Below are 72,089 nucleotides of genomic sequence, written 5' to 3' on the forward strand. Positions count from 1 at the left end.
CTCTTCCCTTCAGCTGGTCATGATTCCCTAGCTGGACTGAAATCCTTACTTCTGGGGCATCTGTACACTACCAGCCCTATTTATCTTAACTATTTGCCACCATGTTATCTGTCAGTATCAAGTGGTGGTATTTTTGAAAAATCTTATTTTAATACCTTAATCAGTATTTTAGTAAGAATTATTTTAGTAAGAGACTACACAAGGAGCCTTAAGCCAACTACCAGTTTGAGTTAGAATTTATATTAACTGATGTGTAAACAGACATATACTCCCACATAAAGCATTTATTTAATGGTCACTATCTTCCAAGAACTTAAGCTGGACTTGGGAAACACCAAAATGTTCCCCAAGGAACTCAGATTTAGCAGGAGGCATGTGCAGTATAAAGTTGTGATTTCAGTAGAGTGGAATCTATGATACTCTGTGGAAGGTGAAATAATTGGTTTTGCTGGAATACTGAATGGAAACATTACAAATGAACAGACATTTTCCTAGGTCTTGAAGAATGAGGAGTGTCCCAAAGGGATATGTTAGGGAAAAGCAATCAAGGACAAACAGCACCATATGCACAGGCAAGAAGAATAAATATCAAGTTGAAAAATCATGTCTGATGATATAAAAGCAAAAGTATACCAAGCAATAGTTCAGAGACAGAAGGAAGTATAGAAATGGAGGGGTGGGATGTTAATGTTATCATCATTAAAATGGGGAGTCAAGAAAACTAGCCTTTACAGAATATGATATGAACGTTGAAGTATGATGTTTGAAGTTGCACGTGGAGGCAAAAGTGGAAACTTAGAATTCTCACTTAACTATATTAGGAAGAAGTGGGAGAAGGCAGGGGAGGTATGAGCTATGCCAGTCTCCAGAAAGGTGGGGAGACTGCGGACTGCTATAACAATGACAAGGAAAATAAGGACATGGCATATTTAGTTATTTGGTAATAGCAAAAAAGAAAAAAGAAATAGTTAAAGTTAGGTTGACCAAAAATCTACTATGCAAACATGACACTTTGGGGAGTAAAAGCGGATGCTATTAAAAATTATCAGGGGAAAAAATAAACATGCATAAATCTATGCTGAACTGGGCAAACTGAGAAGTTTGAGCATTGCCTTAGTCCATTTTATGCTGCTATAACAAAATACCACTGATTGTGTAATTTATAGGAAACAGAAATGTTTTGACTCACAGATCTAGATGTGGGAAGTCCAAGATCAAACCGCTGGCATCTGGTGAGGGCCTTCTTACTGCATTATAATATGACAGAAGGTGGAAGGACAAGAGAGAGCTGGAGCAAGCAAGAAGGCACAAAACTCATTCTTTTGTAATGGTATTAATTCGACCAATGAGAGCAGAGCTGTCATGGTCTAATCACCTCTCAAACATCCCACCTCTTAATACTGTTACGATGACAATTAAATTTCAACATGTGTTTTAGAGGGGGCAAGTATTCAAGCCACACCAGTCACCATACAGGAAAGGGAGCAGTTGAGCTTTTCTCTATCATTTCATTTTTCTATGTGCATACTTTTGATTGGGGAAAAAAATAACCCTCATTGCTTTGCCTTTTTTTTCCTTTGAAACAGGATCTCACTCGGTCACCCAGGCTGGAGTGCAATGGCATGATCACGGCTCACTTCCATCTCTGCTTTCTGGGCTCAAGCGATCCTCCCACTTCAGCCTCCTGAGTAGCTAGGACTACAGGCAGGCACCACCACACCTGGCTAATTTTTGTATTTTTGGCAGACATGAAGTGTTTTTGCCTTTTTACTTTTTGATATGCACAAATGATGGGGGTCTCTTGTCTGTCTGCCCAATGTGGTTGTTAATTCCTGGAGAGCAAAAGTCGTGTTACTTATCTTTCTATACTGGAGGAGCTCAAGATAGAAACGGCCATATTTGTTGAATTAGCAAATATATTATAACTCTTCCTTCTGAGTTCCTTATTTGGCTTTCACATTTTATTTTATATCTTTTTTAAAAAAATAGTCAAAAATACCTAATGGGTACAGGTCCTAGCAATAGAAAAGAAACATTCCATACAGCAATTATAAGGATTATATGAAAGGAACTCTGCTTTCGAATTGTCCAAAACAGGAAGATGTAAGTTTTTTCATTTGATCTTCACAGGAAGTTTACTTTGAGAGATTGTACTAGATTCATCTTGCAAATGAAGGAAATGAAATTCAGAGAAGTTGAGCATCTTGTTAGGCATCACACAGATTTTTAGTGGAAGAGGTAAATGCAGATCCCAAGAATTTTAATTTCCATCCTTGCTTTCAGCCCACTAACACCCACTGCCTTTCTAATAAATCACTTTTCCTCTTCACTGAAGAGTACTAGCAAGATTTGGATTACTAAAGGCAGACAACAATTTCTGCATGCTTCCTTCATATTCTCCTCCTGCACTGGGCTCCTTATTCTACACTGCCAGTTTCCTATGATTGAAATTTGAAAGCATGTAACTGTTAATCTAGGAGTGATTAAAGAGTTTCATTTCTCGGAAGAGTCAGTACTCATCATCAGCTATGATGAATGAGCCCCTAACATCCCCTGATCCCATTATATTGTGATTAATTGTGCCAGTTTGAGTCAATAATTCATTTGTTAAAAATAGGCCTGCAGAGTATCATTTGTCTCATGGGAGATATCAGAATAAAAAAAATTCATTTGATACTTCTCATTAAATTAGTGTTGGAAGTTATATTGAAGAGCCCTGTTCATCAAATACTTATTGCAGGCTTATTTGATAAGAAGTTGTATTTCGCTAAAATTATGTCTGCTAACTGTCATAACGGTCTTCATTTTCCCTGTGTTAATAAAAGAATAAAAAGTCTAAATACGTGCATGACTGGAGAAAAGGGTGGGACTTGAAACTGGGATTAGACTAATTCCTAAATCTGTGCTTTTTAAAAAATAGGTATAAATAATGTTCTTGGTTTTATGGCATTACAATATCTTTCTAAAAGAATATAAGAGAAATATTGAATAGGGTGTTTTGTTCCTGGGCTCAGATACTGTTCCTGGAGATGCTGTGCTGAACTCCTAGGAGACAGAGCTTCTCCACTGTGTCTTATATATAAATTGTTATAAATGTTGTATTCAGTTTCCTTGGGCCATGAAGGTATTTTCAACTGTGATTCCAAAAGAAGATAGAAGTAAAGAACAGCTCGACTGCAAATAGTAATGGTCACTATCACATGAGGACACACGATTAATATCTTAATATTTCCAAAGCAACATCATAGTCACCTTGGAATGACTCCCAAAATGCTCGTAAACATTTAGATATGAGAGGGGAGGTAGTGACTAATGAAATGCTAGATGCCTTTGAGAAAAGGGTTGTTTCCCTGCAATTTGGTGTGGTTGGAGCAAAGGAGAAGTGAACTGGGGTGATTCTATCACAACTGGTCAGAGTACTGGGGGTATGAGGCCAGGTGCTGGGCACATATTGAAAACTTAATATTTGATGAAGGAAAAGAGCAAGAGAGAAAAAAGCTGATGGCAGAGAAAGAGGCAAGATATAGGTGGGAGAAAGGAAAAAAGAAATCAAAGGAGAGAGAAAACTAGGCTGGCCATAGCAAGAGATTGAACTTCACAGCAGTGAGTTCTAATGACTAACCCTAAGACCAGCTACCTAACCACAACATGTGAAGAGTTTTAAACATTCTGAATCATAAGCCCTGCACCCACCTTCCTCCCCAAATTCTTATTCGGTTTGATAGAACACCCAAGAGAAGATTTTTTTAAATGCTCCTAAGGTGACGATGGTATACAGTGTCTCTGCAAAATAGAGACAGAGAGACTATTTAAATGACTGAAACAGTGCTCAGAGCTGCCTGGGTAAGAGGTGCTAGTGTCTAATGCTAATATATGACCCAAGCCTCATAGGATCATAGATAAAGAAATCATTGTGTGAAGGATAAAATGTTGTACAAATATAAGGGGTTGCATACACATAGGTTATGCAAAAGAAAAATGCAATTTTATAAAATAAATTATTGAGGGAATGATAAACAAATCTTGGTTACTGGATACAAATATAGCATTGGAAGGAATAAGATATAGTGTTCTGTAGCTCAATGTGGTGACTATAGTTAACAGTAATATATTGTGTATTCAAAATATAAGAGTAGAATTGGAATGTTCCTAACACAAAGAAATGATCAATGTTTAATGATATCCCAGTGACCCTGATTTAATCATTACATATTGTATGTTGTATTCAAATAGCCCACTCCACAAATATGTGCAACTCCTATATATCCATGAAAATTAAAAATAAAAAAATTAAAGGAATAAATTGTGGAAACCCTTTCTCATGATAGAGGAGGTGCTAGGTTGCTCTTAGGCTCTCTGGACAGTTCTCTGGTTTTGCAAAAGTAATAGCAGCATAATTATGAAGCCATATCAACCCTCCCCCAAAAAGTGTTGGTGATATTGTCATTGTTATTCAGAAGAGAACAAAGATCCTGAAATATAGAACAAAAGAGGAAATTAGAGACATTTTTAGAATGATGGTAAATGTAGCCCCAACTACTAGCAGTAAGTCATAGGTGGCCAAAGGATCATGGCATTTTCTGAAAATTTTCCTATGGCAAGAAGACTGAAAGCATGGTTTCAGGCTGTGTGTTATTTTGTATTGTACTGTAGTACATTTTACTTTCATGGTACTTCATTTTACCTCCAGATATCACGAAGTCTGTTGCACACGACATGGTTTGGTTCTGTGTCTCCACCCAAATCTCGTCTGGAATTGTAATCCCCGTGTCAAGGGAGGGACCCTGTGGGAGGTGACTGGATCAAGGGGGTGGTTCCCCCATGCTGTTATCGTGATAGTGAGGGCATTCTCATGAAATTAAAAGTGTCAGTTTTCCCTGTATGCTGTCTCTCTCCTGCCTCCTTATGAAGAAGGTGCCTGCTTCTCCTTCTTCCATCATGATTGTAAGTTTCCTGAGGTCTCCCCAACCACATGGAACTGTGAGTCAATTAAATCTCTTTTACTTCTAAGTTACCCAATCTCAGGTAGTATCTTTATAGCAGTGTGAAAATGGACTAATATACACACAATAGCACTGATTAATAAAGAAGGAAGGATAAACCCTTCCAGGGAGAAAATACTATGGGGAAGGGACCACAGCTGCAGGAATTTAAAGAGAAAGTAGGGACCACTGACTGACTTTGGAGCAGGAACTTGGTGTAAAAGGTGACAGGTCAAAGCAAGCCCATACTACCTTTCTATTCCTAGACCATTTTGAATTCTTTAAAAATATTTGGGAAGTAGGCTGGGCATGGTGATACACACCTATAATTCTAGCACGTTGAGAGGCTGAGGCAGAAAGATCACTGAAGGCCAGAAGTTCAAGATCAGCCTGAGCAAGGCAGTGAGACCCCATCTCCACATTTAAAAAGAATTACATGGGTCTGGAAGCATGTACCTATAGCATCAGCCATTCAGAAGGCTGAAGTGGGAGGATTGACTCAGCCCAAGAGGTTGAGGCTGCAGTGAGTTGTCATTATGCCATTGCACTCCAGCCTAGATGACAGAGCAAGATCCTGTCTCAAAAAAAAAAAAAAAGAGAAGGGGCTGGAATTCTCACAACCAACCCGTAGTTAGGCTTCTGTTACCTTCAGAGAAGGAATTTATACAAGAAAAGCATTTCACTTCTTTTACTCTAAATTCTTTCCAAGTGTTGGCAGCAATAAGATAAAGATCTCATCTAAGGAACCCTGAGTCTGTCTTCCCTATGCTTCATCTCTTTCTGATGCATTTCAGCAGCCGTCTCTTCTTTCCTTATAATTGGCTTGAAATCTCTTCTTGATTTGAGGAAGGCAAGTTAGAAAAAAAAGTGATACATTTATCCAATATTTCCCTTTAAAGACTACCGTTTATAGTTATCTGAACCACATTTCATCAACTTTTAAAAGTTTGACAGAGATGGGAAGCACTGCCAGTATTTGCACTCTCCTTCTTCAGTTAGGCCCCAGGCGTAGATCAATTAATGCATGAATTAACAATGCTATTGGCACTACCTGCCATGGAGAAAGATGCTATAATTCTTAATGGGCCTTAGAAATGCCATTGACCCAACTTATTCTTAATATTTCTGGAGACAAGTCTTAGCTCCAGTTTTACTATTTCCCTTGCATAGTAATCAAATCTGGGTAAAACCTAACCTCAGACATCTCTAAATAAGCAAAAGGATTTTTAAGTGTTGAAGCCAGAAGGAACTTCAAAAATCATCTAAGGGAAGCTGTTTTATTTTTGAGATGTGGAATCAGAAGCTCATAAATATGAAGCGATTTGACTAAGGTTGTATATTTCCTGATGTCATGTCTAAGATTAGAATACACTAATACTACTCATTCATCAGTCAATATTTGTTAAGGAAATTCCATGTGCCAAGCACTTTTTGAAGATTGATTTGAGAAACAAAAATGTAAAGATATAGTCCTTTGACTCAAGCTGCTTATAGATCTGAGACAAATATATAAAGGATTACATTTTCTTAAATATAGTTTTCAATAGTATACATTTCAGTAATTTAATCTGCCTGGGGATAGATGGGGAGGCAGGCAGACAGGAGGAACACTGTGGCACTGGAATCTCAGTAGTCATGCCTCCTGATCCCTAAATCACATTACAGATGGTGTATTTTTGAAAGCAACAGTAGTTGGTGGCTTATTCGCACTCTAAACTTCTTTGGGGTGCTTGTGTTAGCAACTTGTAAATAAATACTTCTGTTTTAAGTATAATACCACACACTAGAGGGTTATCCTGATGGTGTCTTTGGTGACTCCATGACTCACTGCAAAGGGAGAAGGGGAGTTGGAAATTATTGCATTCAAGGCCATGAAGGTGTTTGTTTGACCACAGTCCCAGAGCAAAGAGCTCAAAGAATGCATAGGTCAATGAAGTCCTGAGTTTAGGAATTTCTGTAGTTTGGTAAAAATGGAATGGGAGGATCAGAAGTTAGCAAACTACATTTTTTTTCAGGCCATGCAGGTTAATAGTACAATGAAAACACCATAGAGTTACTAAAGTATATATATGTGTGTGTGTGTGTGTATGTGTGTGTGTGTGTGTGTGTATATATATATATATCTTGACATCAGGGAGGGAAATTAGAAACCCAGTCATGCCCCTACAGAGCAAGTCTGCAAATCTAGGTGCTTACCTCTCTCTCTGAATCCTGGATTCCTCTGGCGCATAATTGGCACCACAATGGTTCTGTAGTGCCTGGCAGATATTTCACACCTCCTAAATCAGACTACCTGGGATCTGCCCAAGCAGGCACACTCATCCTGCACAGTGGCCTCATTGTCTGGAAAGAACCTGCCAGTGTTATTGACAGAAGGCTCCAAAAGTATATTGCCTCCTTCTCCAAGAAACCATAGTGCAGCAAACTTCAAGCCAAAAATATAATACTGCCCAGTAGAGATTACAGGACAGTGCTTTAGAATGGGAAGGCAAGTTGCATCTATCAGGAGTGGAGCTATGCAAATGCATTAGCCCAAAGGCATGAGAAGGCCACCATGGTACATGGTCATTCACCCACTGAAGAGACAAGGACCTTGACCGTGGCTATCTGATTGACTTTCTGGAGGCATTCAGCCAAATAGCCCTAACTCCTTGCTCCTATGCTAGAGAAGAGATGGTCCAATGTTTCTAGATGTTTCTTGAGCTTATAAATTATATTATCCCAGAGGTCATTTCCAACAAATCTCACGTGCAAAGGAATGTTAAGATTATTGCCATGTTTAGAGCAAGAAATAGGTATGGGTATGAAGTGATTCAGTTCTCTCTTCCCCTAAAAACAATCATTTCATGAATAGCAAAGATCTGTAGAAGCAATAGTAAATACATGTCATTGAGTGTTTATTTTCTTATATGTAAAGCCAACTATGCACTGCCCTTTTAAAATCAGGGATAGATGAGTCTACAAGTATACTTTCAGAATCATTAAAGGTTAACTTTGCACATTTCATGAGAATGCTTTTTAGGATATCTGAAACTCGATTGTGACACCTGTCAGTCTATCTCTTGGACTGAGGAACGTTCTCTCATAGAATTATGTCTATTTTCAGTGTGGAAAAGTCCACACATCTGAAAGTATTTGAAGGATTTCTGCATGGTCATGGCTTTAGACTAAGATACATGGTGTCTTGCTTTCTTTCCTTTGATATGATCTCACCCTACACTGTCATTTTACAAACAAGAAACTGAAGCTATGAGGTGTGGCCTGACTTCAAAGGTGACAGAGGCAGAGCTAGAACTGTAATCCAGCCCTCCAGTCCAAAGCTTTTCATCTATGACAGTGATTCATTTCAGGTCATGATTGGATCAATAGCCATTCCACATTCCACAGCATTAGCGGAAAGTTTCACAAAGAGGGAAATGAACAATGCAGAACAAATGATAATAGTATTCCACCAATAGTTCCATTTAGAACAAATGTATTGTAGTCTTGCAGAACTTTCATAGGATCAGCCTATGACGTAAGCAGGACAGGGAGTGGGGAAGTCAAGTTATGTGTGCACATGTGTGTGTGCACATGCCAGGGTGTGCTGGGGGAAGAGGGGCAGAATTGGAGGTGAGCCAAAATCATAAGAGAAGCCTTCCTCATAGATTCTGCTTTTCTTAGCTTCCTGTGGAGTCTAGTATGAAGAAAGAAGGCTCGTGTCTTTGCTGTGTGTTTACCTTCCAGTGGGCTATTTTACTGCTTTCCTGTTTTTCTCCTGCTCTATTTATTCAGGTTGGGTCCATGCTTGGGAGATGAGGGTGGGAGGAAATTCAGAGCTGTGTGGTGAGGCCTCAGTGACTCCTCTGAGATTTCCACGGCTGGGTTAGACACCTCCCTGTGTGCCAAGTTTCCCACCAAGGCCGTTGAATAAAGAGTTAACTACAGATCCATATGGGACCCACAACGGTCAACCTCCAGTTGCTATTAGCTATGGGCTGAGGGGAGCATAGTCCCTTTAACAAGGATGGTACAAGAAGAAAAACATTTAAAAACCTAGCCTGGAAAGAATGCTAAAATTGGTCTTTTAATATGTCTTGGCCACTGATGGGGCAAAAAAGTTTTCTATTAACATATGAACCTGCACTTATGTTTTTCACTTATAGACTCGATGCCTCTAGCTCTCCATGACACTCTAGTGCCTTGGTTTTACAGCATCCATGAGAAGAACTACGGGACCTTCTTACAAGCCTTGGCATGTGGAAGGGAAGTAATAAGTACCTTTCATGAACTGAGTACCTTTCATGTGGCAAGTTCTGTTCTTAATACTTTGTGTGCGTTACCTTGTTTTATTCTCAAGGAAATTCTATGAGATCTGAACTCCTTTGAGGTTCAGAGTCAATGTTTGATCCATGTTTATTTATCTGTGTGCTCTGTGCCAATATAATGCCATCATTCCAGCTTAAGTGACACAGTTAGAAAGTGTGGTTGAGGAGAGAGTCCAGTGTCACTGTGTCCCAGAGATGAGACCTCTAACAAGTTACCTTGATCTCTATCTACATCAATTCCTCAGCAAATAATGAGGATAATAGCAGTGACCAGTACTTACATCATGAGATGACTTTGAGAATCAAATGAAATACTTTAAATAAAGTGTTCAGTGAATAATAAAACATTATACAAATATTAATTACTAGTAGAATGGAATTTTGGCTTTTTTAAAATTTATGTGAAGATACAAGAAACTTATGAACTACGTATAAGTTAAGCATTTGTATAAGTTAAGCATTTGCAAGTCTACAGAACAGAATCAAATACTAACTCAGTCCTGATCAGAGTGCAAATACAATGGATTCCATGTCTGCATAATCTAATGTCCTTTTTATGTTTAACTCTTTTAAACTGTTTTTTATCATCCTGAAGAAATTTATAAAAAATATAAACTGCTGACCAGGCACAACTGGCTCATGCCTGTAATCCCAGCACTTTGGGAGGCTGAGGCAGGAGGATCACTTAAAGTCAAGTGTTTGAGATCAGCCTGGGCAACATAGCAAGACCCTGTCTCTACCACAAAATTTTTTTTTTTTTAATTAGCCAAGCATGGTGGCATGTGCCTGTAGTCCCAGCTACTCGAGAAGCTGGGGGAGGAGGATCGCTTGAGGCCAGAAGTTCAAGGCTTCAGTGAGCTATGATCATGCCACTACACTGCAGCCTGGGTGACAGAGCAAGATCCTGTCTCTAAAAACAAAAACAAAAAACCCACAAAGTTATAACCTACCTAAACATGTAAGTTTGAAAGTCATATAGCACTCTGTTTTTAATCATATGATGGGTAAATTCAACGAAATGGTTGCAATATGTCAGTACTCAAGCATGACTTCCCTGGGAGGCAGCAGTACCCAAATACCTCCTCTATGTGCAGCCACCAGGAATGTACCAGTCACAAATGAACACTGTTGCTGATATATTTATTGTGATTTAAAATAACACAGTGGCATCTCTGTTAGTGATATATTTTCTAAAATAATGAACAACTCTTGGAGAAGTGCCATATGATGCCATCCTTGCAGCTTGAGTGACACAGCAAGAATGTGTGATTGAGCAGAGAGTCCAGTGTCACCGTGTCCTAGAGATGAGATCTCTAGAAAGTCACTTTGATCTCTATTTAGATCCATTCCTCAGCATCTGTGTGCTTTGTGCCAATATAATGCCATCCTATTTTCTGTCAATTTACAAAATTGGTGCTTTACTGAAAGGTTCAGGGAGCATTCAAACAGTGCAAAAATGTTTTTGAATTTACACACAATATAGATTGAGGCTTAGATTATTCCAAATAGGTCTTTCACCCAACTGTATGTCCAGTGAAACATTTGAAAATTACATGTGAAATGGGTAACTTTTTCATGTATGGAATTGACCTGTATATTGCAAGATGTCTGTTCCCCTTGACCCCACCTACTAAATGCCAATTACAATGATGGGTGAAATCCCACCTCCCCTAGGAGTGGCAGCTATTCTCCATCCTGTCCCACATTGAGAACCACTGTTTTATCAGCTTTCTTGCGCTTCAAGTTCTCACCCTTCTGTCTGAGCTCACCCTCTCTCCCCAGTATCCAGGATCTCTCTCTCTCCTTTTTTCTTTTTTATTCTCTATGTCTTATAATCCAGCATTTCAACATAACAAAACATATCTTTCTCTCCTAACTTCTTTATGCTAGCCTGGCACACTGGGTCCTCTGAATTATTTTGCTTCCAACTCAGCCTGGGTTGAACCCTGAAGGAGTCAGCAAGGCTTAGAAAAATTTTTGGAACCAGAAAGCCATGTGAAAGTCATTTAGTTTAACCCTCCTTTTCTACATGATCAAACTGAAGCTTAAATATGTGCAGTGACTTGCCTGGAGTCCCACAACAGGTAGCTTTAAGACCTGAGTGTTTCCACTATCCTTATACCTAGCTCTCTCTTGCTCAATAAGCCAATAAACCAAGCAACAAACCCTTATTAACATCAAACATAAGGCACTTTGTTAGGAATGCCTTACACTTCCTGAATTTAAGTACAACTGGAAAGATAAGATAAGAAATGGCGATAAAACAATTATTCCATTTAATAAAGTGTATGTCTTGTGTTCCAGTTTTACACAAGACTTTGTGCTACATGTTTCAGGAGATACAATGAATGGCAGCAGCTTCAGCCTACTCTTTCTCTAGAGCACATGGTCTGCTAATGAGATAAGACCTTACTATAACACAAGGCAGAACCAAACACAGCCGATCCTTGAGCAACATGGGTTTGAATTGTGCAGGTTCACTTATACAGAGATTTCTTTCTACCTCTGCCTTGCCCCAAGATGACAAGACCAACCCCTCTGCTTCATCCTCCTCCTCAGCCTACTCACTGTGAAGGCTATGAGGATTTTTGGGTATGGTGTGAGATAGGGGTTCGATTTCATTATTTTGTATATGGGTATCTAGTTTTCTTAACAGTATTTGTTGAAGAGACTATCCTTTCCTCATTATGTATTTTTTGGCATCCTTGGATGCATGGGTTTATTTCTGGGTTGTCTCTTCTGTTCTAATGGTATATACATCTGTCTTTATGCCAGTACTATACTTTTTATTATGTCTTTGTAATATAATTTGAAGTCAGGAAGTGTGATGCCTTCAGCTTTGTTCTTCTTTTTCAAGATTAGTTATTCAGGGTCCTTTTGATTCCATAGGAATTTAAGAATATATTTTCTGTTTCTATAAAATGTGGCTTTGGGATTTTGATAGAGATTGTGTTGAATATGTAGATCACTTTGGGAGTACGGGCATTTTTACAATATTAATTCCTCCAATCCGGGTACATAGGACTTGTATCTTCCCATTTATTTGTATCTTTTTAAATTTCTTTCATGAATGCTTTGTAAGCTTCAGTGTATAAGACCTTTACTTCTTTGGTTAAGTTAATTTCTAAGTAATTTATTCTTTTTGTTGCTAATGTAAATGGGACTGTTTTCCTGTGGAGAAAAGAGAACCCTTGTACACTGCTGGTGAGAATGTAAATTAGTAAAACCATTATGGAAAACAATATGGAGGTTCCCCAAAAACTTAAAAATAGAACTAACATGATCCAGCAATCCTAGTTCTTGGTATCTAAAGCAAATGAAATCAGGATTGTAAAGAGTTCTCTGCACTACCATGTTCATTACAGGATTATTCACAAAGCTAAGATATGGAAATGACCTAAAGTCTTTCAACAGATGAATGGATGAAGAAAATGTGGTGTGTGTGTGCGTGTGTGTGTGTGTATGTGTGTATAACAGAATACTATTAAAAAAGAAGGAAATCCTGCTGTTAGCCACAACATGATGAAGCTGGAAGACACTTTGCTAGGTGAAACAAACAAGACACAGAAAGAGAAATCCTGCATGATCTCATTTATATGTGAAATTGAAAATAGTCAAATTTATAGGAACAGATAGTAGGATAGTGGTTTCCAGGGACTGATTGAGGAAGAAATAGGGTGATACTGGCCAAAAGATACAAAGATTCAGTTATGAAATACGAGTAATTTCTAGAGACTGAATGTACAGCATGGTGATGTTAATTAACAGAACTGTATTGTATACTAGTAATTTGCTGAGAGGACAGATCTTAAATCCTCTCACTACACACACACACACAATGGCAACTATGCAAAGGTAATGTATATGTTTAGCTTGATTGTGGTGATAATTCAATAATGTATACTAAAACATCAAGTTGCACATCTTAAATACATACATTTTTATGTGTCGATGATCTCTTAATAAAGCTGTTTAAAAATGAGACTGCCAGGTGGACAGCTCCATGGAAGCAAGACAGAACTCCCTGGGGAAGTGAACTCTGCCTGAGTACACAGTTGGGAAGATGATCAATTTTGATGTCGGAGTCGCTCGGATTTTAGCAAGGAAAGGGAAGGCTGTGAGCCAGATGCTGGGGTCACTCAGGAAAGCAAGAAAGTGTTAGAAAGTGCTGTATGGAGTCCAACAACAGCAAAGCTCTTGGATAATAATCACAAGACAATGGACGGGAGAAGTACCGGAGAGAAGGGAAAAGCCGATTCCACTTCCGTTCAGCTAGGGGACAGGAATAAGAGAAAGACACGTTGAGAAGATTACGAGAAATGGTGTCTTCAGAGAAAAGGCAATGGTCACCTAATGGTAGAAGCAGAAAGAGGTATAAATAATTTTTTGACAAGATCTGTGCAGGTTTTTAAAATATAGAATCTCAAGGAATAGGTTGTACAGGTTCAAGTTAGACAAACCTAAGACAAGAGGTTAAGACTCTCTGGATAGGGATGAAAATAAGGGCCCAGGTGCGGGGAGAGTGGAATCCGAGATTTAAGACTTTGACTTTAATGACCAGGGCTTGGGAAGAAGAGGATGGAGGAGGCACTTGTGAGCAACTAACAAAAGAGGAAAGTAAATTATGACGACCACTTGGGGGAGCTCCAGCCCATTCCTCCCTTAGGAGCACAGCTTCCGGAGCTCGGCAGAGGAGTTCAAATTCTCAATCTCTTCACTAGTTCTGGGACAAACCACTTAACTGTGTTGTAGTATTAGCCACTTAATCTTTCCGTCAAATGGAAGTCATGAAATGGGGATAATTACAGTTGCGAGAATTAAATGAGATACTGCATGTCACGTGTTGTTGCGTCATCAGCCCAGAAGTTGTGTAGTTACACCAGGCAACAGTACCAAGACCGTGAGTGCTGCTGAGCAATGGTGTTCAGGGCTTGAGGCTTAGCATGACAAGAGAAACTGTTAGCAGGTGTTGACTCTTCCTTAGGACGATATGCTCTTTGGGGACTGTCTTTTTCTCCAGCACTGCCACTCGACCCATACAGTAAAAACAAGTTGAAGGGGCCGCCAATTGTCTTTTCCAAGAAGAACCAATTGACACGGAGTCCGGGACCAGGACCCCTGGTCTCCCTCGGGCTTTGAATGAAATCTGCTCCTTCTTTGAGGTATGCATCTCCTCCCTTGCCTCTTCTCGCAGTAGAGTGGTGGGATGCTGGGATCGTGGTGAGGGTCTGGGCAACAAAGCCAGGGACGCACATCAGCCCGCTTCCGACCTGGCCTTGGGGCTTGGGACTCACGACTCTCTCGTGGTCTAAGATCGCCATGGGCACACAGGCCTGGAGCGCAGTGGGCTGTGAAGACAGCGCGATGACACCAAAGGGACCGCCCACTCTAGCGGGCGACTGGAGGAGAGAAGGAAACCTACCTCCGCCCTCTGTTTCCATTCCTGGAACATCTCTCTGGGCACACAATCTCTCAGCTTTTGCAGGGCTGTCTCTGCATACATTGATTTGGGATAAGAATACGGGCTGCTGGGCACCACCACCAAGGGCTGGACAAGCAGCAGGAAGTTTCCTTGAAGTAACTACTTGCAGCGGTGCCCTTGTGCGGGTCCTGGGCCTCCTCATTATCATTTTATTGCATTTCTCTTCTTTGCACCCTGAGGACTTTTTCTGGAATAAACATAAAACCAGTTACTTTAAAAATAAAATGTGTTTTTCATTAAAACCCCATTCTGGCTCCTCCAGTCCCAACAAGGCGTTTCCTGTTTGAACTAATTGGCTTTCAAGTTATCAATGATGCTGTTTCTCTACAAGGAGGTAAAAGTATAGGACATCCCGGTGTCCAACTAAAAGCCCTCCTACTACCTATATGAAATGAAACTTTCCTTTGTGAAGCTTTAAGGAAAATGCAAGTATAAGCGGAAAAGTTGTTCAGAACTTGAAAAGAAAGCCTCTCATCCTCCTTGTGGACCATGGGTCCACATTCCTTCCACTTACCCTCATCCAAACTGTCACCCTCCCCACTAAGGTGTCCTCCTTCATCCTACCAGCCAAGGGAAGTACACATCCAAGACTAAGAAAAGCATGGTCTCTTAGCCTGCCCAAGTTGGAGGCACCCAGAATTTGTCCCAAGAGCAAACTTTCTAGAATTCTCAACAGAGAAAATCCAAGCAGAGACCTTCCAGAGCAAGTCATTCTCCATCACACCCCTGTCCAACAAGAAAAGAGCCATGGTTAACACAGGCACCTACTGCGTGGTGCCCCTGACTGTCCCTGAGCCATGGTTCTCAATTCTGACTGAACATTATACTCACATACGAGGAACTCTGACAATTTCTGATGCAAGGAGCCCACAACAGAGACTCAGATTTAAGTGCTGTGGTATGGAATCAAGTCACCAGTACTTTTGAAATATCTTCAGAAGCTCTGGGTGCAGTGGCTCACACCTGTAATCCCAACACTTTGGGCAGCAGAGGCAGAAGGATTGCTTGAACCCAAAGTTCCAGACCAGCTTGGGCAACAATAGTGAGACCATGTTTCTATGATTTTTTTAATTAGCTGGGCGTGGTAGCATGTGCCTATAGTCCCAGCTACTCCAGAGGCTGAAGTGAGAGACTCACTTGAGCCAGGAAGGTCGAAGTTGCAGTGAGCCATAATTGCACCACTGCACTCCAGCCTGGGCAACAGAGTGGTGAGACTCTGTCTCAAAAAAAAAAAAAAAAAAAAAAAATCAGATATGCAACCTGATTTGAGAACCACTGTGGTAGCACGGTGCTGTCCAATACAGCAGCTACCAGCCCTACAGCCATTCATGGCTCCTTAAAGTTAAATCAGCTAATATGAAATAATGTTAAAAATTTAGTTCCCAAATTGTACTGGCCACATTCAAGGGCTCAATAACTACAGGTGACCAGTGACTACTATGTTGCGGAATGGCGGATATAGAACATTTCCATCATCACAGAAAGTTCTACTGGATGGAGATGTTCTAGAACATCAAAATGTCAGAGTCAGAATTCAGCTTTTCTACTAACCCCTGAAGATTGTTCTTTCCAAGTCCACCTGTCTCATCTTCTCCCTAAGCTATAGACCTCACAGCAGAATTCAGTCGTCTAGTACTCCTTGGCTCCCAAGAGCAACGCCAGTATTAAACTACACGATGACAGGGGCTTTCATTCATTACTGCAACAGGAAAGATGATATTCAGTGATTCTTTGATTTGCCCTAAATCTCACAGCAAGGAACAGAGTCATGACTTTAAACCAGGCTTGTTTCTATCAAAACACAAGCTCATTTATTCAGCCCAACCACTCCTCCACTGGGACTTCTGGCCACATCAGAGCTTTCTCCTCCAAGAGGAAAGGCCCTGAGATGTGATCTGCTGACCACAGGGTTTCCATGTCAGCCACTGCTCTTACCTACCGCATTCTGACCCCTTAACCATCTACAAGGTCAGCTACTGCAAAAAAAAAACTACATGGATGCATTTTAGTAAGCTTGCCTAGTGGTGGGCAAGGGACAAAGGGAAGTACCATCCTCTGCCTGTCTGGTAAGACTTGCTGACAGGGGCACTACCGATCAAAACGTTGCCTGGACCTTAGGAGCAAGGTGCCTTACAGGAATGCAAAGAAAGGAACCAGCTCATGAAGTGGACAGGAGCTCAGGCAACTTCTAAGACAGGAGTTTCCAAAGGAAAGGCCACAGGTTTGGGGCTCCCATGGTGTCCTGTTGCCTGAAGCAAATTCGCTTATTTTGTATCATTTTAGTACCTGAGAGAAAACACCTGGCCTCCGTTTGACTGCCACTGGCTTGATTTAAACTTAAAATTGTGTGCAAATATGATCAAGTTTCTCTCTCCTACTCTGTGTGTGTGTGTGTGTGTGTGCGCGCGCACGCGTGTGCGTGCTAGCAGGAAGGAAAGGATTGAGGAAGGAGGAAATGGGAGCTAAGAATATTCCTAAACACAATGAATGTTTACATTTTAATTATTTTCAATTATGTTTTCACAAGCCATCAAAAATGGTACAAGAAGATGTTAAAAGGGGTAATTTTGAGTACATTCATCCCAGTCTAGAACATAAATAACTCACATCATGATGGATTCGGGCCACTGACTATCAAGTGTAGACTTTCCCCAATATCTTCCATATTGTCTTATGTACCTTCTTTTTAAAAATTTATTTTTCGTACAGATGGGGTATTGCTAAGTAGTCCAGGTCTGTCTTGGATTCCTGGCCTCAAGCAACCCTCCCTCCTGGACCTCCCAAAGCACTTGGATTATAGATCTAAGCCACCATGCCTGACCTTATTTACCTTCTTAAATGTATTCATAGTCACCCAGAGTTACTGCTTTCTTTTTATTTTGTCAGCCTTTCCTGTCTGCTGAGTTGCTGCAACTGTGAATGCCAGGCCAGTGGCCTGAAGACAAAGCAAACGGCTTTGAGCCTTTGAATCCTGGACAGGTCAGGGCTTCCTCTATTAAACACAGAAATCTAACTGCACCCGAGTACATCATCTCACAAACAATGCAGAATGGGGTTTTCTGCTTTAATGTCAAAATTATAATTCATATTACTACCTTATAATTTGGGACTTTTTCTCCTAATAATGCTACTATCCAGTCCATGTTTTGGTGGGGGCAATTTTATTCTCATGGACTAATATGGCAACAACCATGATATAAATAGATAAAAGCACTTGGTTAATTTCCTCAGTTCTGCAAAAATCCAGGACACCAGCAAGAACAATTTTTTGATGGAGAAACACTGACTGTATCCACTTAGGCCACAAGCCAGGGTCTTTTAAAAACTATGAATCAGAACCTAAAGCCCAAGTTGGAGACTCCTTTTGCTAATGGTATGATCACTTGGCTCCTCTTGGTCATGAGCCCTTTGATCATGACTGTCAGCCAATAAGGAAGCTAGATGCAGACTTTCTTTTGACTGAGGCCCTGAAGAAGCCAGGAAGTAGTGATGAGGCCCACTCTGCATGGGGGATCTGCTTGCAAATCCAGCTCCCCATTTCAGGGGTGAAATGAAAAGCAACTGCTCACTCCTTTCCACTCCCTAATGGCTTTATACCTGCTTTGTTTTGATTGCTGCTGCCTCAGACTGCTCCTTAATCCGGTAAAATAAAAAATTCTGCTACCTGTTGAAAGACACGAACATGCCCAGAGTCCACAGCCATTTCCAACCCAATGGGGTGCATGGGATGGCATTCAGATTGTGCATGCAACTGGTCAAACATGGAGATGTTTCTTGTCCCTTACCTATAGAGATGGGGCTAGCTCAGGCCAGAACTGCATGAAGCATTTGACTGAGTTTATTTGGGCTTGATTTCTGATTACCATTCCAGTTGCCCAGGGGACAGGAAAATCACACACAGATGATCTGATCTGATTTTTAAGAAGTAGTAGTCTGATTAGTTCACTTGTTTTAACAACCCAATCAGATCGACTAGGTGGCAATGCATTGATTTTATGGCCCTGCCTAAATCAATCTGAATAAAACCATTTAGTGGCACTTATAAACACAGCTGAATGTAGACAAGTAGGATGAAATCTTTCCTTTAAGCTCTTGAGGAATAGAAAATAAAACTACTTAGATAGTGTCTCTACTGAGGAGATTATGTATATAAGGCTAACGCGACCCTGGTTTCCTTGGTTTCTATTCTATCCTAACTTCCTAAACAGAATTCAACTTCTTTTCCGAGTTTCATTCCGCAGACATCCCTTCTTTGCATACATTAAGCTCCCAAATTTGTAATTGTGATAGATAAGGACAGAGGACAAAAGGCACATGTGTAAACTGTCAAAAAGTTTATTTCCCCAGGGATTATGAAATCCCTGGCCTCTGACCCATGGCCCAAAGACAGATTGATTATTTTCTGAAATAAAATTGATCCAACGGAATATATGCAAAACAGGGATTCCAAAAGATTCTTGGCCAACACCATTTGACTAACAACTTACTCCCTCTCCTTATTAACAGTCACACTCCTTTCTAGTTGGACAGAAGAGTGATGTTTCAGGGCTTTTCTTTTGACTGCCCCCTGTGGAATGGCCAGGTCTCTGCTTCATGACTCCTCATGCTTCTTAGACATCACTCAAATCAAAAGGCCAGTTGATTATAGTTCTCCTGGAATTAGAGTGCAGTGTGTATTCCTAACGACTCTTCTTTCTTTGTTGGCTGTGCCCTCCCTACGTCTCAGTTTTCTCATCTGTAAAATAAGATGGTTGACGTGAGTCATCTCTGAGATCCCTTCCAGCACTTGTATTGTATGATTTGATTTGATTTGATTTGATTGATTTGATTTGATTGATTGATTGATTTGAGATGGAGTCTCGCTCTGTTGCCCAGACCGGAGTGCAGTGGGACGATCTCGGCTCACTGCAGCCTCCACCTCCTGGGTTCAGGTGATTCTCCTGCCTCAGCCTCCCAAGTAGCTGGGACCACAGGCACGTGCCACCACGCCCGGCTAATTTTTGTAGTTTTAGTAGAGACGGGTTTTACCACATTGGCCAGGTTGGCCTCAAACTCCTGACCGCAAGTGATCCGCCCAGCTTGGCCTCCCAAACTGTTGGGATTACAGGCGTGAGCCAGTGAGCCCGGCCCCATTGTGTGATTTTAATAATACATTCTGCTGGTATTTGCACAGACATTTCTATCCTGTACAGCAATTTTGTATCTATAATCTGCAATGCTCCTATTCCGTTGTTCTAGGAAAACAGACCCTTCAATTTCTTCAGAAATATTGGCCTGTCAGATCAGATCAGATCCCCAAGGGTCCATCAGACTTAATATGGTAATATGCTAAGTTCCTAGGGCTGCCATCATGCTGATCATTGGGTTTGCAGCTGATTCTAGATTTCTTTTTTTTTTTTTTTGAGACAGAGTCTTGCTCTGTCACCGGGGCTGGAGTGCAGTGGCCGGATCTCAGCTCACTGCAAGCTCCGCCTCCCGGGTTCACGCCATTCTCCTGCCTCAGCCTCCCGAGTAGCTGGGACTACAGACGCCCGCCACCTCGCCCGGCTAGTTTTTTGTATTTTTTAGTAGAGACGGGGTTTCACAGTGTTCGCCAGGATGGTCTCGATCTCCTGACCTCGTGATCCGCCCACCTCGGCCTCCCAAAGTGCTGGGATTACAGGCTTGAGCCACCGCGCCCGGCCGATTCTAGATTTCTTAGGCATGATAATGCCTGGTTTGTTTGAGAGTTAATGCCACCCACCAGTGTTTGATGTGGCAAGGACTGTGGCATGAGGCAATGAACTCTAACCATCTTGTGTTGAAAGACAGAACTTTTCTTTCTTATAACTCAGCTTTTATCAAGACTTTAAAATGCAGCCAAGGCATTAAAGAGAGAGAGGAAAAAAAAAAAAAAAAACTTTGGAAGGTTTTTATACTTTTTGTAAAAAAAAAAAAAAAAAAAACTTTCATTTTTTTTAACCACTGCCAAAATCTCCTCCAAACACACAGACCCTACAGTATCCCTATTAAATTATATAGAGCGAGTCCAGCCCTTGACTGTCAGTAGGGCCCATCAGTCCTAATTTATCGCCCCAGGAAACACAGTACAATTATGGTAATAAATAATAATAGGATTCAGTACATGACAACATGAATGATGGAGCCTCTCAGAATTCATTTACATTGCTTTGTGTTGCAATCATCATGCCTCTAATGTAATGCCAAGCAAATGAGCCCCTTTGAATATTGTGCAATCTATTGCAAGTCAACGGGCACAAAACTCACTCAATAAATCATGTTCAAACACATGCCTGTAATGACAGGTAAATCAACAATGAAGTAATTGCATTTAATGTATTGAAATACTGGACAAAAAAAAGTGACCTCAAAGTGACTTTTTGTAAAAGGTATGATACAGTTACAACAGGGAGTGAGATCCTTCCTGAGAGGCACGCCTTGCTTAGATGCACATGCCAGAACTGATGATGATGCTGTTTCCCAAGCAGATCTTGGTTTACCTCTTTTCTCTGCAGTAATCACGGGATCGGGATGCCAGAGGCTTCAAGGGTTCACTACCTTGAATGTAATAGTCACAGGTAGAATGGAAATCAGCCTCAAGTACAGCCAGCTCTTTTGTGCCTGAGCCATCACCAAGCTCTAAGTTTTGTAGCCAACTCTAAAGGCAACCTGCTGAGGAGGAGAGACAAAGCGTCAGGAGTCAGAAGGGCTGCATCCCTGCCCCACCTCTGGTATTCACTAAATCATTGCATGACTCTGGCCAAGTCACACTACCTCTCGGTCCTTTGTCTGTGAAATAATGTTGTTGGACTGTCGTAGCCAAAATTCATTGCAATTCTAACATTCAATGAAGCTCTGATTCTGATTAGAGGCCTTCACTTTTAAGCAGACAGAAAAGAGTTCCCTGCTCTTCCTGGAGCTATGCTGTTCCTGAGCATTGAAGGCACTGGTTTAAACCGGCATGCATCTCTCCTCATCATTGCCGTTGGCCAGGCCAAGTGTATGTGCTTCTAATTTCTGTGAATCCTGGGCCTGCCCCTTTCTGGGCAAGCAGACAAGTCTGAAAATAGGGCCCCAGGGGCTATGTGGATGAATAACAGACAACATTGAAATGACAACCTTCCCTTCCTTCCCCATTGCATCCACCCCAGCTCCCCTCTTCCCAGGGACAACGTCAAGAAGAGATGAAGCAGAGCCTCTGCAAAGCCAAAGGCCACTTAAGAAACTTTCCTGCTCTTGTGAAAAACTCATTCTTGGCTCAAGGGCTCCCCAGGCCTCCCCACTAACCCGCCTTCCTCTCTTTGCTCAATCATCAGTCCCTGACTGTTATCAAAGTAGCTCTCATGAACCCCATAATCTTGGAGATGTGGAGACTTGGAAAAGTAGGGAAAAAGAGCACTAAATTTAGAGTGAGAGGATCTGGATTTAAGTACTGGGTCCATAGTTTATCGACATGTGATTTTGTGCAAGTCCCTTAAACTCTCTGTGCTTCTATTGCTTCATCTGTAAAGTGATAATAATACTCACTGTGTCTCCAATGAGGTTGTTGTGAGGACAGGATAATATAGATGAAAAGGTTTTGCTAGTTGTAAAGCACAATACAAAAGTCTCATTTTTGTGATAATTTGGGAGTAAAGAACACTCTGACACAAGTTTACTGTGTTCTGCACTCAAACACTGCTTCTTATCATAAAAGCAATCATCTTGTTTATTTGTCTGGGTATTTTTATTGTCTGACTCTCCTGAGAGTCAGAAGGAACTTGGAGAGTTTGTTCATATTGTTCATATGTTACTAGCACCTAGGACAATGTTAATAAGCGTGTATTGAATACATGAATAAATGAATGAATGAATGATAGCTTTTCTTTCCTTTAGGAAATTACAACAAAACACTGAACTTCAAGGCATTTTTCAGAAACGTATTTGATGCCAACCTGCCCAACCTGTAAACACAGCCTCCTGCTCCATTTACTTTTTGTGCTGAAATGGAGCTGTTTAGAGGGAGATGGCTTTGTGAGCAATGACCCCTACTGGAAGGGTAGCAATTGGAAAGTCTTTCAAGCCCACTAAAATGCCTTCTGAGGCCAGAACTGGGCCACAGTTTCCCAGGCAACAACAATCTAGAAAATGACAGCTCACTTCAAAGCAGGAAGGGATCTGGGAAGCTGGAAAAACCCACAAACATTTCCATATTAGAGAGGTGTAGGAAGTCATGGTTAATGAAAACTGAAAACCCTTGAGTGAGAGCTAACAGGTTTCTATTCTTAGTTTCGTACGTCCATAGACCCCATCCACCCTCTTTAGGATGTCATTCTGTCACCGAACCACGAAGGCTTACTCATAGATTACCTGTGTTCCTCCTTGAAGCAGGCCCCACTCTCCTGATAGCTCCCATATGATACACCCTGATTAGCAAGGCAGCATCAGGCAGAACAAAAGCTCCATTAACCAGGGCTGGTGGGCGGGAAGGCAAAGCCAGGGGCCCTGAGAGGGGAGAGAATGAAACAGAAAAACTCTAATTTTAGAAAATTGTTACCAGTTGCAGGATGATGAGAATGTTCCCTAAAGATGGGAACATCAGGAATGGAGGGACCTGGCTTTTCTACCTGACCTGTTGGCTCTCTGATGGGAAATGTCAGCCATGTAGCTCTTGGGTTTTCTCAGCACTGCTGGATTCAGATTGATCCTGGAAGCAAGACAGGTGTTTGGCAGCAAATTGCTATCAAGTAGCAAGTTGCTACTTGGTAGTTACAACTCAAAGGCCACACCCTCCACCCTTGGGATTCAAAGGTCCCCTTCAGAAAACAGCTAAGGGCAAGCTGCCTCTAGAGTTAAGGAGGAGGAAGATGGCACCCTATATCACAAGGCAGCCTCAGGCTGAAGGTACAGGTCTTCTGGTAAGCCCTTTTCAACCGAACACAGTATTGAAGTCAATGGATTGTAGTTTGATCAGTCAGTATGAATGATGAATGTGTACCCCAAAATTCCCACAATTAAAAGGACAGCCATATCCCCCCAATTCAGCTTCCCCCAAGTCCCTTTTCTTTACTCTCATATCTACCATCAGCTCCCTCCCATCTCCGTCATCTAATTCCTCTCAAGAACTCAGGGACAGGGCATAAGCTCTTGCCTTTCGCCATTTGATTCAGCAGCTCCCAAGAGCTGCAGCCCTGCCTGGGAAATGGTTCTACGCAGGCAGCTTGATTAATGACTGAGGGTCAGCAGATGTCACCTCTTCCACTGAATCCCCAGGGTGCATGCACAGCTCAGCTGGAAACGGGACACCAGAGGACTCTGAGTGAACCCAAGAGTCAAGGGCAAATCCACATAATACCCAACAGGAAGGCCTTCCACTGGTTTTCTCCATCTTCCTTTTAGAGTGGATGCTTGATACCCATTCTTTAAAAGGACCCCTCTTCTTGGAGAATACCTAAATGAAACATGCAAACTGGCCAGGAGAAATTATGATCTATGATTATCTGGATGCCCCAGGACCTCAGGCAGGTACCTGAGGAATCTTAGTACCTGAGAGGAACGCCTATCGGTTTTAATGGGAATTTTCCATAGACAAGCATTCGATTTTATTGTAGATATTTTCTATAAATACCCCTTTCAACCCTACTTACAGGAAGCAATCATATATTCTGCTAAAATGGACTGAGATTATACTTTATATTTTTCAGCCACTCTTGAGAATTTCAGGCTGGGCACAGTGGCTCATACCTGTAGCCCCAACACTTTGGGAGGCCAAGGTGGGAGGATCACTTGAGGTCAGGAGTTCGAGACCAGCCTGGCCAACATGATGAAACCCCATCTCTACTAAAATACAAAAATTAGTCAGGCATGGTGGCATGCACCTGTAATTTCAGCTACTTGGGAGGCTGAGACATGAGAATTGCTTGGACCCAGAAGATGGAGGTTGCAGTGAGCTGAGATCATGCCACCGTACTGCAGTCTGGATGAGAGAGTGAGACTCTGTCTCAGAAAAAAAAAAAAAAAAAAAAATTTCAGCCCAGGTACCAAGAGCACACTGCATGTGCACATTAGAACCAGCAATAGAGGGAACTGCAGTGGTGAAGGGAAGCTCCCACGTAGACTTCAGTCCAGAACTCAAAGTGCCTTTGCTGTCTCTGAAATACAAACACTTAGGATATACCTTTTCTTTCTAATTAATGTTTTAGAAATTTTTACCTGAAACTCTGAATTTTAGGATTCCAGGCTATCCATTATGAATTATTCTCATACTTGTATTAGGATACTTTTTCCGGGCTGTTTACTGCTGAGAACAATCTTTCCATACAAAAATCCCTTAGAAGCTGAGAGCTTAAGATCAACCTCCTGAGTGGGAGACTGGGCATATCTCCTCCACCTTCATGTTTCCTCCAGGCTCAGGCAGAAAACAACCGCGTTTCAAACTCAGAAATAGTAAATTAATCAAAGGGACCTTATGGATCATGGAATCCAAATCATCATCTTCCACATGAAACAACTAAGGCCTAGAGAGGTTAATGTTTGATTTGGGGAGGTATGAATAGATGTGCCAGGACTGAGGTTGGAAGCAGGGTTCATGTTCTTTCCAAAATAAAACATTTTTCCTGGTAGTTGACAAATGAAAAGTTATAGGCCAAGATGAGTGAAAGCACACAAACTCGCTAACTCAACCAGTCAGAAAAAGGGCTGAACTGAATGCCAGGAAATATTACCCTAAGTGTGTTCTACAGAAGTAGTCATTTTTGAGATGCCACAACCAAAAAGAGTTATCAAATTATAAGAGAGAAATATCACTGTAAACAAACCTGTTTAACTTAGCATAATCCAACATTTTCTAAAGTTCTTTAATCAAGATTCTCAAAGATCGCTCTTTCTCTTTCTCTCTCTCTCCTCCCTACCCACAGCTGCTTTGCATAAAATGTATTAACATACTATATAGAATTGGCATTCTTCCACAGTGCATACTTCAAGAAATGTTGGTAAAGGGGAAGGAACTCTGCAAGGAATAAAGAGGATTATCCTCTGGTCACAGAATTTAATTATGCTACTAATCACCTGTGAACCTTCAGCCAGTCATGTAATTCCTCTGGGTCTCCGTTTCCTAATCCCTTAAATGGTGGTGGTTAGGAGTGTGATGGTGGACAAAACAAACCCTGCAGTCCTTCCAGTTCAAAATTTCTACGATGACCTGATGTTCAGCCTTCCCAGCAAGACTAGGAGATTGCGCCAATCGGAAAAACCAGAGGTTTGCCCTATATGGACAGCTTAGGCAAGGCACTTGTGTTTGATATGCTCTTCTGTTCCAGCTTGAGGTAAAGAAAGGAAGAAGACTTTAAAACACAGGATTCTGCAGTGGATAACAGTCAGTTCCTCAGGGGTACTAGTTTGAGCCTGGCTGTTACCAAGGTAAAACTGTTTCTTGTTAAACTTATTAAGTCTGCTAAGTATTCAAATGAACCTGATTTTTTAAAATCTTTTTTCTCATGAAGAAGTCAACAAAACATCGAGCCCTTTGATTAAACTCCTCCCCACCTTCCCAATGATGAAATAACCCATCCATGCATCGCCCAGGGGAGATGTCGCCTGGGTTCACAGGAAGCTCAGAAACAGCCTATCCTATCAAATCACAGAAATCCCTGAAACTTTCCATCTTGTTTTTACGATGATTATTAACTTTCTTTTTTCTTTCCTTTTTCTTTCAGAATCTACTTTGTGCTGCAGGCCAATAGCCCAGCTAAGCATCTGGGTCCCCAGCAAGCACTCTGTGCTTTTTTAAAAAACACACACACATGTTCTGCCTCTTATTTCCTGAGCAGTCCCAACACCTGGAGTGGTCAGAGTCCAAAAAAGTCAGGCCAGGAAATTGAGTTCTTCTTGACTCCTGGCTGGGACATTTAGCCAGCAACATTATGAATCTGTTTTGTAACTAACCCTCTACAAGAGAAAAACAGGCCTCTGCCAAGGAATTCACGAGACCCTGGAGTTTGCAAAGAGGGAAGAGAAGAGAAACCTCACTGATCCATCCGACAAGGAGCTGGACAATTTGTGATTTCATCTCAAATGTTCCCTTATCTCCTCCCAAGCAAAAGGAAACTAAATATCACTCTCCCTCCTACATGCACACATACATAAAAGAAGAAATTTTTTAAAAGAGAGAGGAGAAGAAAAAAAACCTGGAAGCATTTTTGAAAGCAAAAGGCTGTTTATTGCTGCCAAAGTGCTGATTTTTTTTTTCTGCCTCTGGCAACTGTATGAGAATTGGAGACTTCAGCAGAGAAGAAATCCATTCACTTGTCATCGCATAAAACCTCTGTGTTCCACAGAGGAAATGGCAAAATTTCACCCTTAACTGGATTTGTAAATTCTTACAGGGGGCTGGGAGAGGGGGTGGAGGAGAGGTCAGACTGTTCTACATCCTGGGGCTTTCGGTAACCTCACTCTGCCATGTGAGGGAATGGCTTGTCCATCACAGCAGCCTTACGTCAGCAGGGGACAAAGGTAGAGGCTGAAGAGTCAGAACGGGGCGGGCACCAGTCCCCAGCCCAGGCCACAAAAGAGAAATTCCAGCCCGTGCCACTGCGGAGGGTTCCATCTAAATGTCTTTTAAATGACTCAAGCACTGGGGATGTTTTCTTTTCCCTGGAGTATATCCCACTGCCTTTTTAATAATGATTGTTCAAAACAATTGTTTGTTATTAAGCTTAGCACTGTCACATTCAGTCATTGTGCTAAGCCCAGTATTCATTTCCTCTTTCCCTTTCCTGCGTGTGATTTTTCTTACTATCCATCTACTACCTGTCCTGCTGGATTTACCCCCATTCACAGAGACAAAGTAAAAACAGCAGGAGAGAGCCAAAGGTCATCTAGTCCATCCAGCCATTCTTATCAGGTCAGCTATCCCATTCTGACCCTCTAGGTGTGATGTTTCCATCTCTTTTGTCAAATTCTCTTTGTTCTGCTGTTTTCCATTTTGATATAAAAGTCAAAGTGTGGTGATGGCAATATTCCTAAACGTCCCTGTATCAAATTCTCCTGACTTTCAAAGTGCTGAGGTCAAGATCCAGAAAACTCGAAACCAGAGGAAATCAAGTTGCTAGGATGCCGGGACCGTTATGATGCTCTCAGCCTTAATTAGGTGTAAGTAACATCTTGTCAGTGTTCTGCCACATATGCTAAAGCTGCCGGGGCAATTTTACTGACTCTGACAGCTGAAATCAGAAACAAGAGAATCAACAGGTCAATGATGTGGTTGGACATGATGGATATATTAAGAGGAGTCTGGAAAATTCTGGACTTCATTACATCGACTCTACTTCTCAAAAGTTCCTGTCAAAAGAATCTCAGCCTCATCAGAAAAGCTCCTCTGGGATCTGATTACACCCAATTACAGGGCCTCCCACAGCCACCTGGACACAGGGGTACTTCTGCCCAAACTCATTGGAGGAGTGATTGAGGGAAGATGAGAACAAGGAAATTGCTGATTTTGGTATAATTTCTACAAATAGATCTATTGAGATTTAAAAGGTGCAATAACTTGACATTTTTGGTAAGTTAAAAACTGCTTAAAAATTGGTTTGCAGGTTGTTTCTTTTTCCATCTTGGCCCCAGGCTATTTTCAAAATGAAAAGAATGGGATCAAGTCCTGAAAACTGAGGTGGAGTTGAAGGCAATAATAAAATTTTAAAGATGACAAAGAGGAAAGTGATAATCTCCTGAAAGTGTTAGAGACACACTTGACTTCAGATGGCAAGTTTCTCAGAAGGAAAGAATGAGGGCAAGAAAAAGGAACTTCTTCTGCTAAGGGGCTGGCGCATTAGCAGGTTGGCCTGAACATGGCTCTTTCTTGTCCAGTCCCAGGGGTGCTGTCCTCTGGAAGGCGTCTGCAGCCAAGACCGCAAATACTGGCACATCGTGAACTGCCATTGACACGTCATTTTAAGGATGAGAGAATGCTTGCTACCCCAGCCAGGGAGAGAGAAGATATAGTAACCAGTGGCAGAGCTGGTCATGCTGATATGGCATCATGTTCCTGGAAGATTCCATAGCTGTCGATCATTAAATAAGAGGGCTGAGCCCAGGCTAAAAATACAGCATCATGAGTGTCTTGCAGAGGGACTCACAAATACCTTTTTGCCTGCTCCATTCCCTTTAAAAGTAAGAATTGTCAATCAAAAGTGTGTGTTTACATTGCTGAACGACAAAGTTTTAAACCTCAGACTTGCTGCAAAGACTCAAGTCTACATAGTGCCGAGAGTGGAAGGCTCAAAGAGGGAGAGTCTCCATGGATTTCAACAGAAGGGAACACCTAGCTTTATAATGGGCCTTTCTATATCACCGTTTTGGCCAGGGGTCCATATGAATTTGTGGTGATATTAGGCAGAGGCTCTGTGGCCTGGCAATGTTGACACTGCTTCAGAAGTTTAAACAAATGTTGCATGAGTTTTGAAGTGATGAATAAACATCAGTGAAATGGTTTGGAAACAACAGTGGGAAGGGGAAAGTAGTTGTACATTACCTAGTAAGGAAATCATCTTGCCTTTCTGTTTTTTTCCCCCACAAGCAAAAAGCAGAAAGATTCCACAGACTTTACTCTGTTAACAAGTAATGGATCATTTTTCTTTTTTTTCCTTTTCTCAGTAGTGTAAATGCTAACTGTTTCCCCCTCTGTCTTATGCTGGATTGGATTGAAAACCTCTTTCCCAAATCACTCTGCAGGCAATGAATCATCAGTCCTGGTGGCTAATGGCTCTTTTGTGAACCCAGCAGGTGTGTAACAGGCTTCCTCTAAGTGGCCTGTCCTGTGTCCCTTGCCTCTTAGACTCCCAAGAAAGGAGTCAGGGACATGTGAGAGCTCAAAGGGTCTCAATCCTGGTCCCGTACCAAACACTAAAGAAAACACGAGGCTCTGTGGCCACGAGGACCTACATTTCTATTTCTCAGTGATTAATGCTGCAGACAAAGATTAGGCCGATTAAAATCTCCAGCACTCCCCGGTATGTCCTCCCCAACATCATTTGGCCAAGTGTAACAATTTCACTCAAAACAACACGATTTTTCTTATTTTTCAAGAAATATCTATTGAGTTCATAATGCATAATGTGGCCTATGATAGGTTCTGGGAAATATGAAAACTAATATAATAGCTAATATTGATGGGATATTTGCTTTGTCCCCAGCAGGAAATTATACCTGATTTCCTGATATAAGATAACTCACTTGATCTATAGGCCAATAAATAAGTACTATTACGATATGATCGTCTTTGTTTAATAGATGAGGAAATGGAGGTGTAAGTTAAGGAACTGGAAGAGCTAGGATTCATATCCACGCAGGGTGATTCCAGAGCCACAATGCTCTACAACACTGCCTGCCAATAGCAAGACATGATCCCAGCCCTCGAGGACATCACAGTCTATTGGTTGGACATTATCTAGTCATATAATTGAGTAATTGGACATCTAAATATAAGTGAATAATGCTGTGAAACACCAAGGCATAAAACCTCATCAGATATTTGCTGAAGCCTCATCTTAATCAAATCAAGTCTATGCTGGTCAGTCTACGAAATGCTGCACTCCTGCAATATGCACCACCTCCCCGGAAAAGCTGACTTCTGCTGCTCCTTCTTCAGGAATTGGCATCGTTTGGATGATGTGAACTTCCACCCTGGCCACAAAAAACAAGACCAGGAAGGTTACTTGTATTCATTTCCTAGGTTTGCCATAACAAAGTACCACAAAGTTGGTGGCTGAGAACAACAGGAATATGTTGTCCCACAGTTACAGAGGCTAGAAGTCCAAAATCAAGGTGTTGGCAAGACCTTGCTCCCTTATAAATCTGTAGAGTGAGGATCCCTTCTTCCAGCTTCTGGTAGCCCCAGATGTTCATTGGTTCATTGTTCTCTGGAGCTGCTTCTGATAGACTTTGAAGACACCCCCATCACTAAAATGTCTCCAAAGCCTGAAGAGGAGAGTCAAGTACAGGTTCTCTACTGGGCCAAGGCAGCTGCTGAGGCCCCTTCCTGGGCTTCCTTGTTTGTTTTTACTAAATATATCAATTAAACAAACTAGCCAACTGTATTTTTTGGTCTTTTTATGCAAACTAATAAGACTCCTGCCTAACCTATTCTGACTTTTTTCATCCTGTCAAAACTACACTTAAAATTCATATACTATGGAAAACCATTCAAAGTTCATCATCTTTGTCTTTGGTCACTAATCATTCCAACATCTCCTTATCACATATGTACACATATATTTCATATACATGTGTGTACAGTATATATGATTAACAATACACACATAGGTACGTATATTATAGGTATACACACACATATATATGCATATGATGATATCTGCTTCCACATTCCAAACAAGAGTTATAATAACTGCATTTATGGATATATGTATGCACAGAAATGATTATAACTTTCTTGAGATTGTCCTTTGGTATAATAAATAATTATGATGATAATAGTAATAGCTGTTACTCAGTGTTTAATATGCCAGACATTTTGCTAAGGATTTTACATATATTATCTAAATTGGTTTTCACAAGAATCTGGAGAGGTAGGAATTTTTATACCCCTTTTACAGATGGGCAAACTGAGGCTTAGAGACTTCAAGTGATCTGTCCAGCATGACATAGCTAGAATGTAAAATATATGGGATTTGAACCCATGTGGCCTACTATAGAACGGATGCTGTTAATCACTTTATACTGCCTGTGACTTAACCAATGTGGTGTCATAGACACCTACAACTAAAGAGGACTCAGCAAGTCATTAGATCCTGCAGCTCCATTTTATTTATGAGAATTCTGAGCCACCAGTAAACTGTGGGGCCCAGTGGCTCACTGGTTGGCAAAGCTGGAAATGAAATCTGATCATCTACCTCCAAAGCTGATGCTTTTGTACTTCAACTGTGGCCTTTCTGGGCTGTATCCAGTAGAAATGTCTTCAATTTTTTCCCCATGGATGACTTCCCTCCTCTGTTTCCTGTACTGATACAGGGTTTCTCCTATTTTTAGAGCATGTTGATTATTTCAATTAGAACCAGAGAAGAGATGTCATGCTAGGGTCTTTGTCTTTTCAGAAAGTTTGACCAAGATTTCTTTAAAACTTGAAACAAAAATTATGATGGTTCATAAAGGGTTCAGCAGGAGCTCACCTGAAAATCTAATTAAGCAGAACACGCATGCCTCAAGCATTGGTAGTAATCAAGGGTTTCCTGGGCTTTCTCTGTATTGCTATCGCCAGCTCAAATGCAGCATTCAGCTTCAAGTGGGGGCTCAGCAGATAGTTTTGACTGACAAAAGCAATTAAAAACATAATATAAGTTCCCAGCAAACCTTGTTATTATTGTGAAGGTGTCTTACATATGTAAGGCAGTTTTAACAATCCCTTTGATTAGTCATTCATGTAAGTATTTGAATAAACATTTCAAATCAAGTCAAAATAATCACAGAGGATAATAGCACTTATGGTGTTGCTTAGAGAAATTGTGATCACGGTATGTCTTTTTTTCTTCTTTTCTTTTCATTTTTTTGGAACTGAGTAAATCCATGTAACCTCCTTTGCCTACTTTTCAGTTTCAAAATGCAAAGTAACTTGATGTTTTTCCTCTTGGTAATGATGCTCCCTAGTTGGCTCTAAGAGGAAGACTGAATGCAACTCCTTTAACATATGTGGCTTCACAAAGAGAAGATGGAATTTCTGCAACAACCATTTTCCAAGGATTTCCTTATCACTAACAGGAAACCCATGAGAAGAGGGTAAAAGGAGAGTAGAAATGTAGATGTGTCAGTAGAGGAGTCACCAGATGCTGCCTTTGCTCTCAATCCCAATTATGCCTGTCTTCTCTGGAATAATTTTATTGTTAATTATCATCAATGTTCTCATACTTAGCAGATGGTCTCTTACAATTAACCCATGTGACCCCCCAGAAGTATTTGACACCACTGCTAACCTGGCCCTCTCTAAACCTCTTTCCTTGCCTTCTCCCAGTCTTTCCTCCTTCCTCCCCGCCTGCCCCTGTCTGCCTTTTCTATCTATATTCCTTCCTCCACCATGCCTTAAGACCTGACAAACCTCAGTCCTGCCCTCATGTTTCTATTTTTCTCATTCCATTCTCACCCGGGAAGAGGGCATCAGCGCCTAGATATTCCACAAACATGGTCTGACAGCAAGCCCCATGTTCCTCTAACCAATCTAAGATTCTTGCTCCCACAAGCCTTCGAAGGTGTGGACTTCCCCATTCCAGGCAGGCTTTCATGTCACCATCATCATGGTCTTTCTGTGCTGAAAACCTGAGGCAATCAATCTACTTCTTAAGATGAGTCAAGTGTCTCCATCACCTTAAGAAGAGATCTGAAAGGCCTTGGCATGTTATACAAGGACTTCCATACTCTAGCTTTTGCTCATGTCCCTAGCACCTTTTCTCGCCATCACCACACCATATCTTTACCCATCCTTCCATGTACAGGTCTACCTGCAGCTTCTAATCTCCATGACCTTCATGTGCTCTTCAATATGTTTGATTCATGCCTCCCTTTCTTGACACACCAGTTTGCTAACTTCTACTGACCTTTCAAGGATGCAGTTTAAACAACCTCCAAGAAATCTCTGAACACTCCCACCCCAGCTGAACTTAGGGGTCTCTGAGCATAGCTCTGCTTGTTCTTCTGTGTTTCCTATGAGACACTATGGCTACACATGGCTAGGTACACAGTGTTAAATTAAGCTTAACCTAAAACTGCCTCCTTACATATTATCAGTCTGGCCCAAACGTTTCTCCATACATAGTAAACTATAACTTAACTGGATGTGTAAACAGACCATAACCTACTCTTACACCAGTAACTGAGTTTCAGCCAATTGAAGGCAGCCAACTGTTCAAATCATATGTAAATAAGGGAAACACCAACCTGTAACCTATATGAAACCACCTTGGCAAAATGTCTAACAGTGAGAGAAATCTGACATAGCTGACTTTGTCTTGCTTCTAACCTCAAAATCTGTGTATGTACATTCTTGAGCATAGGCCATGTTAACTATGGGAGAAATTTAGTTTAATGTTAAATCAGAGATGATAACAGTCTTTTCTGAAAGTAATCCCCTCCTTGCTCAGGGACCAAACCACCTTTGTAAAACTAACAAATTAGCCACAGGTCAGAATTATGGTTCAAGAGTCATGTAGCTGTGCCTAGAAATAACATCACTCTTATAAACCTAAGATTATTGTTTAAAGTATTTTTCAGATCCTTCATTCTGATAGACCAGCTGGCACCAACAAGATTACTAACCCATACCAAGAAACTGACATAAGTGGTCTTGTCGTCCCCACCTAGGGAACTAACTCTGCACAAGAAGACAGCTTCAACTACCTATGATTCCATCCCCAACCCAACCAATCAAGATTCCCCATTCCCCACTGCCCTGCCCATTAAACTATTCTTGAAAAATCCTACCCTCTGAATTATTGGGAAGACAGATTTGGCAATTATCTACTGTCCTTCCACTTGGCTGGCCCTCCAATTATTAAATGCTTTCTTTGCTGCAAAACATGCTGTTCTTGGTGCATTGGCTTTTCTGGGCAGCAGACAAGATGAAGCTGGTTGGTCAACTGCAAATCCAGCTGTTTTGTACCTCACTTCTGCTTTCTGTATGTCATTTTCCATTTTCTGTCCATAAATAATCTTCAACCACACAGCAGCACCAGAGTCTCTTGGAACCTATCCTGGTTTGGGAGGCTGCCTGACTCATGAATCATTCTTTGCTCAATTAAGCTCTGTTTAGACAACTTTAATTTGTCTGAAGTTTTCCTCTTAATAACATTTTACTTATTTCTGTGCCTCCCTCTGCTTTGCCACAACACACACTTGCCACAGGAAATATTCCACAGCAGATATTTATAAGTATTGGCGCATTAGTCCATTCTCATGCTGCTATGAATAAATACCCCAAACTGGGTATTTCTAAAGAAAACAGGTTTAATTGACTCACAGTTCCACATGGCTGGGGAGGCCTCAGAAAACTTACAATCAAAATGGAAGGCACCTCTTCCCAGGGTGGTGGGATAAAGAATGAGAGCAAGCAGGGGAAATGCCAGATGCTTATAAAACCATCAGATCTCATGAGACTCACTCACCATCACAAGAACAGCATGGGGGAAACCACCCCCATGATTTAATTACCTCCATCTTGTCTTGCCCTTGAAATGTGGGGATTATTACAATTCAAGGTAAGATTTGGGTGGGAATACAGAGCCATACCACATCAATTGGATAAATAAATGATGGTCATAGTCACACCATAAATTGTGAAGTAGGAATTCAAATGCAAGTAAATCCAAATCCATTATTTTTTTCATTACAATATATGGATCCCAACAAAAATGGAGATCCCATGTGCACCAAGAGAGTGACTGTGGCAGATAGTTCATGTAAATAACAACAGGAGACTCCGTTTCTACTGTTAACTTTATTGATATTTTCTGTGCATAATTAGAACAACACAATCCTGTTGGTCTACCAACAAATAACAAGTTCTTTCAACATACAAACAAAATTTTTAAAAAAACTTATTTTCCCTCTGTGTGCCACTGGTTAGAACCAGTACAGTAAAACTTCCCTTTTGAGAGAATTTCCCCTGTATTCTTCATCCCAATGGGTTTGTAAAGGTTGAAATGTGTTGAAGTAAGTGTGGCTATGGACTCAGGAGCAAATGGTTCTAATACCTCCATCTACCTACTTCCTCATTTTATTTCCATTTCTCTGGTAAAAGATGTTGAAAGTTCAAAGAACTCTAGTGTTGGTAAGATGAGGAAGAAATAGCCCAGCCTAGAAAGCTGTTTTAGGCACAAGCATCTCAAATCACCCAGGCGGGGGAAGTTCATGAGAATTCAGACTGAAAACTCCACAGCTTCCTTTGGTAGAACTTCGCAGTGTTCCATCAACAAAGCAGTGTCATCCCTACTTAGTGATCAAGAGGTTTCTGTAGAGGATGTGCTTTGTTCTCCGGGAAGCATCTTCAGAAGGCAGTCATGGTGGTCCAACTGCTTTATATGCTTGCTGGGAACCATCCTGTTTTCCAGTCAGCTGACTCCTCAGGTTAAAGGAGGAAAATGGTGATTTTTTTTTTTTAACGGAGTCTCCTTCTGTCACCCAGGCTAGAGTGCAGTGACACGATCTCAGCTCACTGCAACCTCCGCCTCCCGGGCTCAAGTGATTCTCCTCCCTCAGCCTCCTGAGTAGCTGGGATTACAGGCATGTGCCACCAAGGCCAGCTAACTTATGTATTTTTAGTAGAGATGGGGTTTCACCATATTGGCCAGGCTGGTCACCAAACTCCTGACTTCAGGTGATACACTCCCCTTCTGCCTCCATAAGTGCTGAGATTACAGGTGTGAGCCACTGCACCCGGCCGAAAATGGTGATTTTTAACCTAAACTACTTTTCTTGGAAGTTGCTTCTGAATTTTCAGGGCCATAGGAAATAAAAGCACAAACAGTGAATATTATGACAAACCAGTGGAATTAAGTAAACATTGTTGATTTCCCATGTTTAAATGCTAGTCAAGAATAGGTCGGTATAATATTTATAAATTTTGAATCCTAGAATACTTCCCTTCCAGATGAATGACTTTTCCTTATCTGCTTTTGGGTAGATGTGTTGTATCTTATTTAAGCCCAAGTTACATCTTTTTAAGCGAAGGAGAAAACATTTTGGAGTGATCTACCAGCCACATGTTCTGGTTCTCATTTGCAGCGTCAACAACTACCAAAATAATAACAGGTGGAATTGAAAGTGTTTTGGCAGCCATTTCTCTCATCTTCTTCTCTCTCCTTTTTCTCTTTCCTACTACCCATCAAGCCAGGATAATATCATATTAAAGAAAAAAGATATACAGATGACTAGGAAATCTTTTATATGAACTAAGAAATAAAGATATATTTTGAGTTTGGAATTAGAATCAAACATGAAGGAGAAATGAAAAAAAAAATATGTACTTGGTGCTTACAATATACCAGAACCTTAAGTAAGAATTTTGTTTACACATTCTTATTTAATCTTCAAATTAACCCTATGGGGTAGGTGATATTTTTCTACAGATAGGAAAAATGAAGCTAATATGATTATTGCCTAATGTTATACAGTTAGTAAAAGGGAAAAACCTAGATTTTTAACCCAGCTCCAACATCCAAAGTCTAAACTACTACAACTTTCTCCCTTCTGAGATAAAAATCATGTTTTAGGCTGGGCGCGGTGGCTCACGCCTGTAATCCCAGCACTTTGGGAGGCTGAAGTGGGCAAATTACCTAAGGTCAGGAGTTCAAGGCCAGCCTGGCCAATATGGAGAAATCCCGTCTCTACTAACAATATAAAAATTGGCTGGGCATGGTGGCACATGCCTGTAATCCTAGCTACTCAGGAGGCTGAGGCAGGAGAATTGCTTGAACCCGGGAGGTGGATGTTGCAGTGAGCCAAGATCATGCCACTGCACTCCAGCTTGGGTGACAGAGCAAGACTCTGTCTCAAATAATAATAATAACAATTTAAATAGTAATTATCAAAAAATAAATGTTTTGATAAATGTGGTTAATTTGGAGGAAAGCCCTAACATATAAGACTGGAGATTTATCTATGGGACAGTCAGGATTGAAGGGGACTTTCCAGAGCTATGTTTATGCAGAACTAAAGTACTAACTGAACTTTGAGTTACTCCTTTATACAATGTGACACAGCTGCCTGGAGTTCACTCCATCTATCCTTGGGCTAGGCCTCCAGGAAGGTAGGAACCAAGAATAGAGGATCAACTTTTGCAAGTTAACCCTTCCTGGTTAATATCTTTTTCTAAACAAGTGGGATGGCCAATGATAGCCACTTACCAGCAACCTAATAGGATTCAGAATTGTAATGGGTGCCAGTTCATACTAGCAGTAAAATCAGCTGAAGGAAAAACTAATCATTGTGTGATGTAAGTAGGCTAGGCAGTTAACCCAAGCATTAGCAGGCTCCTTCCAGACAGCAGAGGGCACTGAATAGCAAGAGGAGAAGCCAGAGGAGGGAAACCGCATTCACAGGCTGCACTCAGTAGTTCTGACATTCATGACTGCTGTTCTAGTTATGTGTACTGCCCTTAAAAGGAAGGAATAGGCTGCGCGTGGTGGCTCACGCCTGTAATCCCCGCACTTTGGGAGGCCGAGGCGGGCAGATCACGAGGTCAGGAGTTCGAGACCAGCATGGCCAACTAAAAATACAAAATTAGCCAGGTGTGATGGTGGGTGCCTGTAATCCCAGCTACTCAGGAGGCTGAGGCAGGAGAATTACTTGTACCCAGAAGGCGGAGGCTGCAGTGAGCCGAAATCATGCCACTGAACTCCAGCCTGGGCAACAGAGCAAGACTCCATCAAAAAAAAAAAAAAGAAGGAATACCACAAAGTTTAATTTTCAATATCCCCTACACAACACAGAACACATGAACTATGAAACAAAAAAAAGTGTTAAGGTTTGACATAATTAAATACACAGCCATTTGTTCTGAGTAATACATTTTATTCCTATGAGAAAAACCACTGTTTAAAAAAGAGAGAGAGAAAATTTCTAAAGACACTTTTATGGCCCAGTTATTTGCACAGCCAACCACCCTCAGTCCAATCCCGAAATTTTATTGTGGATCTGTTTACTGTGTAGGAAAAAAGAAGATAGCACCTGTGCTAAAATTTAGAAGGTAGGAACAGTTGATAAGAAAGAAAATTGTATCATAGTTTTGTAGGCTGTTCTATTAAATTTCTCAGGCAAAAAAATTGCTCTGAGACTAGCTATGATTCAGTTCAGCTATTTCTTGATACACTTCTGGGTTTAGTTTATGTAATAACATTCCATTTCCATGGCATGTCTTTTGTTTAAGGACCTCAGAGCACTTTAAAATGCATCAAGTCCTTCACCCTCCCAACATCCCCGTGAAGTGGGTTGTAGGCAACCAGTGGCTTCATCTGTCTTTTACAGATGAGACCCTCAAGGCCCCAGCTCAAGGCCTTTGCCACTGGCCTGCACAGCCTCTCATTTCTTCTTCTTCTTCTTTTTTTTTTTTTTTGAATCGGAGTCTTGCTGTGTCACCCAGGCTAGACTGTGGAGTGCAGTGGCAGCACAATCTCGGCTCACTCCAAGTTCCACTTCCCAGGTTCACACCATTAGCCTGCCTCAGCCTCCAGAGTAGTTGGGACTACAGGTGCCCACCACCACATCAGGCTAATTTTTTGTATTTTCAGTAGAGATGGGGTTTCACTGTGTTAGCCAGGATGGTCTTGATGTCCTGACCTTGTGATCCGCCCTCCTTGACCTCCCAAAGTGCTGGGATTACAGGCATGAGCCACTGCGCCCAGCAGCTTCTTCATTTCTTAAACCTATATCTCCTCCATATAAGTCTAAACATCAAATCTTCAGGGATCTCCTTCTTCCCAGAGGGTAACATTGATGAGTCAGATACACAGGAGACTAAGTTTCCATTCATTCAGAAATATGTATTGAGCACCTAGTGTATTCCAGACACTGTTCTAGGAACAGAGCATGCAAAACAGGAAAAAAAAAAATCCATGTTCTTTTGGAGCTAACGTTCTCATGGGGAGACACACAATCTACATAATCAGTCAATTATATGGTATGTCAGAAAGCGATAGGTTCTCTGGAAAAAAAAAAATTAAAGCAAAGTCAGGGGAAATGAGGAGAAGTGATTGTTAGGAATTGCTGATCACACCAAGTAGGTGACATTTGAGCAAAAGTTTAAAGGAATGAGCCAGGGTGCTGCCTGGGTCCCAACCTTCCAGTCAGGGGAGGAGCTTATGTGAGGGCCTGAGGAGGGGGCTTGCCTGGAGAGTCTGAGAATAGGGAGGCGGTCTGTGTGGCTGAAGTGGAGCAAGGACCCAAAGCCAGAGAGGACCTGGGACAGAGGAGGAGGTTTTGGAGGCTGCCATGACAAGACAGCCACTTCCTACCCCAGACCAGGTGACACGCGGACACACAGGAGGGTCTGAGCAGAGACCTGTCGCCTTCTACTTGTATGCAGAAGCCTAGAGGAATGTGGGCGCTTTATTTGAGATGTTTGTTTTATCAGAACAAGAGGATTTTGTTTTGATTTTCCACATAGAAAATTCTGGTAAAATATTACATATATCTTTTTTTCCTTCAAATTATGCATATATCCTAGCTTCCTGGGGCTGCCTTCACTAAGCACCATAAACTGGGCAGCTTACAACCAAAGTTAAGCACTAGAGGCTAAGACTCCAAAGTGCAGGTGTTGGCAAGCACATGAACCCTCTGAGTCCTTCCTTGGCTTTGCCTAGCTTCTGGTGGTGTGCAGACAATCAGTGGCCTTGCGTGGCTGGCAGCTATGTCAATCTCTGCCTCTGTCATCATGTGACCTCTCCCTGAGTGTCTCTCTTCTCTTATGAACACACCAGTTATATTTGATTGGGAGCCCAACCTACTCCAGCACAACCTCATCTTAATGTAACTACAGGCACACCTTATCTTATTATGCTTCACTTTCTTGCCCTTCACAGAAATTGCATTTTTTACAAATTGAAGGTTGGTGGCAACCCCACAACAAGGAAGTCTATTGGTGCTATTTTCCCAGTAGCATGAACTCACTTCGTGTGTTTGTGTCCCATTTTGGTAATTCTCCCAATATTTCACCCTTTATTATTACTACTTATTTTGTCTGTCTTGGCGGTCTGTGGTCCATGATCTTTGATGTTATTATTGTAATTGTTTCAGGGCTTCATGAACCACAACCAAATAAGACAGTGAACTTAATAAATGTTGTATATGTTCTAAATGTATATGAACTGCACCATGGACTGTTAGTTTCTCCATTTCGCTCCCTCTCCTGGGGCTTTCCTATTCCCTGAGACACAACATATTAAAATTTGGCCAATTACTCACCCTACAATGGCCTGTAAGTGTTCAAGTAAAAGGAAGAATCACGCTTCTCTCACTTTAAATGAAAAGCTGGAAATGACTAAGCTTAGTGAGGAAGGCAGGTCAAAAGCTGAGACAAGCTGCAAGCTAGGACTCTTGCACCAAACAGCCAAGTTATGAATGCAAAGGAAAAGTTCTTGAAGGAAATTAAAAGTGCTACTCCATTGAACACACAAATGATAAGACAGTGAAACAGTCTTATTGCTGACATGGAGAAGACTTTAGTGGTCTAGATAGAAGATCAAACCAGCCATAATACTCCCTTAAGCCAAAACCTAATCCAGTGCAAGGCCCTAACTCTCTTCAATTATGTGAAGACTGAGAGAGGTTAGGAAGCTGCAGAAGAAAAGCTGGAAGCTAGCAGAGCTGGGTTCATGAGGTTTAAAGAAAAACGCCAGCTCTGTAAAATAAAAGTGCCAAGTGAAGCAGTAAGTGCTGATGTAGAAGCTGTAGTAAGTCATCCAGAAGATCTAGTGAAGATCATTGGTGAAGGTGGCTACATTAAACAACACATTTTTAATGCAGATGAAAGAGCCTTCTACTGGAAGAAGATGTCATCTAGGACATTCACAGCTAAAGAGGAGCAGTCAGTGTCTGGTTTCAAGTTTCAAAGGGCAGCCTGACTCTTGTTAGGAGTGAATGCAGCTGGGGACTTTAAGTTGAATCCAACGCTTATTTCCCATTATGAAAACCCTAGGGCTCTTAAGAATTATGCTAAATCTACTCTTCCTGTGTTCCAGTAACGGAACGACAAAGCCTGGATTACAGCACATCTGCTTATCACATGTTTTACTGAATATTTTAAGCCCACTGTTGAGACCTACTTCTCGGAAAAAAAATTCTTTTCAAAATGACTGCTCATTAACAATGCACCTGGTCACCTAAGAGCTCTGGTAAAGATGTACAAAGAGATGAATGTTGTTTTCCTGCCTGATAACAAAGAATCCATTCAACAGCCCCTAGATCAAGGAGCAATTTTGACTTTCAAGTCTTATTATTTAAGAAATACATTTTGTAAGGCTATAGGTGCCCTAGGAATTGATTCCTCTGATGGGCCTGAGCAAAGTGAATTGAAAATTTTCTGGAAAGGATTCACAATTCTAGATGCCATTAAGAACGCTCATGGTGCGGGACAAAGGGAAGCGAAGCCGGAACTGCAGCCACTTTCTCTGCCCATGGAAAGACCATCTTAAACTCCACCTCCCACCCCAGCTCCTGCAACACAAATGCCCAGCACAGCAGGGTTGGTGAGATACAATCCATATAGTCATCTTGCCTGCAACAACTACAGGCTTGGAGGGAATCCGGGCACCAACAGCCAGGTCACCGCATCCTCTGGTATTACAATACCAAAATCCCCAAAGCCACCGGATAAGCCACTGATGCACTACATGAGGTACAGGCGGAAAGGTCTGGGACCAAGTAAAGGCTTCCAACCCTGACTTAAAGTTGTGGGAGATTGGCAAGATTATTGGTGGCATGTGGTGAGATCTCACTGGTGAAGAAAAACAAGAATATTTAAACGAATGTGAAGCAGAAAAGATAGAGTACAATGAATCTATGAAGGCCTATCATAAATCCCCCATATACCTTGCTTACATAAAAACAGAAAGTTGTGCAGAAGCTGCTTTAGAGGAAGAAAGTTGACAGAGACAGTCTCGCATGGAGAAAGGAGAACCATACATGAACATTTAGCCTCCTGAAGATCCAGATGATTATGATGACAGCTTTCCAATGAAGCATATAGCCACCGCCCGTTTCCAGAGAAACCACTGCCTTATCAGTGAAATCCTTAGTGAGAGTGTGCCAGATGTCTGGTCAATTGTCACAACAGCTAGAATGCAGATCCTCAAATAACAGGTCCAGTCCTTAATCATTCATCAGTGAAAACTAGAAGCTGAACTTCTTCAAATAGAGGAATGACACCAGGAGAAGGAGAGGAAATACCTGGAAAGCACAGATTCATTTAACGATGAACTTAAAAGGCTGTGTGGTCTGAAAGTGGAAGTGGATATGGAGAAAATTCCAGCTGAGATTGCACAGGCAGAGGAGCAGGCCTACAAAAGGCAGGAGAAAAGGGAGAAGGAGGTGGCAGAGCAAACTGAGCATAGACAAAGCAGCATTGTTCCTAAGGAAAAACAAGCAGCCAACAAAGGGGAGGAGAAGAAAGATGACAAGAACATTCCAATGGAGACGGACGAGGCGTGCCTTGAAGAAACGACAGAGAGCCAACAGAACAGTGAAGAAGGCACGTCTACTCCTGAGGACAAGGAGAGTGGGCAGGAGGGGGTAGACAGTATGGCAGAGGAAGGAACCAGTGATAGTAACATTGGCTTGGAGAGCAACAGCGCAATAGTGGAGGAGCCGCCAAAGGTCCCATACCAGAAGATGAGAAAAAAAGAATAAATCTTGCCATGTTTTGTGTGTTGTAGATACTTTTTTAAATGAAAAAATGTTTTTTGGTTTAAAAAAAGGAACATTCATGATTAATGGGAGGAGGTCAAAATATTCTCACAAACAGGAGTCTGGAAGAAGTTGATTCCAGTCCTCATGGATGACATTGAGGGGTTCAAGGCTTCAACGGAGAAAGTCACTACAGATGTGGTGGAAACAGCAAGAGAACTAGAAGTGGAGCCTAACTCAGTGAGACATGACTGAATTGTTGCAATCTCATGACAAAACTTGAACAGATGATTAATTTATGGATGAGCAAATAAAGTGGTTTCTTGAGATGGAATTTACTCCTAGTGAAGATGCTGTGAACATTACTGAAAAGGCAACAAAGAATTCAGAATATTATGTACACTTCGTTGATAAAACAGCAGCAAGGTTTGAGAAAATTGACTCCAGTTTATAAATAAGTTCTACTGTGGATTAAATGCTATCAAACAGCATGACATACTACAGAGAAATCTTTCTGGAAAACAAGAGTCAATTGGTATGGCAAGCTTCATTGTTATCTTATTTCAAGAAACTTAAAAATTTTAAGAAATTGTCACAGCCAACCCAACCTTCAGCAATCACCACCCTAAACAATTTGTGTGACTCAATTTATTGTAATATTTACATTATTATGGTGGTCTGGAATTGAAGCCACAATTATCTGTGAGGTATGCCTGTAATTCCACCTGCAACGACCCAATTTCCAAATAAAGTAACCTCTGAGGTACTGAGGATTAGAACTTTAACATATCTTTTGCAGGAGGAGAAAACAATTCGACTCGCAACACTATGTCTCCCAACAATTTTGACTCTGGCCCCTGGGTTGAACACCTGCCTTCTGAGGATCAGGGTAGTCAGCAAACATCCAGGGTATAGATTAGTTCTGATACTAGAAATCTCGGCAAGAGATCAGGGATGGTACCCAGCACCTGCTCTCAAAAGCTCATCCCTCCATGATGCGCTGGAGAGGAGACTCTTTCCCAAGACCCAGCTGGGTATGCAATGCTACAAATGCCTCTGCTACATTTCTTTTCTGGGTTCGTACTTTGTCTAAGAGTGTGTGTGTGTGTGTGTGTGTGTGTGTGTGTGTGTATAAAACAGAGAGAGAGAGAGAGAATGGAGAGAGAGAGAATCAGGGTGTCTTTGTGTTTGTATATGTGACTGTGTGTGGATGTATGCGTGCCTCGGCCTGTGTGCCTCTGTGTGACTCTATGGGTGTGACAGTATGCAACTGTGTGATAACACTGTGTATTTACATCTGTGAGTATATGTTATCTGTGAGTATGTGATAGAATCTGTGACTACGGATGCAGGTTTGTGCAGGCACGTGTACGTCTGTTAGTATTTATACATGTTTATAGTATAGGTACAGAATCTGTTGAAACGCTCAATGCTGTATTGAGCAAATTGAAAAAAGAACAGGTATGGATTGTCTGTGACTGTCAGCCCCAAAGAGAAGCTTCATCTCTCCAGAATCCATTGGTGTTCACAGTCACTTCTCATTAGGAGAGGGCAACCTCAATGGCCTTTCCCTTACCCAGAAGCTGAAAAGAGAACAGCAGGATTTCTGCAAAAGGCCAGATCTTCTAAACTCACAGCCAGCACAATCATTTGGAACAATCTGGTAGCAGGAAAAATAAGTCATGGATAAGTTAGGCAGATGTCTCCAACTTACCAAGATAATCCAGAAACTCTCTCATTAAATCTGGCTCACGGGAAAGTGAATGAGAAGAATGACTATCCTACATTCATCAAAGTGCACATGAAACAAAAAGATAATGTATGAGAAGATGCTTGAAAAAGGTGAACGTACTATGCACAAGCAGAATATTGTTTGAAGGCTGAACACCCAATCTTCAGTGAGATGGCCTATAGAGGGGACGAAGCAGGGTGGTCCGCTGAGGCTACTCTGGAAAAGAGGATGGCATCCTGGGACCTCGCCCTATAGCACCAGCCAGAGTGTGAAGGCCAGGTGGCCTGGGTGGCCTGGGCCAGCACCCCTAGCCTTCTCACCAGTTTCATAGAGGCCTCCTCCTATCAGCTCCTAGCCATAGAGTAAGAGCCACAGTGTGCTCTACAGCTTTGCTCTGAACATTTTCAACCCATGGAGCCAATAAGCAGGTCATGGTCATGATGAACAAAAGAAAAGGTTGTCAACTACAGAAGAATGGTAACAACATTTTGAAGGACTACATAGCAAGCATTGGTCACAAAACTCATTTGATCCTCATATCAACTTACAAGGTAGAATGATTGTCATTCCCCTTTTACAGATGAGAAAACTGACACACAGAGCAATTGGGTAACTAACTCAGGGTCCACAGCTAGTAAGTAGCAAGGAAAGCACTTCCACAGAGGTTAGTTATATTATAAGTCTTCCTTAGTTTTCTTGAAGACTAGACCAGGTTACCATCCTTCTTTCCTGGCAGCTATTAGATAGATAACGCTAACTAAGTATTTGCTCTAAAAAGTGTTCAACTTTCCATCATACCTGTGCATTTGAGTAGGGTTAGACACAAGACTAAGTCACCCCACCTCCCCAAACCACCAATATCGAAGCCATAGAATTTAAAGACAAGCAATGCCCTTCAAGGCACCCTGGGTAGGGAATTCCATAGGCATTTTTTTTTTCCTTATCATCAGTCTAATGATATGCCACAAATCATTGAACCTTCTGGCCTGCCTTTCCGTATCTGAGATTTGGGGAGTTTTGAATAGGCTAAGCTCTAGTATTCTGTTGTACACTAGGAAGGTGTGTCATGAAAAACAATCAAGACTCCCCCAGGAGAGACCTAGGATTTGCACAGATCTTTGTAAACAAAAAAGCATTAGACAGTCATCAGGTGTTATGATTGTTTCATGATTATAAAGCCTAGGCAGGAAGCACTTACAAATGTCAACAGGAGCAGCATCAAAGCCCTGACTAAGAGTTCTGTTAACTCTTAGTCAAACAGAACTCTGTTTTTGGAGGGGACTAAAGGAACAGCCCAGGTTTTCCAGCTCCTAGGCCCTGACCCAGTGCATCCCAAATATTGCAGGCATCACAGAGGACCAGGCAGGGCTCTCCTTAGTATTGTTTCCCATGACAGTTTAAGATCTGATCTTCAGATTGGCTGAGCGGAGCCTGGCCTTCTCTTTCTCCTCCTTCCTGCCTCTCTCACCACCTCCCTCCCCATCAGCCCCATCAGTTCAGGCTGCATTTTTCCAGTCTAGACCCATGAGCCCATGATCACAAAATTGTGGCAATACAGACAGACCCGAGGACTCCAGCATTGCCAGGGAGGGGAAAACAAGGGTCTTGTCTGCATCCTCCCCAAACGGCCATTCCTTTCAATATTAGGAACTCTGCTGAAAACATAAATAAATGCAAGAGGCAGCCCTGTCCAAAAGAGGGAGATTGATGAGCCTGGCGCCTGCTCTCTTCCTCCTTTCGGGGATTCATCAAGATTCCCCATGCTGAGCCCTGGAGCACCCAGAGCTGAGCCCTGGCTTGGAGGCGCTGTAGCCCTTCCCAGACTCCAGTTTCCCCTCTTCCCTCCTGTCCCTGCCTGCTCCTCCCTCCTAGAGCCCTTAACTCCTCCTAGATGTTGTTTACAAGGAGCTCCCCAGCTCTCTAAATTAAGCCCCGTAAGGTCTGCCACTCTTGGAGGCCATGTGTTGAGCCCCATGAGCCGAGTTGTGGCATTTATTAGCGCAAGAGGAAAAGTGCTTGTCTCATCAGAGAGCAGCTGGAGGCAGCAAGCTTTTCAAAGACATGTAACTGACCTCTAGCGCAGCTGCAGGATGCGTGGGGATTGCAGACTCAGAGGATTCTCATCCTCTCTCTCTCTCTCTCTCTCCCACTCTCTCTCCCTCTTCCTCTCTTTCCCCCTCTCTCTCTTTCTCCCTCTCTCCACACTCCTCCTCCTGCCAGCCTCCACCCTCCACCCACTTCTTTCAGTAGTGTCCTGACCTTGCAGGCCTGAATTCCCCCATCCATCTCCCTACATTGTGTCTCTCCAGTGAACTCATGCTGGGAGATTAATTGCTGCTATCACCCCTAATCCATCACACTTCCCAAAGATTGTTTTGACATCTAGTTAATTTTTGGCTGATGATTTATCAAATTCTTATTACTGTGCTCTGAAGGGGCTCATTTATTGTGTTGATTCATGGTAATGATAAAAGGGAAGCATTTTGAATTTTAACTACATTTCCCTCATGCTTCTTCTACCCAGTGTAGTAAAAAAAGAAAAGGGGAGGGGGAGGGGACTGTAGCCAGGAAACTCTTAAACAATTCAGAATGTGCAAGGAAAGGGAGAGGGGAGAAAATTCTTCCATTATGTGCGGAAAAGCCAAAAGGCCAAAAAAGGTTACACACACACACACACCACACACACACACACGAAGTATTAAAAATACTGGGTCTGAACTACATTTGGAAAGCTCATACCCCTAAGGCTCTTAAACATTGATTGCCCTGTAATATTACCTAAATGTCTACTACCACTTTATTCAAATGGAACTTAATGGTAAATGACTTCAGTCATGTACCAGTGGAGATGTAAAATGACTGTCTCTGCCAGGCCAGATGGCCATCCCACCTTTTAAAAGTGCAAAGAGACTTTCCTTCACTGCTTCAGCCACTCTCCACACCGTCCAAATTTCTCACTTGCCACTCAGCTTTTTAAAACAAACCAGATGGTGAGGAGCCCAAGGCCAATGTCCACCCTTTTTGCAAAGACTGAAGGAAGCTAATGTCTCAAGAACTGAGCTCAGAAGAGACTTGGGAACCCCAGGGAAAAGGCACTGTCCCATCATCACAGGGGTGGCTGGAGTGGATACGGTTAACCCAGGCAGAAGGGCCAGGGAACGCCCTGCACCACCAGAGCAGACTCTAGACCATGCGCGTCCACAAAGATAAAGAATTCTGATGAAAAGGAGAGAATGTGAGGGAATAAAAGACTATCATAAGTCTTTTCATCAGGAATCTCCAACAGGAAGTTTCAGCAAAAAGATTCCATATATGAGCTTTCATATTCCATATATGACTATGTGAGCTTCCATATATAGACAAGCTTTCTGGAGAGAGAACAAACCCATATTTGGTTGTCCTTAGCACAAGAATGTATCAGGGAAGTGTCCACCCTATCTCTCCACACTACTCTCGATACCTGCCCCAGGTTTCACACCCCCACCCACTGCCTTTCCACTACCCAGCTTTCCCTCTTTCTTTCCATCTCACAAGGTGAATGCGTCACTGGAGAAAGTCAGGATTACCCCAAAGTCTTTCCTGCATCAATAGGTGGTAAAGACCTGTGCAGGCGAGTGCAGGAGTTTCACAGGTGCCGTGACTTTGTGTTTAAGATCATGTGGAGGGAAGAAAGTATCAGGTACCTTCCCTGTACCTTTAGGAATACATTGTGAAGCTTTCTCTCTTTTCCATTTTTTGAAAAATTATATAAAGTATCTATCTCTTAAACACAGCAAAATTCATATACAAAATAATCAAAGCCTAGAAATATATTTAGTTGTATTAGTTATATATCCTATACACACACACACACACATATATACACACACACACTGGGAGAAGCAATAATTGAAATTATTTTAGTATTAACATAATTATCAATTTTGTCAGACTTTAATTTATATTTTACCAATTTAGATATTGTTTTCTAAATATATTCTATTTTGCCTCTGTTTACTAACATATTGACTCATAGTTGCTTAAACATTTCTTTTAACATTTAAAAATATCTAGGGTACCTATAGTTCTGGCTTGTTCAAATTTATGTTGCACATTTTTGCATCTTTATTTACCTTTTTTTTTCTTTCTGAGATGGAGTTTTGCTCTTGTTGCTCAGGCTAGAACGCAATGGCGTGATCTTGGCTGGCCCACCGCAACATCTGCCTCCCGGGTTCAAGTGATTCTCCTGCCTCAGCTTCCCAAGTAGCTGTGATTACAGGCATGCACCACTATGCATGGCTAATTTTATATTTTTAGTGGAGACGGGGTTTCTCCAAGTTGGTCAGGCTGGTCTCGAACTCCTGACTCAGGCGATCCACCCACCTCGGCCTCCCAAAGTGTTGGGAATACAGGCGTGAGCCACCATGCCCGGACATATCTTTATTTATCTTGATCAGTCTTGCTAGAGATTTGCCCACTTTGCTAACTTCTTCCAGTCAGAGTAAGGGCACCATCATTCAAATAGCTTCCCAGGCTAAAGTCCTGAGCACCATACTGACTGCATCTCATGCCTTACATCCAATCCATCTACAAATCATTTAGGGTGTATCTGGCATCTGGTGAATCCTTAGAACCTCCCTCTTGATCACCCTGGGCCATCCCTCCCCAGCCTACGTGCCATGCTTCTCTTGTTTCCTCCATCCCCAGACAAGAGCACTGGCCACCCATCCTCCCTCTCCCCAATCCCAGCCTCCCTTTATTATGTCTGAGGTGAAGCAGGTCCCAACTGGGCACACATTATCTCCACTTCTGCTCTTTCCCTAGTGCAGTTCATCTGACCAGTTATCTCTTCTGTGTTCCCCACTGTCATCCCCCAACTCACTCCCCCCACCACAAAACCTCTCATCAACATTAAAGCAAAGTCAAGTTTAATGCTGCCTACAAAGAAAAATACCCTTCGTTGTAGTTTCCGCCCTCCCTGACTCTACCCCATTCACAACTAAGATTCTCAGAAGAGGCATCTAACTCCTTGTCTCTACTGCCTCACCTCCATCTCACTCCTTAATGCACCTTGGGCATGATTGCACCCCACTACTTCATCTAACTAGCTCTTGCCCAAATCCCAGTGCCTCTTTACTACTGTACTTCCCAAGCTTGATTTTCCTGACTCTTGGCAGCATCTGACGCGACTGACCCCACCCTTTTTCCCGAAATGTACCAACCCTCAACCTGTCTCCTCTCTCCAACAGCCAAGGATGGTATCTTTTAGTGTTTTATTGCTCCCACCTCATCTTCTCCCTTGGATTCCATGACTCTGCTCATGGCTTTTTCTTCTCTCTCTGACTTCTAAGTCGTCTCCTCTTTCTCAGTCCATACCTTCTATGACATCCCTTAAATGTGATTTTTCCCAGTGTTCTGGGCTCAGCCCCCTTCTTTGCAAAATCTCCCTTGGGTGGTCCTGTCCTGGCTCCAATAGTCATCTGTAGGTTGCTGTCTTACAGATACAGATGTTGTGATTAAACTTATAAGTTAATATTATTTCTGTGAGTTGAGGAAAATGTTAATTCAAGTCATCTTTTATATGTTTTCATAAAAGTGTAACATTTTCTTCATGTAATTCCTGCCTATTTTCTGTTGATTTTTTCCCAGAAATTAAATGAAATTACTATTCACATATGTTCTTTTCTTTTCTTTTGAGACAGAGTCTCATTCTGTCACTGAGGCTGAAGTGCAGTGGCACAATCTCTGCTCACTGCAAGCTCCTCAACCCAGGTACAAGCGATTGTTGCGCCTCAGCCTCCTGAGTAGCTGGGACTACAGGTTGGTGCCACTACTCCTGGCTAATTTTTGTCTTTTTAGTAGAGACAGGGTTTCACCATGTTGGTCAGACTGGTCTCAAACTCCTGACCTCAAGTGATCCTCCCACTGTGGCCTCCCAGAGTGTTGGGATTACAAGCGTGAGCTACCGCGCCCAGTCTATTCACATATTTTCTAATAGGTTGTTTTTAATGTAGACGGAAGCTGTAAATGTTTGTATATTTATTCTGTAACTAGCCACCTTATTAAGCACTCTTCAATGATAATAGATTTGCAAATTCTTCTTATACATTTTCCAAGTTATTAAGAATATAATCCATAAGTCACAGCAACTGTTTTCTTCCCCTTTCCAATATTTAAGCCTCATATTTTCTTGTGCTATTTCTGGGACTCTCAGAATACTATTAAATGATGATGCTGGTAGCCAGTATGTTTAATTTTTCTTAGATTTTAATGGGACTGTCTCTAGTGTTTCATTATTTAAATATAATTATGGCTTTTTATTTAATATGCATAGCATTCATGGTGTTAAAGTATCTTTATACTTAAAGTTTAGTAAGAATTGTATTTGTAATTAATCAGGAATGGAAATTATACAAATTATTTTGGAGCATCTATCAAGATAATATTATAATTTTGCTTGGGTATTTGTACTGGTGAATTTTATTTAAAACAGATTAATGTTAAAGCATCTTTGCATCTCTGGAACAATCCTTTCTTGGTCATGTATAATCATTCTCAATATTGTGTTAGATATAATGGTAATATTTTATTAAGAATTTTTGCACTTATACTCAAAAGTGAGATTGAACTATAGCTTTTATATCTAAAGTATTAATTGTCATGTTTTAGGTACAATATTTTGACAGCTAGTCAGTTGGGAAGATTTACTTCTTTTTCTATGCTCTGGAGTGGATTAAATAGCATAGGAAGTATTGTCTCCTTACGTATTCCCCCATAAAATAGTTTTGGAAAATAATTACTTTATTGATTTTTCACATGCACTCATACTTATGGTTTACTTGCTAAATAGTCTATAATCATATATACTATTTGCCTTTTAATTCTGCACAAAAGTGGTTTCTCTTTTTGCTTCTAATGGCCAACTGTTTGGATTGCTTATGTATATACTTTTATTTGTATTTTTAAAAATTTTATTTTTGCATTGTGATCAGCGAGGCCTGTAAAATTTCTAGTCTTTGAATTTATTGAAGATTTCTCATTTTAGCCAGAGTAAGATTAATTTTCATAAACATAGCATGGATGTTTCAAAAGAAGATATATTTCTATTTAGAAAGTACATGCTTCTGTATATATTAAGAGATATGATATATGTTTTATTAGATACAATGTCACTATTTACCCAAACATTGTTGAAATTACATGCTGGATTGTAAATAACACTCCTCCTAGTCCTTGGCACAACTATATGTTTTTTCCTATTTTTTAAAATAGGAAGTTCATTTTCATAATATTCCGTGAGGCAGAAATTAGACATCCATAATCACAACTCCATTTTATCCAGGAGTCCCAGAGAAATCTTTCTAAAATGCCAATATCATAATAAAACATTTTGTCTAAAACTTTTAAAAATTTCATTTCCACTTCTTAGTCCCTATTTCTTCCTCAATTTGTCCTTGGGTCAAAGTGCAGACTCCTTTGAATTACCCCAGGTTCTGGATCCTGCTTGCCTCTCTCTCACCTCCTTTCTTGTCTCTCCTCATATTTTTTTATTTTATTTTATCTTATTTTATTTTATTTTATTTTATCTTACTTTTTGAGACAAGATCTGACTCTATTGTCCAAACTGGAGTGCAGTGGCACGATCAAGGCTCCCTCCAACTTCAACCTCCAGGGCTCAAGATATTCTCCCACCTCAGCCTTCCAAGTAGCTGGGACCACAGGCGTGCGCCACCATGCCTGGATAATTTGTGTAGGTTTTTTTGTAGAGATTGGGTTTCACCATGTTGTCCAGTCTGGTCTCAACTGGTGAGCTCAAGCAATCCGCCCACCTCGGCCACCCTAAGTGCTGGAACAGGCGTGAGTCACCGCACCCAGCCGCTCCTCCTCATACATAACTTAATTCATTAGTCATAGAATAGATAACTTTTGTAGTTCCACATTTCTTTCTTCTTGCTTTAGAGTTTTTGTACCTGTTATTCAGACCCCAGAATATACTACCTACCTGCTGTTTTGGCCTAGTTAGACCTTACTTGTCCTCTAGGACTCAGTTTAAATGTACGTTCCCATTTCCTGACTGTGAGATAAAGCTTCTGGAAGCTCCCTCTGATTTCAGCTCGTCCTTTTTGCTCTCTTTAGCATATATCTCATTGTGCTATAATTGCCAACCTTCCTAATTAGACTATGAGCTCCTATGCCCAGAGATTGGGTGACTTGTTTAGTGCCTAGGGTAGTGCCGCTCATAAAATCAATGTTCCACAGAATCACGTCCAGGATCAGGCTGCTAAATTAGTTCCAGCCCCACCATTTGTGAGTCTGCTGCGCTTTTTACCAGACACTGGGCAGAACTGAGCTTTCAGGTTGAACACCTTGTAAAAATAATGATTACAACTGACGTCTTTGAGTACTGACTATATCTCAGGTATTGAACAGAGGTATTATTATTCAGGGACAGCTTCATGGGTGTGTGACCAGTGAAGTTTCACAAGGACACCATGTTCAGTAGGGGTCTCATTTTCAGAGTCTGGTCACCATCTTGAAATTTGTGTCTTGTAGGTAAAATCTGATGGGACAATGAAGTGTGTGTTGGCAGCTGTTTGGAGTCTCATCTCATGTGTGGTCCCACGTCTGTCTGCACCCCACCCATACATGTCTCCAGGATGGGTTCTCACTTGCCTGCTCCCCCAACCCTGCCCAGTAAGTGCTACCATTCCCTGCTCCTGGTGGCAGCCTGGGCACAGCAAGGGTTAGGATCAGGCACTTACACACTGCATGCCAATCATATGTCGGGGCCCTGGGCACCTGGGAGGGTCTGCATTGCCCTGAAAATATATCTGTTGTCCTAGGGAGCACGACATCAAGTGGCAAAGAAAAAACACCATGAGATGTTGAGAGAGAGACAATAAAAGAAAGGAAAAAGCTTTCCTGTCTTTTCTTCTTACACAGGAGCCCCACGGATTATGCAGCCAGCCCTGCTGTTACCATTCTTATTTCAAAGATAAGGAAACCAGAGCCACACTGCTAGTCTTATATGGTGGCTCTGTGAAAATGAGAAAGACATACCCTATAGGCAGACCAATTATGAAAGAACACCTCTTTTTATCTGGCTTCACAAACGGAATGCTTGATTTCAGACCATTCTTACCAGTTTAGCCAGATTCCTTTATGTAGGGCACAAAACACACAATCATCTGCATTGACCCTGAAGGAAATAAAGGGATAAAACATACTCAGGCAACAGAGCTCCCAGATAGTGCATTATATCCAAACCTACGCTTTCTGGCTTCAGAATCTGTGCTCTAAACTACAATACAAGTGTTTCCAAGTTTGCCTGGATATATACGTATGAGATATCTTTTGAAATACAAATTTCCAGTCTCTACCTAATACCACGGAAATCAGACTGTCTCAGGGAAATGTCTAGGAAGCAAGTTATGTTTTTTAACAAGTGCAACAGGTGATGCTTATTATTTTAGAAGCTAGGGAAACATTGTTATGCTATACAGATTTTACAAGATCTAAGTACTTAATTTGCAAAGGATACAACCAGAAAGTACATAGCAGATTCAGACAGGCAGAAATGTAAAAAATAAAAATCTCAGCCAGTGCCAAAGTATTATGGTCCAAGGAAGAATATGTCTTGGTTTTGTTGTTGCTCTTAAAATGTGTGCTGTTGGCCGGGCGCAGTGTCTCATGCCTGTAACACCAGCACTTTAAGAGGCCAAGGTGGATCACGAAGTCAGGAGTTCAAGACCAGCCTGGCCAACATAGTGAAACCCCATCTCTACTAAAAATACAAAAAAATTAGCGGGGCATGGTGGCAGGCACCTGTAATTCCAGCTACTTGGGAGGCTGAGACAGGAGAATCACTTGAACTCAGGAGGTGGAGGTTTCAGTGAGCCGAGATCACGTCATTGCACCCCAGTCCATGCTACAATGAGAGACTTTGTCTCAAAAAATAAAATAAAATAAAGTAAAATAAAATAAAATAAGGGCTATATTTATTTTTGACAAAATCCCATGTCTTTAACACAATAATTTTCTTCTAAATTGAGAGATAATTAGAGAAGGATGACAAAACTTCCCCTTCTGTTCCATAATGAAGTATATATGTGAAATTGGTCTTATCACCATAAAATCCTACAAAACTGAACAAAATATGTGAAACAACCCCTTTCAGACAAGATAGTACAGGTAGTGAAGGACTGTGAACCCTGAGAGAAGGGAAATACTTGAGATGAGCCATGCAATCATCCAGGTATCCTGTCCTGAGGCTTTTATGAAGACCTAGTCCAGGGAGAGAAAACCTAAATAGAATAATCAGAACGAAGAACTAAGGAGATCAAGATTGGAGTTCAGAGAGGTTGTGGAAGCTTACATTTATTAGGAAGAATACCAACAAACTGCATAAAGAGCTCCAGAAATCCACATGAGGAAACCAGGGAGTCTTTGGCTGACATTAAATTACACATGTGTAGTGTGAGTATCTGTAAGGCTAGGCAAAGACAACTCTCTGGAAAATGTAACCTGAACAACTAAAGTTCACAAGGGGTGGGGAAGTGTTTGAGTTATAATAAACCTGAATAAAAGAGTTTTCATTGAACACCCAGCATATTCAGTAAAGATGCCAGAAGGCCATGACTTAGAGGTAGAGTTATATTACTTAGTATAAAGGCAATTTTAGACCTGCCCTTAAAAAAATCTTATAACAAAGCCTCAAAAGCATCAGAATAATTCACAAGTAAATTAAGTGCCTGTTAGAACAAAACTCAACACTCTTTAAAAGAAGAAAACAAAATTCAGGCGTTCAACAATGCAAGAATTAAAATGTTCAACAATCATTCAAAATTACTAGACATACAAAGAAGAAAAAACACTTTTTTAAATCAATTACAAAATATTACAAATCAACAGACTACTCTGTTTACTATGTTCAAGCATTTAAATGAAAATATGAATGTAATGAGGAATAAAATGGCTACTGTAAAAATTAAAGTGGAAATGGTATGTCAAAAATTCTAAATCTGAAATTAAAAATTCACTGGAATTAATACTAGATTAGGCATAGCAGAATAAAATAAAAGTAAGTTTGAAGGCATAGAAATAATGATGATCAAAACTGAAACATTCAGAGAAAAAAATGCTGGGAAAAACCTTATTAAAACCTTAGTTGTTCTTGAAACAATATCCAGTAGTCAACATATAAGTAACGGAGTTCCAGAGAAGATAGTGGAAGGAAGCAAAATAAACTTCTTAAAGAATTACTGGCTACATTTTAAAATATTCCATGAAAAATAGAAATTAATGGATCAAAGGTAATCTAGTGACTCCCTAGGAGAATAAACACAAATAAAATAATTCATTATTTTAAAATGTTTTGAAGCCACAAAATACTTGCAAACTGAATCCAACAGCACATCAAAATGCAAATTCACCATGATCAAGTAGGCTTTATCCTTCAGAGGCAAGGTTGATTCAACATATGCAAATTAATAAATGTGATTCATCACATAAACACAACTAAAGACCAAAAACACATAGTTATCTCAATAGATGCAGAAAATACTTTCAATAAAATTAACATCCCCTCATGTTAAAAACTTTCAAAAAACTAGGAACTGAAGGAACATACCTCAAAATAATAAGAGCAATCTATGACAAACCCACAGACAACATCATACTGAATGGGCAAAAACTGGTAGCATTTCCTTTGAAAATCATCACAAGGATACCCTCTGTCATCACTCACATTCAACATTGTATTGGAAGTCCTGGCCAGGACAATCAGGAAAGAGAAAGAAATAAAGGGCATCTAAATAAGAAGAAAGAAAGTCAGACTATCCCTGTTTGCAGATGACATGATTCTGTATCTAGAAAACTCCATAGTTTTGGCCCAAAAGCTCCTTCAGCTGATAAACAACTTCAGCAAGGTTTACCGACACAAAATCAACGTACAAAAATTATTAGCATTCCTATATACCAACAACAGCCAAGCCAAGAGACAAATCAGGAACACAATCCATTCACAATTGCCATAAACATAATAAAATACATAGGAATACAGCTAACAAAGGAGGTCAAAGATCTCTACAATGAGAATTACAAAACACTGCTTAAAGAATACTACCCAAAGCAATGTACAGATTCAGTGCTATTCCTATCAAATTACCAAAGAGATTATTCACAGAACTGAAAAACACTAGTTTAAAATTCATATTGGAACCACAAAAGAACCCAAATAGCCCAGGCAAAAAGAATAAAACTAGAAGCAACACATTACCTGACTTCAAACTATACTACAGGGCTACAATAACCCAAACAGCATGGTACTGCTACAAAACAGACACACAGACCAACAGAACAGAATAGAAAGCCCAGAAATAAGGCTGCACATCTACAACCACCTGATTGTCAACAAAGCTGATGAAGACAGGCACTGGGGGAAGGACTAACTATCCAATAAACAGTGCTGGGATAATAGGTTAGCAATATGTAGAAGATTGAAACTGGACCTCTTCCTTATACCATATACAAAAATCAACCCAAGATGGATTAAATATTTAAATGTAAAGCACAAAACTACAAAAACCCTGGATGATAACCTAGGCAATACCAGCCTAGACATAGGAACAGCAAAGATTCCATGATGAAGATGCCAAAAGCAAACATAACGAAAGCAAAAATTGACAAATGGGATCTAAATAAACTTAAGAGCTTCTGCACAGCAAAGGAACCTATCAACAGAGTAAACAGATAACCTACAGAATGGGAGAAAATATTTGCAAAATGTGCATCTGACAAAGGTCTAATGTGCAGAATCTATAAGGAACTTAAACAAATGTCAAATGTACAAGAAAAAAACAAACAACCCCATTGAAAAGTGGTCAAATGTTACCAGTGGAGGGCCTTGACTATGAGTCATCCAGGTTCTTGGCATTTTAAACAAATAATTGGACAAAATACACAAAGAAACAAAAGAATTAAGCCAAAAAAAGCAAAGATTTATTGAAACAAAAGTATACTCCACAGAATGGGAGCAGGCTTGAGCAAGTGGCTCAGGAGCCTAGATTACAGAATTTTCTGGGGTTCAAATACTCTCTAGAGGTTTCCCATTGGTTACTTGGTTATACCCTATGTAAATAAAGGAGTGGCCCATGACCAGTCTGATTGGCTCTAGGAGGGGACCAATCATTGGCTGAAGCAGAGTTACAAAGTTACATATGAAGACGTGGCCCACAACCAGTTTGATTGGTTGTGGGACAGGACCAATCAGAGGCACTTTCCATCTTTCATCTGTGACGCAGTGCAAAGGGAGTAATCTTTTGATACTTTTGTTACTTGGGTGTGGAGAGGTAGGGGTTTTCCTTTTGATTCAGTTCTAGGAAGTCAGTGAGAATCAGCTTTAGGTTCCCTGCATCCAGACCCTATTCTCCTGCCTCAAAAGAACATGAACAGATGCTTTTCAAAAGAAGAGATATATGTAGCCAAAATCATATATATATAAAAAAAAAAGCTCAACGTGACTGAAAACTATATAAATGCAAATCAAAATCACAAAAGTAAAAAAAATAACAGATGCTGGCGAGGCTGTGGAGAAAAGGGAATGCTTATATACTATTGGTGAGAGTGTAAATTAGTTCAACAATTGTGAAAAGCAGTGTGGTGATTCCTTAAGGAGCTAAAAATGGAAATATCATTCAACCCAGCAATCCCATTACTGGGTATATATCCAAAGAAATATAAACTATTCTATCATAAGGACACATGCACGCGTATGTTCATTGCAGCACTATTCACAATAGCAAAGACATAAAATCAACCTAAATGCCCATCAATGGCAGACTGGATAAAGAAAATGTGGTACATATACATTATGGAATATTATGTAGCCATAAAAAGAACGGAGATTATGTCCTTTGCAGGAACATGGATGGAGCTCGAGGCCATTATCCTTAGCAAACTACTGCATAAATAGAAAACCAAATACCACATGTTCTCACTTATAAGTGGTAGCTAAATGATGAGAACACATGAACACAAAGAGAGAAACAACAGACACTAGCTCCTACTTGAGGGTGAATGGCAGGAGGAGGGAGAGGACATGAAAAAAAAATAACTATTGGGTACTAGCCTTAGTATCTGGTGATGAAAAAATCTATATAATGAACTCCTGTAACATGAGTTTACCTATATATCAAAGCTGTACGTGTATTCCTGGGCGTAAAAGTTTAAAAAATGAAAAACTTTTTTTCTTTTTTTTTTTTTGAGACGGAGTCTTGCTCTGTCACCCAGGCTGGATTGCAGTGGTGGAATCTCGGCTCACTGCAAGCTCCGCCTCCTGGGTTCATGCCATTCTCCTGCCTCAGCCTCCCGAGTAGCTGGGATTACAGGTGCCCGCCACCACGCCCAGCTAATTTTTTGTGTTTTTAGTAGAGACGGGGTTTCACCGTATTAGCTAGGATGGTCTCGATCTCCTGACATTGTGATCCACCCGCCTCGGCCTCCCAAAGTACTGGGATTACAGGTGTGAGCCACCGTGCCCAACCGAAAAACGTTTTTTAAAAATGCTGCAGAGGATAGTGTTTAAGAGAAAAATATTTAAAATAGCCAGATATATAAGAGACCAAAAATGAGAATACCCACTGATTTATGAAAAATAATGTAAACCAGAATACAACTAAATGATATATAAACGCAAACAAAAACAAAACAAACAAAAATTGTGAACCTAAAAAAATATACTTCAAACATGAAGGTTAAAATTTTCAAGCAACAACTGAGGTGATTCCTCATAAGCAGAATTCTACTACAATATAATGTTTAAGGGAATTATTTACACTGAAGGAAAATAATCCCAAGTGGAAATTCAGATTGACATAAAAGAATAAAATTTGCCAGAAATGGTAATTATGTGCATAAATATGAAAGACATATTATTTATGTTTTAAAGGTAATTTAAAATAAAAATAACTATATTGTGAAATTAATAGTATGTGAAGAGGTAAAATATATGACAAAAATAGAACAAAGGACAGGAAGGAGTAATATGGTGATATACCATTTTTTGGTAATAACTTTATTGAGATGTAATTCATACAACATACAACTCACCCGTTTAAAGAGTATAATTCAGTGGTTTTTAATATATTCACAGAGTTGTGCAACTCTCATCACAATCAATTTTAAATGTTGTCTTCAATTCGGTAAGAAATCCTATACCTTTTAGCTGTCACCCTTCTACTCTTCCCATCTCCATACCCAGGCCTAAGCAACCACTAACCTATTTTCTATTTGTATAGAATTTCCTGTTGCAGACTTTCATATGAGTGGAATCATATGGTATGTGGTCTTTTGTGACTGGCTTTTTTCACTTAGCATAATGTTTTCAAGATTCATTTATGATGTAGCATGTTGTATTAGTCAGGGTTCTCTAGAGGGACAGAACTAATAGGATAAATGTAGATATAAAAGGTAGTTTATTAAGGAGTATTGACTCACATGATCACAAGGTGAGCTCCCACTACAGGTCATCTGCAAGCTGAGGAGCAAGGAAGCCAGTCTGAGTCCCAAAGCTGAAGAACTTGGAATCCAGCACAGTAGAAAGATGTAGGCTGGGAGACTAAGCCAGTCTAGTCTTTCCACATTCTTCTGCCTGCTTTTATTCTGGCCAGGTTGGGAGCTGACTAAATGATGCCCACCCGGATTGAGGGTGAGTTTGCCTCCCTCAGTCCGCTGACTCAAATGTTAATCTCCTTTGGCAACACTCTCACAGACACACCCAGGAACAATACTTTGCTTCCTTCATTCCAATAAAGTTGACACTCAGTATTAACCATCACACATGTATAAGTACTTCATTTATTTTTATTTCCAAATAATATTCCATTACTTGGATCTACATTTTGTCCATTCATGAGTTGATGGAAATTTGACTTGATTACACTTTCTGGCTGTTATGAATAATGCTGCTATGAACATTTGTGTACAAGATTTTGTGCAAACATGTTGACCACTGTCATGCCTACATAAAAGTGTAGTTAATAAGTCATATGGAAATTCCATGTTTAGCCTTTTGAGAAACTATCAGACTGATTTTCAAAGAAGTTGCACTATTTTTACTTTCCTGCCAGGAATGTATGAAGATTCCAATGACTCTACTTGCTCATAAAAATCTTGTTGTTGTCTGTTTTTCTGACTGCAGCCATCCTAGTGGGTTTGAATTGGTATGTCATTGTGGCTTTAATTTGCATTTTATAATGGCTTATGAGGTTGATCTCTTTTAATGTACTTGTTGGCCATTTGTATATTGTCTTTTAGAAAAAGTGTATTCAGATCACTTGCTCATCTGTATATTGGGTAACTTGTCTTTTTATTACTGAGTTGTAGGGGTTTGTTTGGAAGTATACTATTTTCATGTCCTTGCGTTGTACAAAAAAAAAATGGTATAAGATTACAGGAATACCTCAGAGATTGAAGGTTTGGTTCTGGACTACCACGATAAAGCAAATATTGCAATAAAGCAAGTCATACAATTTTTTTTCATTTCCTAAGACATGTAAAAGTTATTTTTACACTATACAGTAGTCTATTAAGTGTGCAATAGCCTTATGTCTAAAAATAGCACACATACCTTAATTTTAAAAATACTTTATTGATTAAAAAAATGCTAATAATCATTTGAGCTTTCTGGCAGTTGTAATCTTTCTGCTAGTGGAAGGAGTTGTAATATTTTCGCTTTGATGTTGGTGGCTGCTAACTAATCTCAATGGTAGTCACTGAAGGTTGGGGTGACTACGACAATTTCTTAAAATTCTTAAATTTCTTTTTTTGTTGTTTTCTCTTTTTTATTACACTTTAAGTTCTAGGGTACATGTGCACAACATGCAGGTTTGTTACATATGTACACATGTGCCATGTTGGTGTGCTGCACCCATTAACTCGTCATTTGCATTAGGTATATCTCGTAATGCTATCCCTCCCACCTCCCCCCATCCCACAACAGGCCCCGGTGTGTGATGTTCCCCACCCTGTGTGCAAGTGTTTTTATTGTTCAATTCCCACCTATGAGGGAGAACATGCAGTGTTTGTTTTTCTGTTCTTGCGATAGTTTGCTGAGAATGTTGGCTTCCAGCTGCATTCATGTCCCTACAAAGGACATGACCTCATGTTTTTTGATGGCTGCATAGTATTCCATGGTGTATATGTGTCACATTTTCTTAGTCCAGTCTGTCATTGATGGGCATTTGGGTTGGTTCCAAGTCTTTGCTATTGTGAAGAGTGCCATAATAAACATACGTGTGCATGTGTCTTTATAGCAGCATGATTTATAATCCCTTGGGTATATACCCAGTAATGGGATGCCTGGGTCAAATGGTATTTCTAGTTCTAGATCCTTGAGGAATCGCCACGCTGTTTTCCACAATGGTTGAACTAGTTTACAGTCCCACCAACAGTGTAAAAGTGTTCCTATTTCTCCACATCCTATCCAGCACCTGTTGTTTCCGGACTTTTTAATGATCGCCATTCTAACCGGTGTGAGATCGTATCTCACTGTGGTTTTGATTTCCATTTCTCTGATGGCTAGTGATGATGAGCGTTTTTTCATGTGTCTGTTGGCTGCATAAATGTCTTCTTTGGAGAAGTGTCTGTTCATATCTTTTGCCCACTTTTTGATGGGGTTGTTTTTTTCTTGTAAATTTGTTTGAGTTCTTTGTAGGTTCTGGATATTAGCCCTTTGTCAGACGAGTCGATTGCAAAAAGTTTCTCCCATTCTGTAGGTTGCCTGTTCACTCTGAGGGTAGTTTCTTTTGCTGCACAGAAGCTCTTTAGTTTAATTAGATCCCATTTGTCAATTTTGGCTTTTGTTACCATTGCTTTTGGTATTTTAGATATGAAGCCCTTCCCCATGCCTATGTCCTGAATGGTATTGCCTAGGTTTTCTTCTAGGGCTTTTATGGTTGTAGGACTAACATTTAAGTCTCTAATCCATCTTGAATTAATTTTTGTATAAGGAGTAAGGAAGGGATTCACTTTCAGCTTTCTACTTATGGCTGGCCAGTTTTCCCAGCACCATTTACTAAATAGGGAATCCTTTCCCCATTTCTTGTTTTTGTCAGGTTTGTCAAAGATCAGATGGTTGTAGATGTGTGGTGTTATTTCCCAGGACTCCATTCTGTTCCATTGGTATATATCTCTGTTTTGATACCAGTACCATGCTGTTTTGGTTACTGTAGCCTTGTAGTATAGTTTGAAGTCAGGTAGCGTGATGCCTCCAGCTTTGTTCTTTTGGCTTAGGACTGTCTTGGCAATGCGGGCTCTTTTTTGGTTCCATATGAACTTTAAAGCAATTTTTTCCAATTCTGTGAAGAAAGTCATTGGTAGCTTAATGGGGATGGCACTGAATCTATAAATTACCTTGGGCAGTATGGCCATTTTCACGATATTGATTCTTCCTATCCATGAGCATGGTATGTTCTTCCATTTGTTTGTGTCCTCTTTTATTTCATTGAGCAGTGGTTTGTAGTTCTCCTTGAAGAGGTCCTTCACATCCCTTGTAAGTTGGATTCCTAGGTATTTTATTCTCTTTGAAGCAATTGTGAATGGAAGTTCATTCCTGATTTGGCTGTCTGTTTGTCTGTTGTTGGTGTATAAGAATGCAAGTGACTTTTGCACATTGATTTTGTATCCTGAGACTTTGCTGAAGTTGCTTATCAGCTTAAGGAGATTTTGGGCTGAGATGATGGGGTTTTCTAAACATACAATCATGTCATCTGCAGACAGGGACAATTTGACTTCCTCTTTTCCTAATTGAATGCCCTTTATTTCTTTCTCTTGCCTGATTGCCCTGGCCAGAACTTCCAACACTATGTTGAATAGGAGTGGTGAGAGAGGGCATCCCTGTCTTGTGCCAGTTTTCAAGGGGAATGCTTCCAGTTTTTGCCCATTCAGTATGATATTGGCTGTGGGTTTGTCATAAATAGCTCTTATTATTCTGAGATATGTTCCATCAATACCAAATTTATTGAGAGTTTTTATCATGAAGGGCTGTTGAATTTTATTGAAGGCCTTTTCTGCATCTATTGAGATAATCATGTGTTTTTTGTTTTGTTTTGTTTTGTTTTTTTGAGATGGAGTCTCACTTTGTCACCCAGGCTGGAGTGCAGTGGCCCGATCTAGGCTCACTGCAAGCTCCACCTCCCAGGTTCAAGCCATTCTCCTGCCTCAGCCTCCGAGTAGCTGGGACTATAGGCACGCACCACCATGCCCAGCTAAATTTTTGTATTTTTAGAGACGGGGTTTCACTGTATTAGCCAGGATGGTCTCGATCTCCCGACCTCGTGATCCACCTGCCTCGGACTCCCAAAGTGCTGGGATTACAGGTGTGAGCCACCGCATCCAGCAATCATGTGTTTTTTGTCGATGGTTCTGTTTATGTGATAGATTACATTTATTGATTTGCCTATGTTGAACCAGTCTTGCATCCCAGGGATGAAGCTGACTAAAATTATCTTTTTTTGTTGTGTCTCTGCCAGGCTTTGGAATCAGGATGATGTTGGCCTCATAAAATCAGGTAGGGAGGATTCCCTCTTTTTCTTTTTCTATTGATTGGAATAATTTCACAAGGAATGGTACTAACTCCTCCTTGTACCTCTGGTAGAATTCGGTTGTGAATCCGTCTGGTCCTGGACTTTTTTTGTTGGTAGGCTATTAATTAGTGCCTCAATTTCAGAGCCTGTTATTGGTCTACTCAGAGATTCAACTTCTTCCTGGTTTTAGTCTTGGGAGAGTGTATGTGTTCAATAATTTATTCATTTATTCTAGGTTTTTTAGTTTATCTGTGTAGAGGTGTTTATAGTATTCTCTGATGGTAGTTTGTATTTCTGTGGGGTTGGTGGTGATATCCCTTTTATCATTTCTTATTGTGTCTATTTGATTCTTCTCTCTTTTCTTCTTTATTAGTCTTGCTAGTGGTCTATCAATTTTGTTGATCTTTTCAAAAAACCAGCTCCTGGATTCATTGATTTTTTGGAGGGTTTTTTGTATCTCTATCTCCTTCAGTTCTGCTCTGATCTTAGTTATTTCTTACCTTCTGCTAGCTTTTGAATGTGTTTGCTCTTGCTTCTCTAGTTCTTTTAATTGTGATGTTAGGGTGTCAATTTTAGATCTTTCCAGCTTTATCTTGTGGACATTTAGTGCTATAAATTTCCCACTACACACTGCTTTAAATGTGTCCCAGAGATTCTGGTATGCTGTATGTTTGTTCTCATTGGTTTCAAAGAACATCTTTATTTCTGTCTTCATTTTGTTATGTACCCCGTAGTCATTCAGGAACAAGTTGTTCAGTTTCCATGTATTTGAGTGGTTTTGAGTGAGTTTCTTAATCCTGAGTTCTAGTTTGATTGCACTGTGGTCTGAGAGACAGTTTGTTATAATTTCTGTTCTTTTAAATTTGCTGAGGAGCGTTTTAGTTCCAATGAGGTGGTCAGTTTTAGAATAAGAGTGATGTGGTGGTGAGAAGAATGCATATTCTGTTGATTTGGGGTGGAGAGTTCTGTAGATGTCTATTAGGTCTGCTTGGGGCAGAGTTGAGTTCAATTCCTGGACATCCTTGCTAACTTTCTGTCTCGTTGATCTGTCTAATGTTGACAGCGAGGTGTTGAAGTCTCCCATTATTATTGTGTGGGTGTCTAAATCTCTTTGTAAGTCTCTAAGGACTTGTTTTGTGAATCTAGGTGCTCCTGTATTGGGTGCACATATATTTGGGATAGTTATCTCTTCTTGTTGAATTGATCCCTTTACCATTATGTAATGGCCTTCTTTGTCTCTTTTGATCTTTGTTGATTTAAATCTCTGTTTTATCAGAGACTAGGATTGCAACCCCTGCCTTTTTTTTGTTCTCCATTTGCTTGGTAGATCTTCCTCCATCCCTTTGTTTTGAGCCTATGTGCGTCTCTGCACGTGAGCTGGGTCTCCTGGATACAGCAAATTGATGGGTCTTGACTCTTTATCCAATTTTCCAGTCTGTGTCTTTTAATTGGAGAATTTAGCCCATTTACATTTAAGGTTAATATTGTTATGTGTGAACTTGATCCTGTCATTGTGATGTTAGCGGGTTATTTTGCTTGTTAGTTGATGCAGTTTCTTCCTAGCATCGATGGTCTTATATTTTGGCATGTTTTTGCAGTGGCTGGGACTGGTTGTTCCTTTCCGTGTTTAGTGCTTCCTTCAGGAACTCTTGTAGGGCAGGTCTGGTGGTGACAAAATCTATCAGCATTTGCTTGTCTGTAAAGGATTTTATTTCTCCTTCACTTACGAAACTTAGTTTGGCTGGATATGAAATTCTGGGTTTAAAATTCTTTTCTTTAAGAATGTTGAATATTGGCCCCACTCTCTTCTGGCTTGTAGAGTTTCTGCCGAGAGATCTGCTGTTAGTCTGATGGGCTTCCCTTTGTGGGTAACCCGACCTTTCTCTCTGGCTGCCCTTAACATTTTTTCCTTCATTTCAACTTTGGTGAATCTGACAATTCTGTGTCTTGGAGTTGCTTTTCTCGAGGAGTATCTTTGTGTCATTCTCTGTATTTCCTGAATCTGAATGTTGGTCTACCTTGCTAGGTTGGGGAAGTTCTCCTGGATAATATCCTGCAGAGTGTTTTCCAACTTGGTTCCATTCTCCCAACCACTTTTAGGTACACCAATCAGACATAGATTTGGTCTTTTCACACAGTCCCATATTTCTTGGAGGCTTTGTTCATTTCTTTTTACCCTTTTTCCTCTAAACTTCTCTTCTCACTTCATTTCATTCATTTGATCTTCAATCACTGATACCCTTTCTTCCAGTTGATCGAGTCAGTTGCTGAAGCTTGTGCATTTGTCACATAGTTCTCATGTCATGATTTTCATCTCTATCAGGTCATTTAAGGGCTTCTCTGCATTGGTTATTCTAGTTAGCCATTTGTCCAATCTTTTTTCAAGGCTTTTCGTTTCTTTGCGCTGGGTTCATAATTCCTCCTTTAGCTCGGATAATTTTGATTGTCTGAACTCTTCTTCTCTCGGCTTGTCAAAGCCATTCTCCATCCAGCTTTGTTCCGTTGCTGGCAAGGAGCTGTGTTCCTTTGGAGGGGGAGAGGTGCACTAATTTTTAGAATTTCCAGCTTTTCTGTACTGCTTTTTCCACATCTTTGTGGTTTTATCTACCTTTGGTCTTTGATGATGGTGACATATAGATGGGGTTTTGTTGTGGATGTCCTTTCTGTTTGTTATTTTTCCTTCTAACAGTCAGGACCCTCAGCGGCAGGTCTGTTGGAGTTTGCTCGGGGTCTACTCCAGACCCTGTTTGCCTGGGTATCAGCAATGGAGGCTGCAGAAGAGTGAATATTGCTGAACAGCAACGGTTGCTGTCTGATTGTTCCCCTGGAAGCTTCGTCTCAGAGGTGTACCCGGCTGTGTGAGGTGTGAGGTGTCAGTCTGCCCCTAGTGGGAGATGTCTCCCAATTAGGCTACTCAGGGGTCGGGGACCCACTTGAGCAGACAGTCTGACCGTTCCCAGATCTCAAACTTCGTGCTAGGAAAACCACTACTCTCTTCAAAGTTGTCAGACAGGGACATTGACATCTGCAGAGGTTTCTGCTGCCTTTTGTTTGGCTATGCCCTGTCCCCAGAGGTGGAGTCTACAGAGGCAGGCAGGCCTGCTTGAGCTGAGGTGGGCTCCACCCAGTTTGAGTTTCCCGGCAGCTTTGTTTACCCACTTAAGCCTCAGCAATGGCAGGCACCCCTCCCCCAGCCTCTCTGCTGCCTTGCAGTTAGATCTCAGACTGCTGTGCTAGCAATGAGGGAGGCTCCATGGGCACCCTCTGAGCCAGGCATGGGATATAATCTCCTGGTGTGCCATTTGCTAAGACTCTTGGTAAAGCATAGTATTAGGGTGGGAGTGACCCAATTTTCCAGGTGTTTTGTGTCACGATTTCCCTTGGCTAGGAAAGGGAATTCCCTTCCCCCTTGTGCTTCCCGGGTGTGGCGATGCCTTGCCCTGCTTCAGCTCTCGCTTGTTGGGCTGCACCCACTGTCCCGTACCCACTGTTCAACATCCCCCAGTGAGATGAACCCAGTACCTCAGTTGGAAACGCAGAAATCACCTGTCTTCTGTGTCGCTCATGCTGGGAGCTGGAGGCTGGAGCTGTTCCTATTCAGCCATCTTGATGCAGATAAATTCTTAAATTTCTTAAGACAACAATTACGTTTGCCACACCAACTGACTCTTCTTTTCCTGAAATATTTCTCTGTAGCATGTGATCCTGTTTGATAGTATTTTACCCACAGTAGAACTTCTTTCAAAATTGGACTCAATCCTCTCAAACTCTGACACTGCTTTATCAACTAAGTTTGTGTAATATTCTAAGTTACTTGTCATTTCAACAATGTTCAAAACATCTTCATCAGGAGTAAACTCCATCTCAAGGAAACACTTTCTTTGCTCATCCATAGAAAGTAACTCCTCACCAAGTTTTGTCATGAGATTGCAGCAATTCAGTCATGTGTGACGGAATTAGGCTGCACTTCCAGTTCTTTTGCTATTTCTACCACATTTGCAGTTACTTCCTCCATTAGAGCCTTGAACTCCTCAAAGTCATCCAAGAAGGTTGGAATCAACTTCTTCCAAACACCTGTTAATGAGGATACTTTGCCCTCCTCCCATGAATCATGAATGCACTTTGGGAGGCCGAGACGGGCAGATCATGAGGTCAGGAGATCGAGACCATCCTGGCTAACATGGTGAAACCCCGTCTCTACTAAAAAAAAATACAAAAAACTAACCGGGTGAGGTGGCGGGCGCCTGTAGTCCCAGCTACTTGGGAGGCTGAGGCAGGAGAATGGTGTAAACCTGGGAGGCGGAGCTTGCAGTGAGCTGAGATCCGGACACTGCACTCCAGCCTGGGTGGCAGAGCGAGACTCCATCTCAAAAAAAAAAAAAAAAAAAAAAAGACATCTAGAATAGTGAATCTTTTCCAGAAGCTTTTCAATTTACTTTGCCCAAATCCATCAGAGGAATCACTATCTATGCAGCTATAGCCTTACAAAGTGTATTTCTTCAATAATAAGACATGGAAGTCAAAATTACTTCTTGGGCTACAGAATGGATGTTCTGTTAGCAGACATAAAAACAACATTCATCTCTTTGTACATCTTTATCAGAGGTCTTGGGCGACCAGGTGCATTGTCAATGAGCAGCAATATTTTTAAAGGAACTTTTTTTTCTGAGCTATAGGTCTCAACAGTGAACTTAAAGCATTCACTAAACCATGCTGTAAACAGATATTCTCTCATCTAATTTTCATCTTTCCATTTCTAGAACACAGGCAGAATAGATTAGTATAATTCTTAGGAGCCCTAGGATTTTTGGAATGGTAAATGATCATTGGCTTCAACTTAAAGTCACCAGCTGCATTAGCCCTTAACAAGAGTGTCAGCCTGTCCTTTGAAGCTTTGAAGGCGTTGACTTTTCCTCTCTAGCATGAACAACATTCCTCTTCCAATAGAAAGCTGTTTCATCTACACTGAAAATCTGTTGTTTAGTGAGGAAACCTTCATCAACTATCTTAGTGAGATCTTCTGGATAACTCACTACAGCTTCTACATCAGCATTTGTTGCTTCACCTTGCACTTTTATGTTATGGAGTTGACTTCTTATCCTAAACATCATGAATCAACCTCTGGTAGCTTCCAGTTTTTCTTCTGAAGCTTCCTTGCCTCTCTCAGCCTTGGTAAAGTTGAAAAAAATTAGGGCCTTTCTTCGGATTAGACTTTGCCTTAAGGACATGTTGTGGCTGTTTTGGTCTTCTCTCCAGACCACTATAACCTTCTCTATAGGAGCAATAAGGCTGTTTCATTGTCTTATTATTTGTATGTTCACTGAAGTCACACTTTTAATATTTTTATCTTATTAAACTTACTATACTTATTTATTAGCTAAAAATGTATGTTGCAAACTTCAAGGAAAACAAAAAAGTAAAAGGAAATATCATTGACATACTAAGAAAGGGGATAGAATCAAATTATACAAAATGCTCAATTACAACCAGAGGAGGCAGAAAAAGAAGAAAAGAAAATCAAAGAACAACTATATGGAAAATAGTTATAAACGTAGTAGACATTAATACAACTGTACCAACATTCACTTTAAATGTGAATAATCTAAACACACCAATTAAAAGACAGAGATTATTAGAGTGGATTAAGAAAACCATAATCATCTTTATACTGCCCATAAGAAACCCATTTTAAATATAAAGACTCAGGTGAGTCAAAAATAAATGTGTGGATAAAGATATACAATATGGTAGTGGTTGATATTATATGCCAACTTGGAGGATAATTTTTAAAAAGATTGACAAACTTTGAGTAAGCAGAGTACCTTCAACAACGTGGGTGGGCCTCAACCAATCAGTTGAAGGCCTGAATAGACAAAAAATTCACCTCCTCAAGCAAGAGGGAATTTTTCAACAGAATACCTTCACATCTCATACCATCAGCATTCCTGGGCCTCCAGTGTGCCAGCCTTCATACTGGAACTGTACCATTGGCTCCCCTGGGTCACCAGCCTGCTGGCCTACCCTGCAGATTTTCTACTTGCTAACCTCCATAACCACATGAGCCAGTTTCTTCCAATAAATGCACACACATACTCTCCCTATTGGTTCTGTTTCTCTGGAGAACCCTAACTAATATAAATTTTGGTACTAAGAATGGTTCTAGAGAAACAGAACTTTAAGGATAAATTTACTGAATTTTGAAGAGATTTCTGAAATCTGTTCCTTAACTTTATTAGACTGAAAAACACTAATGATTATTTCTAGTAGTAAAGAAAGCACTGACGGCATGATCTGGCAATAGAGATGCACTAAATGTCATCAATAGATACTCCTAATCAAACACTTTTAAGAAGCAAGAGGACCCAAGTGACTATGTATATAATACTTTCAAACATTTTTGTCAAACTAATAAGTATAATCAGACTGACTGGTTACTCCTAGTGTTGCTGGACAAAGTGGGGAAAGAAAACGATGAGATCTGTGGTTCAAATTCCCATCTCAAGTGACACATAAATGACCTGATAGCTTCCATGTCTGACCTGAAAGAGGCCCTTATCTGCTGTAGCCTGATGAAAGTCAATCCCAGAGTCTTATTCTATGAGTGGCTGATTTACAAAGCAAATTGAATTCCCAGCCTTGCAGGGTGTCAACTGTTAAAGCACAATCTAGATATGAATAAGTGTCTTTGCCTTCCCTGCACACAGTTGCACTGCCAAAACAACCATCCATGGGCTTACAGATTCCTTATCCACCATCATGGTATTTTACTCAGTATTGTTTTTGAACAAGGAATTCACTTTAGAGCAAACAAAGTATAGCAATCAACCCATGTTCATGGAATTCCCCGGTCTTACCATGTTTCCCACTCTCCTGAAGGAGCTGGCTTGATAGAATGATGGAATGTCCTTTTGAAGATTCAGTAACAGCATCAGCAGGGCTATGGCAAGATTCTCCAGAAGGCTGTATATGCTCTAAATCAATGTCTGATATATGATGCTGTTACTCCGTAGCCACAATTCTTAGGTCTAGGTACCAAGAGATGGAAATGGAAGTAGCACCGTTCACCATTACCCCCAGTAACCCACTAGCAAAATTTTTGCTTTCTATCCCCATGACATTATACTCTGTAACCCTAGAGGTCTTAATTCTAAAGGGAAGAGTGCTTCTGCCAAGAGACAACAATAATTCCATTGAACTGAAAGATAAGATTGCCAACTGGCTATTTGGGATTCATCATGACTCTGAGTCAACAAAGAATAGAGTTATTGTGGTGGGTGGAGTGATGGATTCTGACTACCAAGGGGAAACTGGACTGTTACTCTATAAGAGAAGTCAGGAAAATTTTATCTGAAACACAGGAGATCCCCTGCAGTGTCTCTTAGTATCACTGTGCCCTGTGTCTAGAAACAATGAAAAACTTCAACAACTCAATTCAAGTAGGACTGCTAATGGTTCATACCCTTCAGGAATAAAGGTTTGAGTCAGTCCTTCAGGTAAAGAACCATAGTCAACAGAGGTACTTTCTTAAAGCAGGTGAATACAGAATCGGTAGTAGAAGAAGGTAATTATGAATACCAGCTATGACCTTGTGACCAATTTCAGAAATGATAACTGTAATTGTCATCAGTATTTTCTCCTGATTTTGTTGTGAAT

General features: G+C 40.8%; 1 long non-coding RNA gene and 1 pseudogene across 1 annotated transcript; both read left to right on the plus strand.

The window, feature by feature from the left end:
* Positions 1–12,680: 12,680 nt before the first annotated feature.
* On the plus strand, positions 12,681–34,941 carry LOC117092247. The gene is made up of 4 exons (XR_004440694.1): positions 12,681–12,691; positions 18,695–18,699; positions 27,156–27,160; positions 34,750–34,941. It is a non-coding gene; the product is annotated as an uncharacterized LOC117092247 (long non-coding RNA).
* A 6,982-nt stretch (positions 34,942–41,923) lies between these two features.
* Positions 41,924–43,145, plus strand: LOC117092088 (annotated as a pseudogene).
* The last annotated feature ends 28,944 nt before the right edge of the window (positions 43,146–72,089 follow it).

Source organism: Trachypithecus francoisi, unplaced genomic scaffold, assembly GCF_009764315.1.
Source record: "Trachypithecus francoisi isolate TF-2019V2 unplaced genomic scaffold, Tfra_2.0 Contig01440, whole genome shotgun sequence".
Lineage (NCBI taxonomy): Eukaryota > Metazoa > Chordata > Mammalia > Primates > Cercopithecidae > Trachypithecus > Trachypithecus francoisi.